At 44.2% G+C, this 72,089-nt stretch overlaps 2 protein-coding genes across 2 annotated transcripts in view; one reads left to right on the plus strand and one right to left on the minus strand.

Annotated features, from left to right (window-relative positions):
- Positions 1 to 11,453: 11,453 nt before the first annotated feature.
- On the minus strand, positions 11,454 to 44,438 carry LOC144479467 (cysteine dioxygenase type 1-like). The gene is made up of 5 exons (XM_078198166.1): positions 44,179 to 44,438; positions 24,400 to 24,477; positions 16,069 to 16,229; positions 13,567 to 13,736; positions 11,454 to 12,443 (listed from the first exon to the last, which is right to left on the minus strand). The coding sequence occupies exons 1-5, from the start codon at positions 44,346 to 44,348 to the stop codon at positions 12,414 to 12,416; spliced, it is 609 nt and encodes a 202-aa protein (XP_078054292.1). The 5' UTR covers positions 44,349 to 44,438; the 3' UTR covers positions 11,454 to 12,413.
- Positions 44,439 to 71,319: 26,881 nt separating this feature from the next.
- rpl37 (ribosomal protein L37) overlaps positions 71,320 to 72,089 on the plus strand; it is an 8,696-nt gene continuing 7,926 nt past the window's right edge. The window contains exon 1 of the mRNA XM_078198167.1: positions 71,320 to 71,412. Within this exon, the coding sequence (XP_078054293.1) occupies positions 71,410 to 71,412 (3 nt within the window). The 5' untranslated portion in view covers positions 71,320 to 71,409. The remainder of the gene's footprint in view (positions 71,413 to 72,089) is intronic.

The following is a 72,089-nucleotide window of genomic DNA, read 5'->3' on the forward strand; positions in this document are numbered from 1 at the left end:
GGTCGATTGGGAATGGAGTTCTCACCTTCCAACTTTAAATGCGTTTTGTAAACAATCTGGTTGGCCTATGAGTTGAGGTTCGTCAGAGGAGTCAAGAACTAAGCGTGAAGGGAAGACCCTTGGCGGTGATCTTACCGAAAAAACTCTAAGTGCCGAACAAGTGTGAAAATGGGAGAGAATTGCACCCATCTTTTGGGTGAGCTCTCAGATGCAATCTTATGTCATTTAGATAAAGAAATGAGGCAAAGTGTGATTCTCATCAGTAGGGTGAGTGGATGGAGTCTGTTCACACTAGGAAGTCGGCCAATGACTGCCAGAGGGCGCCATTGCCATGCGCCTGATCTCCCAGTGCATTATGCAAATTACGCACAGTGCATTGGGAATCTGACACTCCCCAACCCCCAATCGCGCCTCCCCGCCCTGATTTCCATCCCCCGTTCACCCCCCCCCCCCCCCGGCTGATCGCAGTCCCCATTGAACTCCAGCCGACCGCCGCTCCTGTTCACCACATGCAACTCCCCACATGCAGCCTTCCCTTCAGGCCCCACCCCCTCCCCTTAGGCCCTGCCTCTTGGCACTGACCAGTGATCACTGCCATTGTGGCCAGTGGGCAGTGCCAGGGTGACAGACTGGCAGTGCCAGGGTCCCAGGCTGACATTACTCAAGGGGCACTGCCTGCCCCTGCCCCCAACCACCCGGACGGCCTCAGTGGCCTCCAGTTCCATTGGTGAGGCCATCACGTCAGGTTGCTGGACACTATACGTGATCCTTGCCCGTGAGGACTGACATCGATTCTGTCCTGGGCTCACTAATAATATCTGAATGAAGATTTAAATATTAAAATCAGCCTCACGCCCGGGAAGGGCACGAGGCTGATCACGCTGGCAATTCAGGGCTGATAATATAGCGAGAGGCAAGAAACTAGGCACAAAACCTGTTTTTCGCCTTTTTTGCGATCTTACCGGCTCGCCACTCCGATCGACCAGCATGACAAGCTGCTAGGATTGTCCCCCTTGTCTTTTGGCAGCATCAAAGAGTGAGAGGATGGAGGATTGGTGTAAATTGGAGTTCTAATGGCAGCTGCCAGGTAAGTGGGGACAGATTTAAATGATGTGCTGCTCATGATCAGGGGATGCAGTGCTATCTTTGACAGGTTTGTAAGTCTGGTTGCAGCAGAAGGGTGACAATCTCCCTGTAGAAATGCAGCTTCCTTATGCACTGCTCTCTGAGACTTGGGTGATGTCACTCTGGAACTATGCACTCTTTTGGAAAGTTAATACAAGTTATATTTCTCTGTTTCTGTAGGCTCCTGGTGCGGCTGCACTCATGCAATGCTCCCTTAAGCTTACTGTAGACTGTCCAACCGCTACACTATAAACTGGAGAGATTTTGCATTAGCACGTACTGTGAAGCTACAGCGAGATGCCTGCCAAATAGTTCCAGACGAGCACCTCTTTAAATAGTACTGGAACAGGTCTCCTCCCATCCTGCATGTGATGTAAGGCAGCAGGAGTGGCAGCACTGAGTCAGATGAAAATAGTGCTCAGCCTCTTATGTAATGGGATTCTCATTTTAATGCCCGTTGGCCCTTGCTGGTTTTGGATGGGAGAGCTAGACAGTTAAAGTCGACCATTTTTAAACTACTTTTATCTCCCTACCTCTCTGGGTTAAAAACTACGAGATGGGCAGTGGAAAATCAGCTTTAGGGTGCTTCAGCAGTACCAACAATTCTAACAGACATGAACTGGCACAGACAAAGTTGTTTGTGCTTCGAAGGAAGGGGCATAAGTCAATTTCAGATCTTCATTAAAGATTCTGCTCGGCGCATTAAGTTTGAAGGTCATGCTTCAGTGGGAAGCCTTTGCAAAGAACAGCATGTAAAGCAGACTTGCACACGTTGCTGACAGCCAACTTTTAAAAAGTTTAAAGTGTGATTGAACAGATACAGACTGTTAGTGTTACCTTTCTGAGAAGATGCATTTCTGCATTTTTGTGTCTGCAGATTCAACATAACAGGACTCTCCGTATTCCAAATATATTAAATTGTGTGAGGTGCTGACTGTTTGACCGCTTTAAAATGTTTTGAAGCAAAGCTGGATGATTGTTATACCACAATATGAGAGTATCTCGGGTGCTAGCATTGGCTGTTTACAGTGAACATGTTCCCTAACCATTAATGCAGTAGAGCAATGACAGGCAACCTGAGGCCCATCTGGGTTCTGAGTGCGGCCTACAAGACATTTTGTTGACCATAGCCCATGCGTAGGGTGCCATGTTCCACTGATTTTCATTCACGTAGTTTTTTTGCTACTGATTTTTTGTTTTTTTATTCATTTACAGGACATGGGTGTTGCTAGCTAGGCCCAGCATTTATTGCCCATCCCTAACTGCCCTCCATTTCAGAGGGCAGTTGAGAGTCAACCACATTGCTGTGGCTCTGGAGTCACATGTAGGCCAGACCAGGACGGCAGATTTCCTTCCCTAAAAGACACTAGTGAACCAGATGGGTCTTTCCGACAATCGACAGTGGTTAAGCATTTTCTATAACTTGTTATGAAATATTCGGCACGTATTAATATGTTTCATCTATTTCATGGTGTCATGGTTAGTGACAAGCCCAATTTCAATCTTGCGGCCCATTGAGATGAAGGAGGGCCACTCATGCGGCCCACTCACGAGCCTCGGTTGCCCATCACTGGAGTAGAGCCTCTCACTGTTTGTGCATGTCATTGCAATCTGATTAAAACACTGGGTGCCCACATGGGTACCATCAGTCACCCCTTGATCTTCAGTAGTGCAGTGAGATTGAGCAGCTCTGCCATGCTGCTACTCAATGGGCAAGGAATTGAAGCTGTTCTCAGTATCTTCAGTCCTAAGGAAATTGAGATAGTTTACACAGCAGAGCAATGCATTCAGGCATCTGAGAAATCCAGCAGCACAAGTAAAATCAGATTAAAGTGAAGTGGCCAAAATATCTGTGCACAGCCTGGAAGCAGACAGGCAATGCCTTGGCTGTGGTCATATTGACTACCGACAGTGCCATACCAATGGTGGAGGCTGGCCGCAGGTCTCTTTGTAGCAGGTGACACAGCTCTGCAACTATTTCACTGGTGAACTAGAGTCTATGGAGGCTGTGCCTCTGGATCATTGATAAAAAGCTTAAGCCCATCGATGTGGTTAGTAGTGTATTGATGTGTGTGGTCTGTCTGCCTTGTGCCACATTATATATTTTTGTTCCTCATAGAATCACAGAATTGTTACGGTGCAGAAGAAGCCATTTGGCCCATTGTGTCTGCACCGGCTCTCCAAACAATCATCATGGCTTAGTGCCATTCCCCTGCCTTTTCCCCGTCGCCCTGAACATTGTTTCTGTTCAAATAATCATCTAATGCTCTCTTGAATGCCACAACTGAACCTACCTCTACCACACTTCCAGGCAGTGCATTCCAAACCCAAACCACTTGTATGAAAAAAATATTCTCACATCACATTTGCTTCTTTTACAAATCACTTTAAATATATGCATTCTCGTTCTTAATCCTTTTATGAGCGGGAACAGTTTCTCTCTTGTGATTTTGAACATCTCTATCAAACCTCCTCTTAGCTTTCTTCTCTCCAAGAAGAACAGTCCTAACCTCTCCAATCTATCCTCATAATTGAAGTTTCTCATCCCTGGTACCATTCTTGTAAACCTCTACTGCACTCTTTCCAATGTGTTTACATCCTTCCTATAGTGTGGCACCCAGAACTGTGCACAATATTCCAGCTGAGGTCTAACTGGTATAAGTTGTATAAGACCTTGTATAAGCTCAGCATAACCTTGCTCTTGTACTCCATGTCCCTATTAATAAATCCCAGAATACTATATGCTTTATTAACTGCTCTCTCCATCTGTCCTGCCACCTTCAATGATCTATGCACGTATACACCCAGGTTACTCTGCTCCTGTACCCCTTTGACAATTTTACCACTTATTTTATGTTGTATTCTTCATTTTCTTCAATTAAATCAAGGATGTGTCCTCTCCGAGCTTACAAGTATGTGTCAATGATAAGAAATGAAAAGGATTTGTTGCTAATGCGCTAGAACCCTACTGGCCATTTACTCACTCCTGCTTTCCATCCTTATCATCCTTTCCTCCCCACCCCTTGACTCCCTTCCCCTTTTGTTTCCTGGCTTTGTACTGGCATAGATATTGTTGTCATAGAATCCATGGTTGCCAAGCTTGTGGTTGTTTTGAGACAGATCCTAACAAAAAATTAAAAAACTGAAGAAGGAAACTGAGAAAAGAAACAGTGAAAGGAAACTGACCCTCCCGGTTTCTAAGGACATGAAAACTGAAACTGAGATTTGGAAAGTAAAATTTTTGGGCAGACTGAAACTGGTTGAGTCTATATAAAGGGTTGCAGAGCCATCCAATCTCGGTAGTAGCAGTTGACGAGTGCAGTGGTGCAGTACAGGCAAGCTAAAGAAGACAGAAGCTGAGAATAAGTTGTTACCCTTGTTTCAGTTACTTGAAGATAACATTAGTGGGTCTACACCATCCAGACTGAGTTGAGAAGAATCTGTAGATGTGGGCCAATTTTGGTGACGATTATGCCCATGAACTCAGGTTGATTGTGTGCTGCTGTTGGCTAGAGATCAGATTACATCTAGAAGAGGAGCTGAAATTCTTTGAGATGAGAATAGAGCTTTGAAGGACTTAGTGACAGAGTTCAATGACCTAAATGGTGTGTGGACTGCTGAGTCAACTCACTATTTTTGTCTTAGTTGTATCTGCTATTTAATGTATAACTTATAGTTTAAAATCAACTGCAATTCTCCTGTTTAATGTTTAATTCATATTTAACTTATATTGATTCTGGATGTCAAGAGTATAGGAGGTTATCTATGATAGTATGTAGTGTTTGCTTTGTTTGACTCTTGTATAATAAAAGTTTTCAGTTTTCACGATGGAATTTTGTGGCTTCATTCTTTTAGTTCTTGTAGGAACTGACATTTGTTTAGGAAATGTTCTTACTGGTGCTGGATGCCAATAGACAACCTCGTCCAAATGACCATTCTTTAAGTCTTGAGTCTCAACAGTTACAACTAAGCCTGGAGCTAAACTCATTCAACACAATAAGGTCAGAATAAAAAGAAACAAACCACAAGGACTTTGTTTTTAGAGGGATAGAATTGAAAAGTAGGAAGTTACAGCCAAATGTAGATTGAACCTTTGATAGACCACAATTAAAATATTGCATGCAGTTTTGGTCACCATATTATAAAAAGGATACAGAGGCATTGGAGAGAGTGCAGAGAAGATTTACAAGGATGATACCAGGAATGATGGGGATACGTATCAGGAAAAGGATTGATAGGCTTGGGCTCTTTGTAAGAAGGTTGAGCGATAACATAACATATTAAAATTTATGAAAGGTTTGAGAGAGTGGATACAGCATGAATGTTTCCCCTCATGGAGAAGAACATAACCAGAGGTCATCAATATACGATGGTCACAAAGAAACCCAATAGAGAATTCAGAAGAAATTTCTTTACCCAGAGAGTTGTGAGGAAGTGGATCTCGCTACCACAGGAAGTGGTTGAAGTGAATAGTAAAGATACATTTAGAGTCATAGAGGTTTACAGCACGGAAACAGGCCCTTCGGCCCAACTTGTCCATGCCGCCTTTTTTTTAAACCCCTAAGCTAATCCCAATTGCCCGCATTTGGCCCATATCCCTCTACACCCATCTTACCCATGTAGCTGTCTAAATGCTTTTTAAAAGACAAAATTGTACCCGCCTCTACTACTACCTCTGGCAGCTAGTTCCAGACACTCACTATCCTCTGTGTGAAAATATTGCCCCTCTCGGCACTTTTGTATTTCTCCCCTTAAACATATGCCCTCTAGTTTTAGACTCCCCTACCTTTGGGAAAAGATATTGACTATCTAGCTGATCTATGCCCCTCATTATTTTATAGACCTCTATAAGATCACCCCTCAGCCTTCTACGCTCCAGAGAAAAAAGTCCCAGTCTATCCAGCCTCTCTTTATAACTCAAACCATTCAAGTCCCGGTAGCATCCTCGTAAATCTTTTCTGCACTCTTTCTAGTTTAATAATATCCTTTCTATAATAGGGTGACCAGAACTGTACACAGTACTCCAAGTGTGGCCTTACCAATGTCTTGTACAACTTCAACAAGATGTCCAAACTCCTGTATTCCATGTTCTGACCAATGAAACCAAGTATGCTAAATGCCTTCTTCACCACTCTGTCCACCTGTGACTCCACTTTTAAGGAGCTATGAACATGTACCCCTAGATCTCTTTGTTCTGTAACTCTCCCCAAGGCCCTACCATTAACTGAAGAAGTCCTGCCCTGGTTCAATCTAACAAAATGCATCACCTTGCATTTATCTAAATTAAACTCCATCCGCCATTCATTAGCCCACTGGCCCAATTGATCAAGATCCCGTTGCAATCGGAGATAACTTTTTTCACTATCCACTATGCCACCAATCTTTGGCGTCATCTGCAAACTTACTAACCATGCCTCCTATATTCGCATCCAAATCATTAATATAAATGACAAATAACAGTGGACCCAAACATTGATCCCTGAGGCACACCGCTGGTGACAGGCCTCCAGTTTGAAAAACAATCCTCGACAACCACCCTCAGAACCCAATTTTGTATCCATTTAGGTCCGTGGATCCCGTGAGATTTAACCTTATGCAACAACCTACCATGCAGTACCTTGTCAAAAGCCTTGCTAAAGTCCATGTAGACAACATCAACTGCACTGCCCTCACCTACCTTCTTGGTTACCCCATCAAAAAACTCAATCAAATTTGTGAGACATGATTTTCCACTCACAAAGCCATGCTGACTGTCTCTAATTAGTCCTTGCGTCTCTAAATGCCTGTAGATCCTGTCTCTCAAAATACCTTCCAACAATTTACCTACGATAGATGTGAGGCTCACTGGCCTATAGATCCCAGGCTTTTCCTGCAGCCCTTTTTAAACAAAGGCACAACATTTGCCACCCTCCAATCTTCAGGCACCTCACCCGTGACTATTGATAATTCAAATATCTCTGCTAGGGGACCCGCAATTTCCTTTAGCCTCCCATAATGTCCTGGGATACACTTCATCAGGTCCCGGGGATTTATCTACCTTGATGCGCTTTAAGACTTCCAGCACCTCTTTCTCTGTAATATGTACATATAGGGGGAATTTAGACAAGTATATGAGGAAGAAGGGGATAGAGAGTTACGATTATGGATTTAGTTGAGAAGAGGTGGAGCATGAACACCAAAATGGAGTGGTTGGGCTAAATGACTGTTTCTCTGCTCGAAATCGAAATGTACTCCTTCCAGCCAGAGTCACCTCGGGCTGGAATCTGCTGCACTTAGGAAGATTTTAAGCATCAGGACCATGGAAGAGTGGCACAGTGGTTAACATTGCTGCCTTACAGCATCTGGGACCCAGATTCAATTCCAGCCTTGGGTGACTGTGTGGAGTTTTCATGATCTCCCCGTGTCTGTGTGGGTTCCCTCCGAGTACCCCGGTTTCCTCCCACACTCCAAATATGTGCAGATTAGATGGATTGGCTATGCTAAATTGCTCCTTAGTGTCCCAAGATATGTAGGCTCGGGGGATTAGCGGGCTAAATGCATGGGGTTAAAGGGATAGGGCCTGGGTGAGATGCTCTGTCGGAGAGTCGGTGCAGACTCGATGGGCCGAATGGCCTCCTGCTGCACTGTAGGGATTCTATGAAATTTCTAGACTCAATCCCACTTGTTGCAGATGTGTCTGCTGGTGACATCTTAGAGTAGGTGACCAATTAGCAGGCTGCCTCTGCATTTCCCATTGAATTAGGAATCTGAAGTAGTTTGATAGATCATGGACTATTGCTAGGGTGGCCAGCAGTCTTCAGTATCTCACTTGTGAAAATGCTGCTGACACCCAAGCAGCAGGAGTTTAATGGCGACGCTATTTTTAACAGAGGAATGGCTGCCACTGAATAGCTCCCCCACTGTTGGAGATGCCACTCTCCAAAGAACCTGACACGATGGAAAACCTCGGACCCATCCGTGAAGGCAGCAGCTTGCCAGTTTTGTAAGTGCACATTTGAAATCCTTCAAGTCATTCTCATCTCTGACCTTCCACTGCATTACCACGTCCTCTGAGTTGGTAAGGTTGGAGGAGGCCTGAGCGACATTTGGAAGATTCCATTGCTGTGGCAAAATTGGTGCTAATTGGTTCATTGAATAGATTCACTGGATTCGTGCTGCTACCAGATGGGTTGCTGTCACTGCTGTGAACCTTCCTCCAGGTAAAAGGCCTAGTGTTGGGGCCGGGGGAATGGGGGGTTACATCATGGTTGGTTCCTGCCTGATATTTGGGAGGATATAACAGAAAATGCGAGAAATGCTTAGCGTTTGTGGAGAGAAAAGGGGTTAACAAGCATGACTTCCCCCAGCCAATGGGCATTGTGAGCCCATACTTGCCAGGAGTCACTCTGGCAGAGTTATCTTCCAGGAGGTGGCCTTGTAAATGACCACTGCCATACTCGCTTTCCTATTAAGGGTGACAGATGGGGTTACAATGCTTTTGGCCCAATCACTGGGCTAATACCTCCGGAGCGTTAACAGCTCCATTATGAAAGTTGGGTGTTGATGATGCTGGTCTGAGGATGCAAGGGCATCTCAACATGGAGGTGCTATCAGAGGGGTAGAAATAATTAAATGTTTTAGAGGAGGGAGGGTAGCAAGAAGGAGGGGAAAGCCCTCTTGGGAGGTGGATTGTTGTGGCCACAGAGCATTCTGCGACCCATCAGTGGGGAGGGGGTATTGACAGAGGCTGAGAAAGCAGAGGGAGACCCACATTGAGACAGCTCTCTGCCATATTCCCACCACTGGGGAAGTTTCCCAGGTTTGGGCCAGGATGTGAATTGTGACTGCTGTATGTAATTTGGCTACTGTGTTTCCTACATTGCAACAGTGACTATGATTCAATTGCTGTAACGTACTTCGGAACGTCCTAAGATAATGAAAGGGGCTCAATGTGCACATTTTTCTTTTTTAAAAAAGCATCAGTACATTTAAGTAAAAGAAAAAAGTTTATTAATATCACAAGTGGGCTTACATTAAACACTGCAATGAAGTTACTGTAAAAATCCCCTAGTTGCCACATTCCAGCACCTCTGTCCAGGGACAGAGACCCAATGGAGGGAGAATTTAGCATGGCCCATGCACTAACTAGCACATCTTTCGGACTATGGGAGGAAACTGGAGCACTCGGAGGAAACCCACGCAGACGTGGGGAGAATGTGCAAACTCCACAGAGACCCAAGCTGGGAATTGAACCCGGGTCCCTGGCGCCGTGAGGCAGCAGTGCTAACTACTGTGCCACTAGGTAAACACAGGAGAGAGTAAGATTTAGAAGGATAGGCCTTTTGGGTTAGATGAAGCAAAGAGGGTGGAGGGAGCAAGTCAACAGAAATTTATGAAAAGGAAATTATGATCGACAAATCTGTTAGAATTTTTTGGAGGATGTAAATAGCAAAGTAGATTTAACTAGCAAGACAGAGGAGAAATCAGTGGATGCAAGTAGTTGGATTTTCAAAACTATTCTACGGTGCTAAAAAAAGGTTAAAATTATGACTCAAAGGATTGGGGGTAACATTAAGATGGATCAAGGATTGATTAATGGTGATGTGAAAGGGGTGGGGTGGAGAAGATTGCCTTCAGCAAGACCGGAAGAACCTGCCAGCAGGAAGGTTGGAAAATCCCAACTTAGATGCAAATTCCCTTGGCTGGGAAAATCTGGAACACAATGGCACAGTCTCAGAATAAAGAGTTAGCCATTTGGACTGAGATGAGAAATTTCTTTGCTCAAAATGTTGTGAAGTTTTGGAATTCTCTACCCATGGAGCTGTGGATGATCAGTCTTTGGGTATAATCAAGGCAGAATGGTTTTAGATTTTTGGCTTTGAAGGGAATTAAAGAGATAAGAGCATAGTGCAGGAAGGTTGAGCTAAGGTAGACAATCAACCGTGAATGGGGGAGCAGGCTAGAAGGACGATATGGCCTACTCCAGTTCATATATCTTATGTTCTTGTATTTAGTCGGGTTGAATGGCCAATGTCTGTGCTATAAAAATTGGGGTTTTTGTATTTAACCCCCTTTTCATCATGTGTATGCCTGCTTAAAGAGCTCAAAGTTGGCCAGCTTCAGACCAAGAAGTACACTTTCCTTACCAGTGTAGTAAGATTAGAAATTCAGGTTGGAATAGTGAAACTTGCACTTGTCCTAAAGAAATAATTCACCTGGCCTCTTGTGTGGAAGTGAACCTGAATATTTCCTCCATTTGATGCTTCGTTAGTTTGTAAATACAGTTTAGAAAACTCTTGTACTATTACAGAATCCCACACCAGAAAATCCCTTTCCAAACACGTTACTATATAGGACCGACCACAGGAATCTCCATACCTAGGTGTCATATTCCCAGCAAATCGACATATCACCGATGAATTTCTTTTAAAGGCTACATTTATAATTATGTTTCATATTGTGCTGGTGCAGTGGAGCTCCCAGGTATGTGTTCTTGTGCACAGGGCCTTTCTTGCATTGGCCTGGGTAGAGAGTTTTTGCGAGGATCATCACCAACTATCCTCAAGCCATCCTTACATCTGCTCTTTTCAGTGAGCTCACCAGGGATCAGGAGAAACAACCCTGGCTGATTTTTCTCTTTTCTAGACCAGGATCACAGAAGCCAAGTGTAGTCTCTGCTGCTATCCTCAACTGAGATGAGCCAACTCCATAAATTAATTGTACGGTGTGTGTTTACAGTATCAAGCCATCAGGAGATCAGATAAACTTCAGGGTAGTAATAGTAATATGGTACTTACCTTCTGAGATTGCTGGCATGGTACAATTGTACCGTGAAATAAGTTCTGAAACTGAATTTGATGAATCTTGCAAGTTGGTAACAGAAAGTGCCCATGAAGCTACTGGTTGTTATAAAAACCCAACTGGCTTATGAATTTCCTTTTGCTGAAGGACAGTTTTCAATCATCTGTCCCACAACATGGCTTTAGTCACAGACATATCAGATTGACATTTCATACTCTCTAAAGGCAGCCTAGCAAATCATTAGGTTGTCTGGGTTGAATGAACTGTTGGAAAGTCATATGATGTGACATCAGGTGAAGGCAGGTTCAGGAACCCCGAGGACAGCCTATGAAAATGAGCAAAAGCCTTCCCTTGAATGTTAAGAATCAATCATTAAATTTTACAGAAAGCAACAATCTTTTTTTTAAAGCAGCAAAGAACAAGGGCATTGATCCCATCATATCTGTACCAACTCTATCCAAAGGTCCCATAATCCCACTCTGTCCCCACAGCTGCCTCACTGGTAGCACGGTTGTAGAGACGCAGATTACACAAAAGTCAGTCTGACAGAAGTTATAAACTTTATTATTCTTTTAGTAAACAATCTTGTTGTAATGAGAATTGATATGAACTTTGTAAAGTTTTATGACAGGACATCAAGTTACCTCGAGTCTAGAAATTGTTTGTGTTATAGTGAACAGTTGTTTGAAACGTTGATTCAATGCTCCCTTGTCCACTGTTTTAGCTTGTTTATTTTAAATGGACCATTGAATCTGCTGAAATAGAACATGGGGAAATACATCAGTGTGATGGCAGATGAAAGGTTTGGAAGGCAAGACTGATATTCGAGAAAATTAGTGGGTTGGGACCCTCCTTGGATACCCAGAACACTACAAGTGTTGAGAGTTTTTTTAAAAAGCCTTTTTGCAGTTGGGTGGGAAGGATGGTTGAAACCGGATGATGGATGGAGACAAGATGGAAGAAACTGATGGCCTTTTCTCTTCCTGGATGTATAAATTTAAGAGCATCTATCTGCCACATTGCAAATAATAATGGAGTCTATTGTCTGGAATAGGAAGAGACTGTCACTGAGCACCCATGGATGATGCAGCAGTGGGTCCTAGAAAGATGAAGGAAATGTGGAGCATGTTATCTGCCTGGACCTGGCAAACAAAACAGAGAATGCATCCAAATTAAATTTCTCAATCCTTCTGCTTCTAGCTCGGGGAAAGCAGCAGTTCATTACCTGCTGATGAGCAGACACGGGCGTGAGGCAGAACTTAAGGAAAGTGGAAAGATATAATACGGTTCTTGATCAAAGTGAAAATACAATAAGATAACCTTTGTGTTTAAAAATCATGCAAAAATAGAATCTGGAGGCTAAGTGTTCATTGAAAGTAAAATCCTCCCCGAGAAGACAATTCATCAAAAAAAAAAATGGTTCTTCAGTCTCTGTCTGCCAAGGCCTTAGTTTTTGCAGTGGGAGTAGCTGTTATGTTTCTCCGGTTTCCTTGGGTTGATTGTCTGGTTCAGTTGTTTTCTTTTGATGCCAAGGTTTCCTTTTGAGTGATAGAAACAGTCACTGATACATTCAAACACATTACTCCTTTCACCCTGCAACTGGGTTTTTGCTCTGCCTCTTTGGTTATAATACAGCAGAGATGTACCTCTGTCTTTACACTCTTCAGCTACACAGCAACCTTTCTGCTAAGCTATAGTACATGAATCCCTTAAAGTTCTGTGATACACATGTCCCATATGACTATATCCCTCCCCAAGAAGTTGTACTACAAAAGGACCAAAGTAATTGTACTTCTATTACTATCTTCTATATGCTAAAAAGGTCCCTTGTGTCCCATGCTTCCTCTATTGCTCTGTTATACCCAAGAAAGTCTCACCTGACATGATAGTCAAACTCCATGTGGCCATATCCATGCCTCTTACTGTTGTGCTCCATCTAAACTTGGTTAAACCACTCCTTGTTCCATTGAAACTCAGTATTCCATCTCCTAACTACATTGAAGCCCAAGTGGTTGCATCCACCCCTGCAACTGTGCTCCAACTCTTGAAAATCAACTGCACCCAAGCAATTCTCCCCTGGCCATGTCCATCCATGTACAGCCTGTAGGAACAAGAAACCTGGGCCACGATTCATACACTTTGAATCCAAACACCAATGTTAGTGGGAAAACTGGAATGTTTTCTGCTGGCAGCAGCTGAGGTGGGATTCTTGCAGGAAACACCCCCACCAGCCTGGCTGTTCAGAAATTGGGGTGCCCATTTTAAATGGCAACCCGATCCCCATGCTAACAGATAGGAACCCCTCGGTCCCCACACAGCAAATGGTGACTCCTTCACTGACCAGGGGAGCACTCCAACTCCCCTCATCATGGAAGAATGGGTCACCCCGACCCCTCCCCCATGTAAGCATGAGGGTGACCCAACACTGCCAGACTTGTATGCTCCCCTCCTCTCCACAAGAGAAGACACTCCTGGACAGACCACCCCCCCGCCCCCCCGCCCTTCATGATTCCCAGTGCCCAAGGCACCCTGGTAGTGATGACCTGACCTGGTGCCTTGTACTCAAGGTGAGTCAAGGAGGCAAGTGCAATGACCATATGGCCCTCTGCTGCTGCCAGGCTGCAGAGGGAGGATCCCCAAGGGGACTTACTCAACACTTACAAGAGGCGTTCTTTCACCAAATCTGCTCCAGAAAGTCATTTTGACTTTATTCTTGTGTCCGGTTCTTTCATCAAAACAATGACAGCTATCGAATGGTGGACTGTACAGGTGAAGGCTGACTGCAGATTCCGTATGACTCACGTTTTCCACCCGGTGCAGGCCAATGCTATCTGCAGTTTGAGGGAAGGAGTATGTATCAGTTAGTAAACTTGCCAATTTGTTTTCTCTTCACTCTGCACAGGGATATGGGCATCAGTTGCCCTATGGCACCTTGCACATCATTAATCCTCAGCATCAGCCGATTGTTCCTTGCAAAGGAACAGAGTTGATTGAAATATTGTGATCACCCTCTGCCCATTCACTTGCACTTTCAAGCAGGGTTACTGGCTAATGATCAGGTGTACCAACCCTGACTGATCCTTCTTCTCTGAAGCTACTTGGAGCACCTCTGTTACATAACTCACCACTCATTGACAATTGGATCTGATATTTCTTGGATTTTTTTAGGTCAGAAAAAAAATTGGACTGTGCATCCAGGCCACCATTTCTCATTCCATAAATATTACCAAAAATACCTGGTCATCCATTTATTTACTATTTGTGAAACCTGGCTGTGTGCCCATTTTCCCATGATAACCATAAACACAAGCTCAAAAATAACCTATTGATTGTAATGTGCGGAGGTCATTAGAAAGCTGTTTATTAAAGCAAGATCCTTGCTTTGATGGTAGAGTTGCTGCAGTTCATTCTTTGTGATTAAATATTTGTTATTCAGCCTGAAACTCTTTACAACCCTCGTGTAAATATCACTGTATATTTTTAGAAAATACCTTGTACTGGTCTTTAAAGCCAAAAAGGGCAAACTTTGCAGCTGTTGCTAACACTGGATATTAGTCAAACATGAGAATCATTCATATAATTACTTCTAAATTCAATTAGTTAATGCAAACCCCTTCTCCATTACAACTCTTCTGGTTTTGATTTATTATTGTCAAATGTATTAGTATACAGAGTGAAGAGTATTGTTTCTTTGCGGGCTATGCAGACAGAGCATACAGCTCAGAGAAGGAAACGAGAGACAGTGCAGAATGTAGCATTTTGGTCATAGCTAGGGTGTAAAGAAGAGTTAGAATGAAGTTTTAGAAACATAGAACAAGTGTACTTTTTAAATTAGTACCAGTTATTTTTCTGAACTGTTACTCTTTTTTTAAAATTAGGTTATACTCATCTCAAATTCTTTTCTTCCTCCCTACATCTTTATCAAATTACAATAATGACCCTGATCTCCTACAACTGTTAGTGATACCCGACTATACAGCTCAACATTCCTCTCCTGCTTTCAATTTAGCTGGAATTCTGCATGGTGGGCCTCAAGTTTTCATCTCGATTTCTCAACAATAAAATCTCAGAGCTATTACCAGAGCTTTTCCCTCCAAATATGGTTTACAAAATGCCTTACTTTGCAGAACCCAACACAGTTATTGGCTACAGATTAGGAATAAATCCTAATATTCCAATAGTAATTTAACAGGTCAAACTCATGTTAAAACCCATTTCAAAATAATATCATATGAAAGCTTTAAACATCCTTCTGCCAATAATCACTTCAAGATGAATACTTCTTGACAGGGGAGGTGGTGGTGCAGTTGTATTGTCACTTGACAAGTAATCCAGAGACCTCTGGGGACCTGGGTTCGAATCCCACCATGACAGATGGTGAAAATTAAATTCAATTTAAAAATCTGGAATTAAAAGTCTAATGATGACCATGAAACCATTGTTGATGGTCTTAAATCCTTTAGGGAAAGAAATTAGTCAACATGTGATTCCAGGTCCACAGCATGTGGTTGACTGTTATATACCACAGGGATGGGCAATAAATGCTGGTCCAGCCAGCGACACCCACATCCCATGAATGAACAAAACAAAATAATTGCTCACCACCTTAATGGCATGTGAACAATACAATATACATAACCTTTTATTGAAATCTATTAACGGGGGAGAATTTTCCTGTCCACCACAGGAATCATTGCGGGCGAGAGGCGGACCATGGAAAGGTCTGAGTGGGATTTTCTGGTTTCAGGGAGCGCACTGCTGGAAAATCCCACCCATGGTAGTCCTTTTACCCATTCAAAAATGGTCATGTGACATATCTAGAGGTCTGCCCTGTTAAAGTTGGAAATTTAAAAACAGTTTATTAGGAACAATCATTAATGTTTAGTTCTTTTAACCATGTTGGTTTCTCATGCAATATTTGCATCTCAACAGGTTTTACAAGTGTTATCTCTAGTATTGTTATTTAGCGCTATAATTATACTGCAGCAAATGAAAATGCTTTGCATGGGTATTCTTTTGGGAATTCCTGCATGTTATGCACCCGAGCAGGCCAATCGAAGCACTACAAAGTAGTAAGAAAGTTTAGCCCTAGCAAGCTCGGAGCTATCACTGTACAGTACCCAGCAGCTTTGATCCTATTTAGAAATGGAAACATGGCCTTACCATTGATGTAAGTGCACTCATTTTCGCGATAGGTTTTCTCGAATTTCTTGGTCAGCTCCTGGTTCTTGTGATCACCATCTGGCCAATTAAACTGGGTTTCTTTCAGCTGCCCCTGTAGTAGCTTCAGGAAGCAATGCGAATTGGAGTGATCATGGATGCTGCTGCGAAGTAACCAAACAAAAAAAAGACACTCAAACAAAATGATAAATTAAAGAGAGAGTTGATAAACCACAGATCTGAGGACCCTAGTTTCACCCAAGATGCTTACCTTTCAAAAGAAAACCGGGAGCTCCCCAAATGCCAGTGAGCTGGTGCCCAGGGTAGCACTGATCAAAGCAAAAAGTGAGGAGCAAGCTTGCTACATACAATGGTCGTGATCACCATTCACGCCACACTCCTCCTGCAGTGAGATCAGAGAATTTGGCATCTTGCCAAATCTGTTTACAGCAGCAGGATGAAAAATCCTGCCAGCGTGAATGATTGTGAATTTGGGCTAAATTCAGCCAGGCTCTTATTCCTGCTGTTACCCAGTGGCTCTGGAATGGCTGCACAGGTATATGTTGGGTGAGACTCTCATTAGTGTCAGACCACATGACTGGAATTCTCCAGCTGTTCACACCAGTGGGATCTTCTGGTCCCACCGACAGCACACCCCTGCTGTGGGCTCCCAGCAGCTTGGGGTGAAGTCAATGGGAAGTCCCACTGACAGCAACACCAGGACCAGAAGATCCCATTGCTGGCAAACTGCCTCCTACCACAAGAAACACGCTCCAGGGAGGACAAATCTCCCACATTCTAAAAGCCTGCTGACAATTCCCCAGCAGAGGAGGAAAAAAGAAAAAGTGTTCAAAAAAGAAAAAAAGGATGCAAATCATTGTGAAGGGCGTTAATATAGAAATGTTAAGGTTAGCATCAATTCTGGTGATCAAACCATGCAAAGCAATAGTAAAAATCTGGTTTGGAGTTGTGTAGGGTATTAATTCAACTGTGCTCCCATAGCAATGCAAATCAAAGCACCACCATGCCAAAAAGAGAGCATCTAGTACACTAGAAATTTACAAGGAAAATGGGGAAGAAAAAAATGATTCCTCAAATGTTGGGTGGGCACAAGTCATGTGAAGGCATTGGAGTGATTCACAAAAATGATTCAATGAGGATAAATTGGAGAGGTTGGACTGTCTTCCTTGGTGAAAAGGCTGAGAGTTGACATGATAGAGGTATTCAAGATCCTGAGGGTATGGACAGGGTAAATAGTGAGAAGCTGTTCCTTCGCAGGAGAGCATTAAGAACGAGAGGACACAATGAAAACAATGGGCAAAAGGAGTATGAAGCATGCTCCTTTCCAGTCATACTTCCTGAGGTCATTCCATTAATGAGTTCAGGTCCTGTTGAAAACAAAGCGACCATAGTCAACTTGACTCAGATGGAAAGTCTGTGGGAGTCAATCTCCCCAGTGTGTTTATTTCCCACAAAGTGTTTTTTGTTAATAACGCAACTCAAGTTACATTGCATGGTCTTTGGAGCTACCCACTCCATGACTGATACGATTTGCCATTGTAAACACAATTTCCCAATAGCTGACATTGAAATAATTTATTTTAGTGTTACAAGTAGGTTTACATTAACACTAATGAAGTTACCAAACCTTTTTTAAAAATGTCTCCATTTCACGAAGGTATTTACTTGGTTGGCAAGATCCAGGCAGCATCTTGCTGACCAAGGACCTCCATATTACTGGGCTTGCCAAGTCCTTTGGCTGATTTAAGATTCACTAGTACCCTTGTCACCTCCCTTTATATTTTACAAATATTATAGCCGTTAATCCTGTGCAGGTGATTCACAGTCATTCCATGCCAGTATTTAAAATCAACAGATTGAGAGTAGAGCTAGTTGTGCATAAAAATATATTTGAACCAACTTGGAATCTGTCCAAATGCAGTAATTGGAATTTTGGATGTAGGTGTTGCTGGCTAGGCCAACATTTATTACCCATTCCTAATTGCCCTTGTTCAGAGGTTATTTAGAATTAACCACAGTGCTGAGAGTCTGGAGTCCTATGTAGGCCAGACTAAGCAAGGATGACAGATTTCTTTCCTTAAAAAAAAAAAGGACATTAGAGAACCAGATGGATTTTTACAACAATTGGCAGTGGCTATGTGGTCACCATTAGACTTTTTAAACTCATACAGATTAATATAGATAGTTAGGCATATGTATTGGTAACAGAACCAAGGTAGGTCAGTAGAATTAAGATGCAGCCATGATTGAATAATGGAAAAGGTTCGAGGGACTGAATACATTACTGCAGTTTCAAAATTTCCCCCAAACCCCTCTGCTCAAAACCGACCTCTCAACAAAACCTTTTCATCACCCCATCCTCATTCAACTCAATCTTTTTTTTTGCTTACAACTCTGTGACCCACTTTGGGATTTTTTTTAAAAAACCTTAAAAGGGAGTGAAAAGGGAGAAAATATGGAGAAGGAAAAAGGATGATTATGAAGGTCACAATATGGTGAAGTCAGAAGTGCTAGAGTGAGATGATAGTTTTAAAAAATTGGTGCAGAGTGTTGGAGTCTTGAGGTTGAGCTGTGTTTCCAGAGAAATGCAAATCAAAGTGTGCGCCACATTCCCAAGTCATCATGGAAACAATTGATGCAATGGGCAATTTAAAAAAGGAACAAGGGGAGAAAAAAAAAGCTTGATTTGTGAAAGTTGGATGGACAAATATGTAATTTGATCGCTCGACAGTGTTGGAGTACTGTTGCAAACTTGGGTCCAATGTGCCTTGCGGATTGAAAACAAAATCCTCTGGGTTCATATCAATCACATTAACCAAGTGATTTTCTATAATGGAACTGAGAATCTATCACCAAATGTTCCAATTAGATTGGGCATTGCCCTTGCATCTTCCTACTCACTGATAATTGATCTTGTGACTTCCCATTGTAAAAACATCACCAATCTCTTTCTAGGCAATGCTGTTACACTTGCTATTCGTTAGAATATTGTTAACAGAAAACCCACAGTGGCATTATTAGCCCCAGTTTTACCCATGTAAGAAATTATTTGATAAATTGTTAGGTGGGAGGCTGACCCCCAGGATACAGTGGCTAGTTTTCCACATCTGCAACCTGGCTGGATTCTACAGCTGATTTAGGCCTCACTAGCATCCTTCCTGCCTGCATCCTAGTAAATATTGTGGCCATTATTCCTGTGGGCAATGCATCCCCAACCTCAACCCATGTTATTAGTTCAATTATCCAAATGCCAACAGGATTTATTATACACCACAATTTTAAGCCAACATAGAATGCACACCAAATTACACAATCCTGGCACCTCATCTAGCCCTTCCAGCACCAAGTGCACAGTGACAGCAATGTGTACCATCAACAAGATGCAAACCTTCCTATCAGCACTGAGTGTTTCTATAACACGGGCTGCAGTGGTTCACTACCACCTTCTGAAGGACAAGTAGGGATCCTCAATAAATGTTGGTTTAGCCACTGATGTCCACACTCCAAGAAAGAATAAAAAGTTAACAGACTTCAGAAGCCAAAATTATAATTCAACAAAATACTGAAAATGCTGGAATCAGAAAAAAAGAGTAAACTGGAAAAACTGCTCTGGCAGCATCCGTAGGGAGAGAAAACAGTTATTGTGAGTCCACATGACCCTTCTTCAGAGGAAAAACTATTATATAAAAGTGGGGGCGGAACAGCAGTTAGTGGCAACTGGGAGAGATTGCAACAGATGTAGCAATACTGAAGAATAATGACATCGTCCTGTGGGTGGGGGGTTTACACTGGAACAAAAGAAATGTTTGGGATATTTAAAAAAGTGATAAATATGGAGGAGAAAGGTCACAGTCTAAAGTTGTTGAATGCAATGTTGAGTCCCAAGGGCTGTAACATGCCCAGAAGAGATGTTGCTTCTACAGCTTGGACTGCTGCAGTGATGCCCAATGCAAGGATGGACATGTGGGCAAGGTGCTGGGTTAAAATGGCACACAACAGGAAGGTTGGGGTCATGCTTGCAGATGGAGCGAAGGTGTTCTGCAAAAAATGGTCACCCAGTCTGTGTTTAGTCCCCCCAATGTAGAGGAGACTGCATTGGGAGCAGCAAATGCAGCTCCTTCAGTTTGGCCTGCTGGAAGTGAAATGCTGCTTCACCTGAAAGGAGTGTTTGGGGCCTTGGATAGCGAGGAGATAAAGGGGCAAATGTTGCACCTTCTGCAATTGCATGGGAAGGGGATGAGGGGTTGGAGGTGATGGAGGAGTGAACCAGGATGTCACGGAGGCAATGGGGGGGGGATGGTGAGAAGATGTTTTGTGATGGCATCATGCTGGAGTTGGCAGAAATGACAGAGGATGATCCTCTTAATGCAGAGCCTCGAAGGGTGAATGTGGGGATAAGGGGGACCCTATCATGGTTCTGGAAGGGAGGGGAAGGGGTGTGGGAAGGTGGTGTGGGAAATGGGTCAAAGCCAGTGTCAACCACTTGGGGTGGGGATTCTTGGTTAAAGAAAAAGACACAGAAACACCATTTTCAAAGGTGGCATCTTCAGAACAGATGTGGTAAAGGCAGTGAAAAACTAAGAATGGACTGGAGTCCTTACAGAAAGCAGGGTGAGCAGCAGTTAAGTGTCACAACAGTACAATAAAAGTAAATTACTGCAGATACTAGAATCTGAAACAAAAACAGAAAATGCTAGAAAAATCTCAGCGGGTCTGACAGCATCTGAGGGGAGAACTGAGCTAATGTAGAGTCTGGATGACCCTTCGTCAGAGGGTCGGGATTTGGTGGACTTGTAATAAATAGATGGTAACGCTATCTCCGGACATGGGAGACAGAGATCATGGAAGGGAAGGAAATTGAAGATGGACTGCGTGAAGGTGCTTCGAGGAATGGAAATTGGATGCAGAAATTGATAAATATTTCCAGATCCAGACAAGCACATGAAGCAGCATCAATACAGCTATTAATGGAACAGAGAGTTGTGGGAGCGCCCCCACCCCCGAGTAGGACTGGAACAGGGAGTACTCCACATAACCCACAAAGACAGGCATAACTGGGGCCCATGGGCACACCTATTATTTGCAGGAAATGAGTTAGAGAAAAACGAGGAGGCAGATAATTTAAATGGAGAGACACTGCAGGAAGCTGTAGCACAGAGGGATTTAGGGATCCTCGTTTGTGAAACCGGAAAGTAATAGGAAAGGCAAATGGAATGCTGGCTTTTAGCAAGGGAGCTGGAGTATAAAAGTAACGAGGTGTTGCTGCAACTGTACAAGGTACTAATGAGGCCACATTTAGAATATGTTGTACTGTTTTGGTCCTCTTAAGATATATAACAGGAGGTTTATAGATAATCCCAGGTATGGAAGGACTGCCATATGAGGAAAGCTTAAACAGGTTGGGTCTGTACTCCTTGCAATTCAGAAGAATGAGACATTGTATGGTTTAGACAGGGTAAATATTGGAGGACATTTCCACTTATGGGAGAATGTAGGACTAGAGGGATAGTCACAGAATAAGGGAGTGCCCTTTTAAGAGCAATCTGAAGAATTTATTCTCTCAATGAGTGGTGACTCTTGAGTTCTTTGCCCCAGGAAGCTATGAAGGCAGAGTCCTTGAACATTTTCAAGGCTGACATCGATAGGTTTTTAATCATTATGGGAATTAAGGGTTATGGAGGTAAAGCAGGAAAGTGGACTTTGAGTGTTAGCTCAGCAATGATCTTTTAAATGACAGAGTAGGCTTGAAGGGCTGAATGGCCTACTGCTGTTCCTATTTCTTATGGTCTTATTTTGAGTGACAGAACAGGTTCAGCCAAGTGGAGGAGTGTGGTGGTGGATGGGAATTGTTTGGACTTCTGCTCAAGGAAGAAGGGGAGAGCCCTCAGACCTTCCTGGTGGGGGATGGCGGTATAGGGGGATTGAACTTCCATAGTGAGGAGGAGGCAGTCAGGGCCAGGGAATCAGGGATGCAAGAAGAGACTAGACAAGGGGAGAGAGGATGGAGTGAAGATAGGAAGAAATGAATTCCATGGAGCAGGCCGATATGATGGGTCTACCTGGGCAGTCTGTTTGTGGATTTTGGGAAGGAGGTAAAAAGCAGGATGTGGGGGATTGGGGGACTAAGCAGTTGGAAGCAGTGAAGGGAAGATCTTCAAAAGCAAGGAGGTCAGGGACAGCCCTGGAAACAATGGTTAGATGTTCAGTGGTGGAGTCATCATCCAGGAGGGAGGTAGAAGAAAGCGTCAGAGTTGGCACTCGGTGTCTGCGAGGTAGAGATGAGTATGCCAGACAAACAACAGCACCACCCTTGTCAGCAGGTTTGATTACAAGGTCAAGCTTGGATTTGAGAATAGAGTGCAACAAGTTCAGAGGGAGACAGGTTAGAGTGGGTGAGAAAAGCAGAGAAATTTAGATGGCTAATGTTATGCTGACAGTTCTCAAAATTAAAGATCAAAAACAGGTAGGAGGCCAGAGAGTGGTCCAGGTTGAGGGAGAATACGGGGAGATGGTTGAAAGGATCTGTTCAACAGTGGGGGGAGGAACCCCTCTGCAATGAAGTGAGCACGGAGATGGAGGCGATGAAAGAAGTGTTCAGCATCATGCAGAGGAAAGGAATAAAACAGAATCTTGTGCCGATTTCACGACAATCAACATCAGAGAGGGGAAGATTGGAGGGTGTAAGTGATACATGGCAAGGGCTGGGATTAGAAGAAATGGCTTCAGTGGAACAGGAAGGTGTGGAGGGTAATTCAGCAGCAGGTTCAAGAAAAAAAGACGACATTTTTTAATAGAACAGTGCAGCATGGAACAGGCCCTTCGGCCCACGATGTTGTGCCAAGCTTTATCTGAAACCAAGATCAAGCTATCCCACTCCCTATCATCCTGGTGTGCTCCATGTGCCTATCCAATAACCGCTTAACTGTTCCTAAAGTGTCTGACTCCACTATCACTGCAGGCAGTCCATTCCACACCTCAACCACTCTGCGTAAAGAACTTCCTCCGATATCCTTCCTATATCTCCCACCACGAACCCTGTAGTTATGCCCCCTTGTAATAGCTCCATCCACCCGAGGAAATAGTCTTTGAACGTTCACTCTATCTATCCCCTTCATCATTTTATAAACCTCTATTAAGTCTCCCCTCAGCCTCCTCCGCTCCAGAGAGAACAGCCCTAGCTCCCTCAACCTTTTCTCACAAGACCTACCCTCCAAACCAGGCAGCATCCTGGTAAATCTCCTCTGCACTCTTTCCAGCGCTTCCATATCCTTCTTATAGTGAGGTGACCAGAACTGCACACAATATTCCAAATGTGGTCTCACCAAGGTCCTGTACAGTTGCAGCATAACCCCACGGCTCTTAAACTCCAACCCCCTGTTAATAAAAGCTAACACACGATAGGCCTTCTTCACAGCTCTATCCACTTGAGTGGCAACCTTTAGAGATCTGTAGATATGGACCCCAAGATCTCCCTCTTCGTCCACAGTCTTCAGAACCGTACCTTTGACCAAAGAACCCTACCTTCGATCAACTATATCCACAAACTTCTCTCATAAGAGAATCACAAGTCAGATGTTTGCTGCATTATAAAGGACAAAAGGTGTAGGAGATAACGTAATATGTTATTATTTTGCTGAACAAAAGTTGTATTCCTGTAGAGTTTTGATTGCTGTTGATGTGAAGTAATTGGGTTAAGGCTGTTGGTCAGATGCCCAATTTACATTGTTTTTTGTTATTTGGAGTGTTCTGTGAGGGCTTATAGATATTGTGGCTCCTTGTTGAGTTATCATTTGGGTATTTTTAGTTGCTTGGTGGACTTTGTTTATTCCAAATGATCCTTCAAGTTTGATGCAGAAATTCACTGACACAAGTGTAACAGAAATGTGGTGGATTCTATTATGCCCTGGTAGTAACCCATTCAAAACCATTTGCACAGAGTTAAAATTGGACCCTGTGTCCCACTCTTAACAGGGAGAATCAGGTAATCAGCCAAACAAATCTGGCAAGGCCAGATGATGTGAAGACCATGCCAATCTTAACAGCAGAGCCTCATTACAATATTGTTGGGCTGCCTTCTCCCCAGGAGACAGGTGGGAAACGAGGGGCAGGAAGTGGCAGTGGAATATTCAGTAGAAACAGTATTGAGGTAGGAGTCCACCACAGTGAAGAACTCACCAACAATCACACGAAAAAAAATCTATATTTGGGCAATGGGTGCCTGACACCTGTGGTATTATACCCAACGTGTTACTGGCTTCTAAACAGAAAATGGATTAAAAATAAATTCTACTAAATTTGAGAGATTCGCCTTACCTGCCATGTCCTTCACCCCAGCACAGAATCATCAGGTTAAACTTTTCATTTCCATGGTCCACAAGGTTCCGAGTGTATCTGTAAAAAAATGATGGTGCACAGATTAATGTGAAGTGAAAACTTTGAAAATACATGAACAGACTCCATCTCATTTATGAGATGGTTAACTAACTTACCCACTAGCTGTAGGGATTTTTGTTGGGGGGAGGGGGGTGTGTGGAGGACAGAGAGAGGACATTTTCTTTGTGCTCCGTCTTTTGTTCAGCTCGCCTCATGTCCAACCCTTATTGCCCCTATATTGCGGCTTGTTGCCTGGTCTCTTGGGTCTTTTCCTTATTACTCATGTTAGATTTTTGTGCAGGGTGGTGTGTCGTGGGGAAGAAAGATGTTGGTCAGGACCCCTGGAGGAAGAGGGTAGTGGGTGCATGGGTTCTGCTGTATTTTAGGTGGTTGTTGAGGTGGTGTGCGTTTTGGACGGGGCGGGGGGGAAATAGGCTTTTTCCTGGGGGTAGCAGGTGGGCTACTGGGGGGGGGGGGTTTCTGGCTGTTGAAGTTCAAGTGGGGAGCAACCTATAGGATAAATTCAGCAATTCTCTGCTCTTGAAGGGAAGGGAGTTGGAGATATGAAAGTAGACGTTACCATTCAAGTCTGCTGGCAGTGCTTTGCTTACCCTTATATCTCAGTGCTTTTCATATCCGTGGACAAGGTATTGTGTAATTGGTAAAAGTACAGGTAGATCCTTACTCTATTGAAAAGCTTCAGCATTTTGCTCTCCACAATTGAAAAATTTGATTTTAAAAGCACTACTGCCTGTTCCCTGTGCAGTCAGGGAGCAGCAGACTTGGACAGTTACAAGCTGGAGCTCTGGGTTCAAATAGAAGAAAATGGGAGCTGGAGATGCAAGTCGTACTGGAAAATACAGGTTGGACAGGAGAGCAGGTAAGATACATACAGCACCACCCTTTACATTAACCTGTGCACCCTTACCCCTCAGGTGATCTGCATTTGTAGTTTTTAATGCATTATATTTTTCAAAGGACATGTATCTTACCCAAGCATTTGTCTCGAGATTAATAGTGATTACACCGGTCAGTGTCCGAATTCTCCTTATTGGATAAGACAGAGACCTGACCACTCAGTCTGGTCTGTGGAAGAGTGAAAATTGTAACAAGCCACATAGGAATTGGCTGGAACCTGCTGAGATCCAGGAATTTAGGCTAATCAGGCAGGTGCCCATGTTAGTATGGGTGCTTGTTAGGCATCCACTGGGGTGCAGGAGAAGATCCAAGACAGTAGAGAAGTAGTTTTCAATTAAAGCATCAAAAATGGCAAAAAAGGTACTGGAAACTCTTGGAAAGGGGTGGCAGATTTAAAGGAAATGAGAAATTACTTCTCAAAAAGGGTTGTGAATTTGTTGAATTCACTATCCCAAAGTGCAGTGGGTGCTGGGACATGGGGTAAATTTGAGATCGACAGATTTTTAATTAGTAATGGGTTGAAGGGTTATGGAGAATGGACAGGAAGAGAGTAGAGGCTGAGACAATATCAGCCATGATTAAATGGAATGGTGGAGCAGGCTCGAGGGGCTGAATTACTGACTCCTGCTCCTAGTTCCAAGTCTCTTTAAGCAGGACACCAATTTTTAAAAAAAAGTTACAGGCTGAAGTTTTGCAGATTGCGACCTTCAGTTGGAAACTGATGTGAAGACCCCACTTGGTTGCGTAGTCCTGGATTCAGGAACCCTGTCAACGCTCCTGGCAGGGACCTGCAGGAATCTCAAAGGATGACCCTTGGGTGCTACAGTCCCACCTTATTAGTTGCCAGTGTTTGGAGTGAGGGCCATTAGTGCAGGTCAAAGAGCATTTTAGTACGAATCTGAACTCAATACATAATCCTGATGCTGAATGGAATAGTATTCCCCAGCCTGGAGAATTCCCAGTGCTGGCGATTGATGCACTATCAATCGAGTCAAGACTAGTTGTGAGCAAGACAAATAGGCTTTTATTAGCAAGAACTTGGAGCCATCTCTGTCGGTGATCTGGTTTGTACTGAAGGCAAGGGGGAGGAGCCACCACCTTTATACCCGGACCAGGGGGAGGAGACTTGGGCAGAACCGACAGGGATGTGCCACATATACAGGTACTGAGAAATACTAACTAGTGGTTAACCACCACAGATAAGTGGTTTACCACAGCGACAAAAAAATCATTCACCCTCATTCTTGCACCTTGCTGTCCATCTGCCCAGAAATAGTCAGCTCTTGAAAGCAAAACAAAATAAAACATATGCTTGTGCTTATGTGCTGAGTCTGGTTCTGTTATTTTGACCATGTTTACATGAGCAACAGACACAAGATCCTGTATTGAATTGGTCACTCCAACTCATTTGAAGGGAAGAGGGTTTGAATAGATTTTGGATACGTTGATGGTTTTAAAGAGAACAAGGGTATGTTTGCCATTAAGTGAATCATCAAAATCTTCTAAACAGCTGTAAAACTGGTGCAAAGATAAATGAGCATAAAGATCAGATATTACAAGACTCCATGATAACAATCAGTACTTAGATTTTCTTATTTTTAAAAAATAGGCTTGACACGGAGCTGAAGGAAGGAAGCAAAATAAATTCCTTTGGGTGGAAATGCTGAGGGAGAGAAAGCAACTCCCAAGAAGGGCACTGAAAACCTTGAGTAAAGCGATAGTATTAGGGAAACAAAAATTATATAATAAAAGGTGGAGGAAGGAGTTACAGCATCTACAAAAGTGATGAAGCAAGTTCACCCTGACACCGGCATCTCCTCCAAAGCCACGAGCATCATGAACCGCTTGGTGAACAATATTTTTGCCCAGCCCATTGCAACTGGATTTCAAAATCAACTATGTTACTGCTACTATTGGTATTTGATTAAAATTGAACAAAAAGTTGGAGAAGGTTTTAATCCCATCACCGATGTCCGCTGATCAAACACAAATGGGAGCGTACTTCAGCAAAGAATTTCCACACCACCTGCCTTCCATCCATTGCTCGAAGAACAGGTAGAATTCCTCAAAAAAAGGTTGTGTCCAAGCATCTGTAGTGAGACCACAATGTCCATGATCTGGAGTTGCCGTAAATGGCCCTGAACGTCAGATGACCGTGCAGCAAGAGGACGAATTTGGCCACAGCAGGGTGGTGATGTGGACAGGTTGGAATGACGATGTGAGCTGATTGCGGGGTAAAGGAACAGAGACCAAGAAAGCAATTTGCGGTTTTTGTTTGAGCCATTTCTAGGCTGACTTCATCCATCACGAACATTTTGCAACACACAAACACAGCCACAAGAATGGAATGTACTGGCAAGTAAAATAAGAGCTTTGTTTGTGACGGCACCAGGGATTAAGAAAGAGGCTTTCATGACCTGAGTTTTTGGCAACATTTACAAAAAAAAACACAAGATCAGTACTCAAATGAAATGGTGACTTCAGATCTAGGATTTGAGAACATAGGGCTGGAAGGATTTGGGAGCAGGAGTAGGCCTTCAAACCTGCTCTACCATTCCACAAGATCATGGCTGATCAGGTTGTAGTCTCAACTCCATTTTACTGTCTCTCGTTACCCTTGACCCCGTTGTCTATTGGAACATTTAGCTAGCACCTGTACAGTGGGATTCGCCCAGCTTCAGAGATCAGGGTGCCCTTTAAAATGATACTGACAGGCCCCCCCCCTTCCACCCACAATGGACGTGGCAAACCCCTACTGGCAAGGGACGCACCCCAACACCTCAGCGCTGATAGATCGGTGCATGTGCAATAACCCACCCAGTGGTATGCTGCCGGCGTCCAGCGGGATTAGGCCCCGTCCACCGATTTATCACATGAGTGCACTCTGCAATGCACAGTGTGCACTGAAAAATCAGCGGTATTTACTCCAATTTATACACGAATTCACCACAATTCTTTTGGAGACCTGCCCCCCCAAAACTTAAGGTTCAGTCAAATATAGAAGGTAAACTAGATCAGTTCAGCAGGCAGGATTCTCCTGGGAAATCCTGACAGGATCAGAGCTTTTAACACCTAGACCAATCCCTACCATGGAATGCTGCGGTGATTTTGAAGGCTTCCAGCTGTCCAAGGGGCACGGGTGTCAAAGTGATCAGGGTACTTCAAAGGTTCCAGAGGACAGAAGAATGACTCTTAACACAAAGGCGTCAGAATTCATCATCCTGACACTGAACAGTGCCTTTCCCAGGGAAACAAGGAGAAGTGTAGCCACTGGACCCCCATCCTTGGGGAACAGTCCTGAGATCAATTCCCTATTCCCCAGCCAGAGCACACCCAAGTCAAGGTCCCTTGGCCCCCCCCCCCCCACTCTTAGCAGACTGCCAGTGGGGTACATTGGCACAGTACTTGCCACTCTTCCCCCTCAGCGCCAAGCCAGTGTGCAGTACAAGGTTGGCACTGGGGGTCCTGAGGGGTGGGGTGGATGGAGAGAGGGTTAGGTCACCCTTGTGCCTTTCAGTGATCAAGGGGCAGGATGCCCCATTGTGCTGAGGTGTTGGGGTGCGTCCCTTGCCAGTAGGGGTTTGCCACGTCCATTGTGGATGGAAGGGGGGGGGGGGGCCTGTCAGTATCATTTTAAAGGGCACCCTGATCTCTGAAGCTGGGCGAATCCCACTTTACAGGTGCTACTAACACCAACAGGAAACACTGCTGGCAGGAGCACTTGAGTGCAAATTGCACCCAGGATGTGCTGTCACCAGCTGGCCTATCCCTTATTGCCCTTGAGGGGGCAGTTAAAAGTCAAACTTGAGACAAGACTAGGTAAGGATGGCAGATTTCCTTCCCTGAAGGACAGTGAACGTGGTGGGTTTTTATGACAATTGTTTTAATTCCAGATTTTTATTTTATGGAATTCAATTTTCACCATCTGTCGTGGTGGGATTTGAACCTGGATCCCTAGAGCATTGCTCTGGTTTTAGTCAGGTGACAATATCACAACCTCTCCTAACCAGTCTATATTGCTTTGCAGATTCTCTACCTCCCCTTGACAACTTGCTTTCGTCCCTATCTTGGCGTCATCAACAAATTTAGCATGCACTTGTAATATGGTTAGTTTTCGGTGCTCAACATCGGTTTTTAGGAGTCAAGAGTGAAGAAACATTACAAGCTCAATGATATCATGGGCGGCATAGTGGTTAGCACTGCTGCCTCACAGCTTCAGGGACTCGGGTTCGGTTCCTGGCTTGGGTCAATGTGTGTGGAGTTTGCACATCATAGAAATCCTACAGTACAGAAAGAGGCCATTCGGTCCATCGAGTCTGCACCGACCACAATCCCACCCAGGCCCTATCCCCATATCCCTACATATTTTACCCACTAATCCCTCTAACCTACGCATCTCAGGACACTAAAGGCAATTTTTAGCATAGCCAATCAATCTAACCCGCACATCTTTGGACTGTGGGAGGAAACCGGAGCACCCGGAGGAAACCCACGCAGACACGAGGAGAATGTGCAAACTCCACACAGATGCACATTCTCCCCATGCCTGTGCGTTTCCTCCCACAGTCCAAAGATGTGTGGGTTAGGTGCATTGGCTATGCTAAATTGCCCCTTAGTGCCTCAGGATGCATAGGTTAGGGGGGGATTGGTGGGTAAATATGTGGGGTTACCGAGATGGGCCTGGGTGGGATTATGGTCGGTGCAGACCCGATGGGCTGAATGGCCTCCTTCTGTAAGGTTTCTATGCTATATCCTTCTCACCACTCAGAATATTGGGGATTTAGGCATCATGATAGATCTAAAATTGTGCTGCAATGTCTCAACTGAAAGACAGCACACAGACAATGGAGGTCCTGTCTGCATGTTCAAGTGGACGTAAAAGACATCACAGTAATATTGAAGAAAAAGGGACAGAACATTGCAGCTATCATTTACTGCTCAACAAATTCCACAATGGATCAACTGTTTACTGATTCCCATCGCTTTTTGCAGAAACTTGCTGTGCCAAGTTTTGCTACACTTTGATCTAAAGTTGCCATTGCAGTTGGCCTGTGATGCCTCACCTTATGGAGCTGGTGTAGTATTGTCACACGCATTGTCCAGAAGAGAAGATCCATGCCTTTGCATCAAGGTCCTTGACAAAAACAGGAAAGATAAGCCCAGGTCGAGAAGGAGGGAGCAAGTATTGTATTTGGGGTGAAGAAATCCTCCCTTTGTTTTTTATAAAGACAGCCAGCATTTTGTGCTGTTAACTGCTCACAGGCCCCTGGCCAAATTCTTTGGGCTATTCACAGGAATACCATCTATGGCAGCTGCACGGTTACAACAATGGGCACAATTTTGGCAGCATACTCCTATGACACATGCTATAGACAATCTGAACAGCATGGCAACACTGGGGGAAAAAAAGAAAATGGGTTCCTGCAACAGTGGTGGCCCAGTCGGGGTCAGTATCACATGCCATTCAGAGCCAGGAAGAATGGGTCTAGAGAAGACAGGTCAACTGGTGGCTGCTCTACATCAAAGCAGGGAAGCCCTCCCTGACATGGCATTGTTGCAAGGGGAGCCGACTGAGTCTAGTGTCATGAAACAGAGGGAGTTCTGACCAGAGATGAAATGTCAGTAGAAGCCACTGATGACAGTAACCAGGTTAGAGAGGAAGATTGAGCATTTCTGGAAATGCAGGGAAGAGTGCCCAAGAACAACAAGGTGGCAATGAAGTTATCCAGGAACTGTCATCCTCCAGATGGACTGATTATGCCCATGTAGATCTTGTAATGGATGTTGATGCTTATGTTCAGTATGTAGTCGAATTGTGTTTAAAAAAATGTACATGTTATATGGGGGGTTTTGAAGTAAGAGGGGAGGAGTGTTATACATGTTGGGGCATGCCCCTTTGAGAGCAGGTCAAGTAACCCAAGTCTCATGTCCCACCTTGTGTGGAGCTTCTCTGGACAGTCTTGTGCTGACTGTGCAATAAACTGTTCTGTTAGTTTACTATCACTGACCTTGTGGTCTTTATTAATCTTCAATATCAAACTCAAACACAATAGGGCCAAGTAGGGGCTATGCCAGGGGACCCATTGGAAGGGTCCCAATGCTGGTGATCTGTGTCAGGAGGTGGTGGGTAAACATGCCACCGATGGCTGGTAGGGGGGGGGGGGGTCTAGGGAAGGAGGAAGGGGTCTCCAAGTGCACTGAGATTCCAAATGGTGCCCAATGACTTTGCAGCTGGGTTTAGGTCCCCCCCCCACCCCGTGACAATTGCTGTTTGGACCATACTGGATCGCTCCAGTTTTCTTGCTGTTATGACACTTGGTAATTTAAATTCCATCCAGAGAATGCTCAGCAGGTCTGGTAGCATCCATAGGGAGAGAAAACAGTTAATGTTTTGAATCTGTCCCTTCAATTGGAACTAAAGAGGAAAAAGTGTTGGATATTATACTGTAGCTGGGAGAGAGATTGCAATAAAGATGTAGTAAACTTAACAAGAGACAGAGGCTGGTATTTGGGGGCGGCGGGGGTGCTTTTAGATGGAGATTTTAAAAATGCGATATCAAAGAAGGGGTAAAGATGGAGGCACAAGGTCTAAAGTCATTAAACTCAAATGTTGAGTACTGGAGGGTTGTAATGTGTCTAGTCAGAAGATGAGATGCTGCTTCTCCAGTTTGCGTTGGGCTTCACTGGAGCATTGCAGCAGACCAAGGACAGACATGTGGGGATGAGAGCAAGATGCAGAGTTAAAATGGCAAGCAACAAGGTGGTCAGGGTCTTGCTTGTAGACTGAGCAAAGGTGTTCCATCAAGTGTCACCCAGTTTGCGTTTAGTCTTCCCAATGTAGGGGAGACCACATTGGGAGCAGGGAATACAGCAGAGCAAATTGAAGGAAGTGCAAGTGAAATGCTACTTAACCTGAAAGGACTGTTTTGAGTCTTGAATGGAGAGGAAGGAGAAGGTAAAGGGACAGTTGATGCACCTTCTACAGTTGCAAGGGAAAGTGCCTTGGGAAAAGGGATGGGGAGTTGAGAGTGATGGAGGAGTGAAACAGTGTGTCATGGAGGGAATAGTCCCTCTGGAATGCTGATTGGGCCCCTGGAGGTGGGAGAAAGGGTGGCATCATGCTGGATGCATATTCTCTCATTGTTTACAGTTCAGTTCTTGGGAAAATACATCTTCCTTCATGGCGGTGAAAACGCTGAGTGTAAATTGTGCAGAACTCAGATCTATGTGGCTTCTTGTGCAAGATGTTGGGCATAGTGCATTCCACCATCACTACTTGCGGTCAGCTTTTGGATGTGGCTGGAATTATCTTGAGGCTATCCTTGGATTTCTGGTCATTCCACCTTCTTTAGGTGGTGGAGTGAAAGTCACTCCTGATGAAAGATGGAGTAGGTTTCCATTCTCAGCCCTCTACCTCAAACTACTCCGTGAAGCTCATCAATCGGACTATGCTCTGGGAAAACACGGACAATGGGAACATTGAGATTTCAGAAAGAATAGATTGATAATTTTGCTAGGATGAAATACTCATTATCCTGCTTTCTCCTCAGGATTTATTTAATGTGCTTTGTAAACAAGGTAGAATTAGTGGAAGGTCAATACACAGATTAACAAAATGTCCCATTTTGAGTAGGAAAACAATAAATCTGCCAAAACAAATTGTGGGGCCTGACATGCTGGTCATCAAGTAATTGTCATCATCTGTGTCCTTGTATTGCCAATCTTAACAACATTTTGTTGATAATTAACTAAATGTGGCACAGTGTGCCCGACTTATCGACAGAATTCTATTATGCAGTCTGACAAGAATCACTTGCTTTTTTTAAAAAAGTGAGTATCTAACATCCAACCAACATTAAGATTTTCAAAATTGAGTTTTCTTAGATGGTAGGCAAGACAAGTTAGTGAGTATTAAAATGGTGGATGAATGGGACTTGATGCTTCCTTGGCAACTGTGGACAATAATTGAGGAGGACACAGAAGACTGACCAGTCTGGAGACAGTGCTACCAACATTCTGCAGTAGACTTGTCCTTTCAACTTATCAATTGCTTTCTCAATCCTCTGGTGGTCCGTGACACTGGTGATGTCAAGAACCAGGGCAATAATCAGGTAGCCTTCACCATCAAGTAGCCAAATTGTGACTTGCCCTTGGAGATTGAAAGAGGGGAGGCATTAGATTACCTCTTAAGGAAGCTTTCTGCATCTGGTATTAAGAGGAAGACATGACTGTAGTCACCTCTGCAGTTCCATTGAGACAACTCACGTGCATCATTAGACTCGTCCAAATCAGGTGTTCACTACTGAATTGGCTGGAAGATGCAAATGATTTAGTAAGACCAGTGACACCATCCCATTTTGAATGGACTTGAATGTTTGAGAGCAGAACCTTCTTCCTCAAGCTCTCCCTTCCAGGAGATATATCACACAATGGACGGGATTCTCTGATCTTATCTGTTCCTGCCCCCAAGAATTTGGCACTCAGCCAAAACCCCATCCACTGCAGCAGCAGGGAATCCCAGCCACAAACAAGGTTGGAGGTTTTTGGCACATGTTCAACAGCCCATTCACTTTGGCAGAACTGGAAGATCCTGATAAAATCTGTGCTCAACAAACCATCAATTTTGGGTCTCGTTATTCAGCATGCCACCACAGAAACCAATATAAAATTTCCTGCTGGAGCCAAGGTCAAGGATTACTACAGTTGAAAAGGCTTGGTTAGGCGGCTTTACATTTCTACGAAACTCTGTAGTGTTATCAAGCCTAACAGCAGCTTCTGTAAAAGTTGTAGAAATGTCAAGTTAAAAATAAACACTTAGTGTGGAATGGAGTGTCTGTTGATGTTGCATTAGGTTTTGCATGAAATATTCCTCCTCAGGGTTGACATTTTGATGTGGATCTTGATAGAAGCATAAAGCAGCTACTGAAAATGCAAGTGAAACCCTTTCCCTATCCCAGCCATTGAACTCAGGAGGGGAAAGTCAAGTTGAAAGGAAACGCCAACATGACATGAAGGCTTGCCTTAATCCAAGGGCTGCTGCATTGTCAAGAGGTGTGGCTTTCTTTGGAGGCTACATAGAACAGAGGCCCTGTTGACTTGATCAGGTAGTGTGAAGAAAAAAATGGCACCATTTACAAAATAACGCAGTTCTGGCAGCAGCTTGGCTAATATTCCCAAATTTGACCATTCATCTTACTTGCTGTTTGTGGTATGTTGTTAAGTGCAATTTGTCTACTGTATACTTGGGACTGTGCTTCAAAGACAGTCCATTAGTTGCGCAGCATAATAAAGCTCTATACAAGTCCAAGTTTATCAAGTCACTGTGGGGTGGGATTTTATGGCCTCCCTCGTTCAGAAACTGTAAAGTCCCACCAAAGGTCAACAGACCTTCATTGTCTTCCCCTAGCCTGCTCCGATTCCCGTGGCGAATGGGGCGGTAAAATTCCAGCCTAAATTGAGTATTGGGAACAGGATACCACCTAATAGTGGAACCACTGCTTTTGCAAATAAACAATAACCAGCATCTTTCCCATCTGAATCAAAACAGAAAATTCTATACAATAAATGATCTCATTGTCTATCGTGCTGGGATTCATATTGTAAAACAATAGTGGACTTTGATTAATCAGACTGGATCACTTTTCTTAAGTATAACATTTGCCCCTTCTGTTAATTCCAATCATTATATGTTGAGGAAGTCTAGCCTGTACCTTAAAAAGGTTTATTTCCAAAACAAAGCAAAGTAACAGACTCTCCCAGACACCGAGTGAGCTGGTTTATATACTTTCACAATTATTTCATAATCCTTCCCCAACTGGGGACAGGTATGTTTACATTCAAATTTAAGGAATATTCTATTGCAGCACAATCTAGCAAGCTCCCAGCACCTATCCAGTATTCAGTGATTTTGAAGATTTATACCAGAGCTCTTGCAATTCCCTCCCTTATTACTTTGCATGCATCATATAAATCTGAGGACTTTGTTTATCCAAGTGTGCATAACTGTACTGCAATCGTGCTGCTAATAATGTGAGTATTTTTGTAACATACCTCTGAATGACCCTTAGTTCCCATTCATGTCAGATAAGCCATTGTCGCTTCCTTGTATACAGGCATACTGAACTTTAAATGAGAAATATTGTTAAAGATGGCTGGAGGATGTCAATTCAGTCACTGACTGAGTTGCTAAAGGGGTGATACTAGGAGATAAACAATGGAATCACATCCCATCTCCAGACAGGACACATAAAAAGCCTCAAACTAATACAGAAACAACTGCCATCTCCTGTGGAGATAATGGAATCTAATCATATCCTGCAAGTAACACCCCAGATTGGTTTGTGGATTTTGCCTACCAAGAATATACAAAGACCGGAAAATTCCAGGGTCTATGGAGCTAGATAGCAGGAGGTTTGAGACCATTTAGTATGGAATTCTTCAAGAGAATTGCATTTTCTCTGACCATTGCATGGAATTGACTGCCCAGTTTTCCCCACCAACAGTGGCTGCATCTCAAAAATAACCAATTTGTGGTGAAACCTTTGGGACATCCAGGAGGTGTAATAAATTATTTTGTAAATGCTGGTTTCTTCTTTGTTATTTGAGGTTGGGAAGGCAAAATACAGCTGTAACCTCTCGAGTGTAACAGTTACCCATGAGACTCCATGTCATATCTAGTATCAGATGAAAAAAATGTTGAATATTTAAACAGGCTGTGTACACAGTGGTGAAATTACAGCAGGGCTATTACAGTTAATATAGAACAAGAACACAAACACGCTGAAAACTGTGCAGTAAACAGCTCTGAGGCAGGCTTAGGGTCAGCAACCCATCAGGAATTAAAATTAATCCCCAGGTCACTGCTGCATGCAGCAGAATATAATTGAGCATCAATAAAAATGGTATTTCTTCATTTTCTTATTACTTGGGCTAGCGCACTTAAGACATTAGTCTGACACTGCTTGGTATATGAAGGTTTTAACCTGTTTGAAAGATAAATTACCTGCTTGTTAAAATACCAGCCAAGACAATGTCATTAATGAGCAAATATTGTATCGTGCAGCAACACTGCCTCCAATTCTGTTCTGCTCAGCCTGTTTGTTGCTCTGTGCAGTCTAAGATTGCATGATACTGTGAAGTGCCAATGTCCCCTAGATGTGTAAGTCCTACATTGTTGCATGGCCACATTCCTCTGCAGTTTGTTTGGAACATTGCATTGGGGGCAAATCCTGAACTTGTGCGATAGTGTAAAGGGGGCAATAGTGTATCAGCCCGTTTTACACCTCCCAATTTTTACTTATTGAAACAAATTTGGCAGCGATGTAAAGCAAGCTGCCTTTTCAACATCACCTGTTTTACACTATTAGACAAAGTCAAGATCTAGCTAGTGTGTCCTAGGCTGATGTGCAAGTAACTTGGCACAAAAGTCCTCTTCTGCACCTATCCTGGCACTGGCTTGAACTAGATTCAGCTGAACAACTACACAATGCGAGTAGAATAAGGGAACTAAATTCAATGCAACTTTAAATTTTGCTTGTTCAATTGAGCAGGCAATTTTGACTTATCGTCACACGTATTAGTATAGTGAAAAGTATTGTTTCTTGCACACTATACTGACAAAGCATACCATTCATAGAGAAGGAAAGGAGAGAGTGCAGAATGTAGTGTTACAGTCATAGCTAGGGTGTAGAGAAAGATCAACTTAATACAAGGTAGGTCCATTCAAAAGTCTGACGGCAGCACTAAAGATTCTCCTGTAGACAGTTTGAGTTCTTTCAGGCTTCTCTTGATCTGCTGCCATAACTTCAATAGAATTCCCAAGCAAGCTTTTTGCTGAACTTCTAACAAAGTTATGGTGGTGGAGAGGGTCCAATTATTTCCTTGCTCCTTGTTGTTGACTATCCCTAAATTTGCAGATAACGTCCAGGGTCACAGGTTTCTGCCATGGGTCTTCAAGTGACTCAACAGGCTGAGATTTGCAGAGCTTTGGGCACAATCAGGCTGGACACCCCGCTAGGTAGTGGGACCCAGAGTACAAGATTTGCTTCCTTTTCTGCCTCATCATTAAGACACGCAGCTTGATGGACAAGTGATCGCCATTCTGAATGTTTCAGTGTTGCCATGCTTCAAGACAAGCTTCAGAGTGTCGGAGGCATTTTCTTTGTCCTCCCTGGGACATTGGCCCCACAAAGTTCCAAGAACAGGACTTGGTTGGGTATGGGTTGAGATTTTTTGATCTCCAATGCTGTGGTTCATTTTAGACAAGAGAACGATTGTGGAAAGAAAGTTAACAAATATTTGTGTACACATGTTTGGAGATCATGTGGAAGTGTCACTATTACTGAGCCATGGATTGTGAATTTGTTTCTGTGATTTTCCTTTCAGTGAGCTACTCCCAATATTAGTTTCAATGAGGTCACTGATGGGGAGTGTATGTCGGGAGAACCACACAAAATGTTGCCCCAAGATACTCGACACTCAAAGATTCGCAGAATGGTTCCAATTTTAAACTCTGAAGAATCACACAGACTCAAAACATTATCTCTGTTCTCACTCTCCACAGATGCTGTCAGACCTGCGGAGCTTTTCCAGCATTTTCGGTTTTACATTTCCAGCATCCACAGTATTTTGCTTTTATTACCCAATTTGAGCTCTCGGCTAACAGAAACTGACCTGGGACAATTAAAATGACCTGCCCTCAGATGCTGAAGTCATCATCTGCTATTTCAGTCAGAGATACAAGTGGAACAGCAGTGATGACTTCCCTATCTGGCCAGAGTGCTTATCGAACTTCTAGGGACTGATCCTATGGACCCCCAACTGCAGCCTTTTGCAAGCAACCCAGCAGGGCATGAGGAAGAATGCAATGTAACGAAGTCTGAAATAGAAACCAGAAATACTCAGCAGCTCTGACAGCATCTGAGGAGAAACAGAGCCAAAATGTCACTGATCTTTCATCCTCAGTAATGTTTTCTCCCTCCAGAGATGCTGCCAGATCTGCTGAGTATTTCCAGCATTTTAGATTTTTATTTCAAACCTCCAGCAGCTGTAGTATTTTGCTTTTTATAACAAGGCTGGATTGCAGATACCCCAGGTTCACTGCTCACATTTGGGATTTGCATGCACAGTATGTGCTCTTCCTGCCCTTTAGAATCAAGGCTAATGACTGCAGTGGGTAGCAGAATCCATGGGGCAGTAACACAATGTCAAAGACTTCATTGTTTGCTGCCTTCTTACTTACAATAAGCAGGCTGCAAACATCCTGTTCATGCAGCCAGTCTAGTTCGAAGTTTTAATTTGTAAGCAGAGAATGTGCATTGATAGACAGATCATCTTTAATCCCAACAAAAACCCAAGACCTTGCATAGGATTAGGGAAAACTCATCAAGGTTAGAAGGGAGGAATGGCAAGCGATAACCAAAACCTTTTTAGAAAAAGATTGAGAGTGTAGCAAAGGAGTTTGAGAGAACAGGACTCAGGCTGAAGGTTTTCCCACCAATGGGCTTTGGCAGGAGTGATACACAGAAGAGTGTTAGTGAGCAGTTGTACCACTGATTAGATGCCTCAACACCCCCTGTGTTTTTAAACAGTAGTTGGCTCACAATGATACCCTACTTGATTTTTCCTAAAGATTATTGCATTGAGTTTGCTATGAAATCAAGACATTTTGCATGCGAGAATTTCGGAGCTGAAGGCCACTGCATTTTAAACAAAACAATTTCCATCTCTGGACTTGAAATGTAATCTTATTTTATAGTAAGTAGTCTCTTTAACACCAAGTTAAAGTCCAACAGGTTTATTTGATAACACAAGCTTTCAGAGCACTGCCCCTTCATCAGGTGAGTGTTTTATAGTGTTAGCTTTATGAAAATTGGAACCATAGAATTCCTACAATGCAGAAAGAGGCCATTCAACCCATTGAACCTGCATCTGAAAGTGCACTCTACCCAGGCTTACACCCCTCCACCCTATCCTTAATCCCCCACATTTTAACATGGCTAATCCACCTAACCTATGTATCTTTGGACTGTGGGAGGAAACTGGAGCACCTGGAGGGAACCCACGCAGACACCAGGAGAATGTGCACACTCTGCACAGTCACCCAAGGCTGGAATCGATCCCAGGCGCTGAAAGGCAGCAGTGCCAACCACTGTGCCACCCAACGACAATTAGTTAAGCAATAACTTAAATAGCTACAGTTAACCTCGTTCATCTGATAGGAATAGGATGAGGGGGGATTAAAATGACTGTCACGTTGTTTTCACAATAACTTTCTTATTGCTTTCAGGGAGTTGCTCACCATAGACAAGTGTGGGTTAATATCTAAAAGCTGGAAGTATAGGGCAGAATGGGGTCCCATCACCATTTTAACTGCACAGGTGAGCATCACGCTAGTTAAACCTGGTGCCAAGCAGGATTGGGGTGAGAAGAGGCACAGGATGGTCAATAGTTTCTATACTTAAAAAATCTCTTTCCTGTCATCCAGGAGGGATAGAAGTGCTCCTCCAGCCTCAACCTGCAACACCCCCCCACCCCCCGCCGCCCCAACCACTAAATCTTCTAGATCCTCCCTGACTGACACCACACCCACCAAGGCATTCCCGCCACCCATTCTCCAAAACCTCCTGCCACTGTGCTCACTAGACCCCAGCCAGCACAACTCACCTGGAGAAATAATCCTGGGCTTCTTTTAAAGCGTGCACACGTCTTGTTCCAGTCTCTTCAGGAACTTGGTTCCCAAATTTATATTTGGGGAACTGTCCAATTTTAAAACTTTTGTAAATTTGTTCATGGGATTTAAGTGGCAAGGGCAAAATGCCAGCCTGTGTTGCACATCCTTAATTGCCCTTGTAAAGGTTGTATTGAGCCACCTTCTGAACCTTGTGCAGTTACACCCACAGGACTGTTGGGGAGGGAGTTCCATGTTTTTAAACCCAGCAATGGTGAAGGAACAACAGCATAGTTCCAGATAAGAATGGTGTGGGACCTGGAGGGGAACTTGCAGATGTGTTCCACACTTGCTGTCCTTAATCCTCGAGGGTGCTCGTTTTAGCCCTTGTCCTCTTTTCAGGTCAAACCAAACCAAGTAAACAAACTCAGATTAAACTATGCAAGGAAGGGGGCGGGGGGGGGGGGGGGGGGGGGCGGGGGGAGGAGGGGAGTGTAGAAAAATAAGAAACTGAGGCTTAAATAAAACCTCAGTGTATGTTTCATTTTTCAACATTTCTTCTAAAGTTGTGGATTACCAACCAGCACTGATTTTTAATGTTTTGCTCTCCAGGTTTCTCAAATTCTTTCACCATTACGTCAAAACGGAGCTTCAGTTTCTAGAGTTTACAACAGCCGAACCTGGAGGAGAATCTCAACATTTAGGTCTTGTTCTACTATCTTCTTGACAAACGTGCAGCAGACATTTCCTTCCTCAACCTTAATGAAAACAACACTACATTATAACAGTAGGTAGTGAAGTTTATGTTGTAGGACTAGTAATCCAGAGACCTGGATGAATAACTTGGGGATGTGCATTTAAATCTCAATTTTGCAATTTGAGATTGATTTTTTTTTAAAAAAGCTTGTATCAATAAAAATGACCATAAAATTTATTGAGTTCATTAATTCCCTTCATGGAAAAAAAAAGCCTGCCACCCTCATATGCAATCCACAGCAAAGTTGTTCATCATTTACTACCCTCAGTGATCTAGCAAACCGCTCAGTTGATTCAAATTGGCAGCGAAGGATGTCTCAGACTTTTGGCTAAAAATCAAGTATCAGATCAAGAGCAATGCCTTTTCGTGCCAGCCTCTTGTGGGGACCATGAATTCGATTCAATTTGAATTTGATTTTGGAGCCAGCAAGGAGATGGATTAAGGGCTTACCCTGTCCACTGGCTTTGTAACTTGAACAAAAATTAAAATATTAATTTTATTAATGATCTTGTCCACCTGAAGAAATTTGCTCAGCATGGCTTTTGATGATCTTTATCCGACTTTAATTCCTGTCTTGAAACTCGACGCAGAATGTAGGATTGCTATGTTCAGAAGTTTGTAAAATGCAAAGGCAAACACAGCTGATCCAAAAGATGCAACCCATTATACTTCCTCAGAATTGCACTGGGATAGCAGCCTAGATTTGTGCACAGTTGTGGAGTGGGATTGCAACCGTTAACCTGACTCAGAGGTTTGGGTGTTGTGACTGCTCCAGGGATTATCTATAAATGTTAGGATTCCAACCATTGACATGCAAGAGGCCAACATTCCTTGGTGGAGCATTGTTATGCCAAAAGATTAACTGGCAAAAAGATTAACTGGCATTTCATCTGTACAGTATTACTGTGCATAGATTAGTGACCGAATTTGCCTATGCAAACATCTACTTGGGACATTTTAACACTATAAATGCAAGTCCTTTACTTATTAACAAGATTCAAGACAAAACCAACAATGCTCATGCAAATGGCCATGTTGTGTTATCAAGTAGGAATGACATGACTTTTAAACAGGCAAGGAGACATATGGAATGCTTGCCTTTATTAGCCAAAGCATAGAGTACAAGAGCAGGGATGTTATGGTGGGGCGTATGAAACACTGGTTAGGCTGCAACTAAGTAGTGTGCAGTTCTGGTCACCACACTATAGAAAGAATGTGATTGCACTAGAAAGGGTGCAGAGGAGATTCACCCAGAGGTTGCCTGGGCTGCTAAGAAGAGACGTTGGTTAAGCCCAAGCAACCTCCTCTGCATCCTTTCTATATAGTGCACTGCGAAAGGTTAGTCATGGCACAAATCAATTCCTGCCTGGATCCACTACAGTTCACCTATCGCCGCAACAGTTCCACAGCAGATGCCATCTCCCTGGCCCTACACTCAACACTGGAACACCTAGACAACAAAGACACCTACATCAGACTCCTATTTCATAGGCTACAGCTCAGCCTTTAACACCATTATTCCTACAAGACTCATCTCCAAACTGGGGCACCTTGACTTCCTAATCCATAGACTGCAGTCAGTAAGGAAAGGCAACAACACCTCCAAAGATCATCCTCCACACTGGTGCCCCTAGTTATTGACCCTCTACTAAGGGGAAACGTTTCTTCCTATCTATGCCCCTCAATTTTGTACACCTCAAACAAGTCCCTCCTCTTCATTCTCTGCTAAGGAAACCAACCTTGATTTGATACGTCACATGTATTAGTTTACACTGAAAAGTATTGTGTCCTCAGCCCCTTACTATACTCCTTATACACCGACTGTGCGGCCAAATTCCCCTTAAAACTCGATTTTCAAGTTTGCTGATGACACCACCATTGTGGGTCGGATCTCAAACAATGATGAGACAGAGTACAGGAATGAGATAGAGAATCTGGTGAACTGGTGCAATGACAATAATCTCTCCTTCAATGTCAACAAAACGAGGAAGTTGTCATCGACTTCAGGAAGCGTAGTGGAGAGCGTGCCCGTTTACATCAAAGGGGACGAAATAGAAATATTTGAGAGTTTCAAGTTTAGGTGTCCAGATCACCAACCTGTCCTGGTCTCCCCCATGCCGACACTATAGTCAAGAAAGCTCACCAACACCTCTACCTTCTCAGAAGACTGAGGAAATTTGGCATGTCCGCCACAACTCTCACCAACTTCTACAGATGCACCATAGACAGCATTCTTTCTGGTTGTATCACAACTTGGTACGGCTCCTGCTGTCCAAGACCACAATAAACTACAAAGGGTCGTGAATGAAACCCAGTCCATCACTCAAACTAGCCTCCCATCCATTGACACTGTCTGCACTTCAAGCTGCCTCAGAAATGCAGCCAGCGTAATCAAGGACCCCAGGCATACTCTCTTCCACTGGGAAAAAGATACAAAAGTCTGAGGTCACGTACCAACTGACGCAAAAACAGCTTCTTCCTTGCTGCCATGAGATTTCTGAATGGACCTACCTCACATTAAGTTGATCTTTCTCTACACTCTAGTTATGACTAACATTACATTCTGCACTCTCTCCTTTCCTATGTACGATATCCTCCATGCTGTAAAACTATGACTAAGTTAGTCATTAAACAATTCTACAAACAGAATGTCAGCAGTTACAAAACAAGATTCAGTGTTTAGGGAAAAATTGTTAAAGAATAGTGCAGGTTAATGGGGAGCAATACAAGAGTGCGAATCCCAATGTCGACTTTTTAATGTCAATGTTATTTTAATGGGAGCGTCTGCTTGTGGTCATCTTTGAAGAAATACAAGCACATTGAACTGAATTGGCTAATGAGCTGCAAACAATGCGATTGTAGAAAGCACATAGACTGAGAACAACCAGTTTTCAACAGATGCTGTCAATAGTGACAAGACAGAGAGCACAAACTTGTAGGCATCAATCTACATCGATTCTTAGTAGAAAACATGGTCGGAAATTGTCAGTTGTGTACACTGCGATGCTGTCCATCGATGCAGTCACACTGTAATACATCAATCCATTAATTAACCAACGTACTAACCTATCAGTGTTAGCAATCATTTGCGGGGCTCATTTCTACTGAGTACGTGCTCATATTAAAATTTCCGGATTTTCCCCCCCAGCTATGGAAATATGTTGCTGAAAGACTTTGCAACAATCTGACCATTTGAAACGCACCAGTTAGCGAATGTCCGGAGCAGCTTGAATTTCACCAATCTGAAACTACCTTGCTTCCTTTGCAACATTTAATGCGCAAAAAGATATGTATTAAAAGTTCCAGTCCGGAGATGGTTTACTGTTAGACCCTGTATTCCAGTGAGTGATGGGCTGCGAGGGTTGAAGTGGGTTACCTGTATTGATCGAACTTTGCGAATTTACTCCAATCTACAGGGTTGCTTTTATAAGATTCCATCAAACCGTGCACTTCTTCCACGTTGACTTTGTCACTGGAGAAAATTTCATGAAGTTGTTTGATCAAATCCTCTAAAGTCTCCGGCGCCTGGAGCTGGGTCTGATTCATCTTTATTCCGCGTTTCAGTAATTAACCCAAACCAGCAGCGGAGCAGACTCAAAGAAGTGAAGGTGATTAACAGACTGCAGCAACGCATTTTATAAGGAGCCTGGAAAAATTGTGGGCGGAATGAGGGAGGAGTTCCGGGAAATTAAAGTAATGAATTAGTCAAAACATTCCCATTGGCAACGTCTGACCAATAATTCCTGCATCCTGAACTGATGACTGCCCGTTGGGCACCGCAGGGGGGGGCGGTGTTATCGACCCTGATAATCACATTTTAATTTGATGTTTTCAAGTTTCCTTTGTACTTTGATTTTTGTTCGGGCTGTTCCCCCACCTTTTGGGGAGTTGCCCCTTTTACTTTGTCCTGACTTAATTTGAGTTTGTTTATTTGGTTTGACCTAAAAAAAAGAAGCCTGAACTGATGACTCAACACATCAAACTGTTTGGACGCTCAAAGTTTAACATTTTGTGTCAAAATAATCTAGAATTCTGCAGTATTTGGATTTTTTTGTTGTTGTTCAGTTTACAGTTGGGACAAGTGCCCAAGGCTCTGGTGAAATTATACAAATGATTCACATTTCATGGAATCATAGAATCCCTACCATGCAGGAGGCCATTCGGCCCATTGAGCCTTTAACACCACATACATTTCTTTATTTTCTTGAAATGGATGAGGATGTACTCCAGGGTTATGCCACATTTTTAAAGTAATTTTACCAAGCCCTTTATACTGTTAAAAGCTGGCAGGATTTAGCTGCACTGTATCTCACTCATTGTTTGATTCAGATGGACGCTCCCACGTATTGACTTTATCCTAGCTCAGACAAAGCAGCCATTGTCAGGGTTCTGGTTGTCCAATCTATGTGTCTCTCTGAAGTAAAATCGATGCAAATTCAGCCTTGCAAGTGGACTCCCACTTCCTCCTGAGCGGTGCTCCCCAGCACGACCTAAGTCCCACTCCTAACTGAACCTCATGCCTGTGCTCCATTCTTACCCCCACTGAGTCCCTCCCTGACCTGAATTTTGCTGCTACTGAAAGTAATTTCTGCCACTGAATAATAGGGGTCAAATTCCCTGGATAACATGGTTTCCTACTTTCACTACATGGCAGGAAAGTGAGTTTAAACATTAACAGAGGACAGAGGGTGGTGGGGATGAGGAGGTTAGAAAGAAGGTCATACAATTCTACTTAGGGAGAGAGAAGATACCCCTGTGCAAACGCCATCGAGAATCCAGAGGAGTGTGTAGCGTACCCAATGCACAGGTAAAAGATAGCTCAAAGTGGCTGGAAAGGATTGTGGGAATGGAAGGGGATAAGCTGTGGCCCATGTCAGAACCATTGACATAGGAAGGAACAGGGAACAAGGTTACATAGGAATTAGGAGAGAAGTCATTCAGCCCTTCGATAGAAATAATATTAGAAACACAACAACTTAAAAGATAAGAAACAGAAATAATAAGTGCAAAGATCAGAGTACAAAGTTGATAAAGGTAATAGAAATACTTTGTATACAGGCAAGGTTCCAGGAATTTAAAATAAGATGTACTGCTTTAATCTAAGAATTGATTGGATAATTACGTGTCAGTCCACTGTTTAAGACAGGTGAAAGAGGAAAAATAGTGATTAATGGACTAGTTAATCTGACATCTGTTGCCAGGAAATTAGCAGCCTGGGTTGATTATGCCGGGTGAACCTAGTTGAATTCTTGTTTAAGTGGTGACTAAAGTAGTGGACAGGGGAATGTCTCTGGATTTTTTTTTATTGACTCCCAGAAGGCATTTGGTGAAATCCTTCATAAGAGCCAGTTAGCTAAAGTTGAAGCTCGCGGATTTGAAGGCAAATTATTACCTTGGTTAGGAATTTGCTGAGTGGTAAGAGATAAGGTGGACGGATAATGGACAGGTACTTTAATTGGCAGGATGTGATTAGTAATGTCTTGTGAGGATCTGTGTTCAGTCTGCAAACTGGGTTCGGGGGGCATGAAGGAGAAGAGGAAGGATTCAGTGGAGGAGAAGAGGAGGGATTCAGTGGAGGAGTAGAAGATGGATCCAATGGACCAGATGCATCAACCCTGCCAAGACCCCGCAGGATCTTAAAGGTTTCAATCAAGTTGCTGCTTACTCTTCTAAACTCCAGCGGATATAAGCCTACCCTTTCCTCATAAGTCAACCCATTCCAGGTATTAGTCTAGTAGACTTCACTGAACTGCTTCCAATGCATTTGCATCCTCCCTTAAATAAGGAGACCATTACTGTACACAGTACTCCAGATGTAGTCTCAACAATTCCCTATATAACTGCATCATAATCTCCCTACCTTTGTATTCAACCCCACTCCACAATAAATTACAACATTCTATTATTACTAAGCCTTCCTAATTGCTTACTGTACATGCTTTTGTGATTTGTGCACTAGGACACTCAGATCCTCTGCAATCTCTTACCATTTAGATATTGGCCGGAATTCTCCAATCTCGCCTGGGGCTGGGATTACCTGGTCCTTTTGCTGTGAACAGAGATTTGGCTGAACACCAAATTCACCATTCTTGTTGGCAGTGATGGCGGGGTGTGTGAGAGCGAAGAATTCTGGCCGATAGATTTTTTTTTTTCCTGCCAAAATGGACAATTTCACGCTTTCCCATATTTTACTCCATTTGCCAGGTCTTTGCCCACTCAGATAACCTATCTATTCCCTTTGTAGCCTCTGTGTTTGTCCTTTTCACATCTTATTATCCTACCTATCTTTGTATTATCAGAAAATTTAGCAACCATACCTTTGGTCCTTTCATCCAAGTCATTTATATAAATTGTAAAAAGTTGAGGCATTGATCCCTGTGTCACACCACTTGTTACATCTTGCCAACTAAGAAAATACCCATTTATGCCTACCATCTGTTTTCTGTTAGCTAGCCAATCTTCTATCCATGCAAATATGTTATCCCTTAAACCATGAGCCATTATTTTTCACAATACCTTTAATGTGGCACCTTTTCAAATACATTCTGGAAATCTAAATACAGTCCATCCACTGCTTTCATTTTAACCACAGGATATGTTATTTCTTCAAAGAACTTCAACAAATTGGTTAAATATGATTTCCATTTCACAAAACAATTTGCCTCTGCCTGATTGCCTTGAATTTTCCTAGCGTCTTTAATAATACCTTCTAACATTTTCCCTATGATAGATCAAAGAGAGTTAGACACTAAGGGGCAATTTGGCATGGCCAATCCACCTAACCCACACATCTTTGGACTGTGAAAGGAAATCAGAGCACCAGGAGGAAACCCATGCAGACACGGAGAGACTGTGCAAACTCCACACAGACAGTGACCTGAGGCCGGAATTGAATCTGGGACCCTGATGCTGTGAGGCAGCAGTGTTGAACTGACTGAACTCCTGCTTTCTGTCTTCCTTTTTTGAATTAAAAAATTACATTTGGTCTTTTGCAACCGAACGGAACCTTCCCCGAGTCGAGGGAATCTTTGCAAATCAATACCAAATCATCAGCTATCTCACTAGCCACTTCTTTTCAGACCCCAGGATGAAATCCATCAGGACCTGGGGATTTGTCAGCCTGCAGAGCCAACAATTTTCTCAGTATCACGTCCCTGGTAATTGTAATTTTACTAAGTTCCTCCCTCCCTTTCTATTCCTGATTTCTAGCTATTTTTGGGATGTTACTTGTCTATAGTGAAGATCAATGCAAAGCACCTGTTCAATCCATCCGCCATCTCCTTATTTTCAATTAACCAGACTCAATTTCTATAGAACCTGTGCTCACTTTGTTAACTCATTTCTTTTTAAAATATAAATAGAAACTGAAATATCAGTCTTTATATTTCCAGCTTGCTTTCACTGGTATTTTCCTTCTTTATCAACCCACACTGTCTGTGTGGAGTTTGCACATTCTCCCCATGTCTGGGTTTCTTCCGGGTGCTCCGGTTTCCTCCCACAGTCGAAAGATTAAAAAGTTTAAAGTTTATTTATTAGTCATAAGTAGGCTTACAAGTAGCTTACGCTGCAATGAAATTACTGTGAAATTCCCCTAGTCCCCACACTCCGGCGCCTGTTTGGGTCACTGCACCTAACCAGCATGTCTTTCAGACTGTGGGAGGAAACCGGAACACCCAGAGGAAACCCATACAGACAAGGGGAGAACGTGCAAACTCCACACAGACAGTGACCCAAGCTGGGAATCGAACCCGGGTCCTCGGCGCTGTGAGGCAGCAGTGCTAACCACTGTGCCAGAATTGGCCATGCCAAATTCTCTCTCAATGTACCCGAACAGGTGCCGGAGTGTGGCGACTAGGGGATTTTCACAGTAACTTCATTGCAGTGTTAATGTAAGCCTACTTGTGACTAATAAGTAAACTTCAACCTTAACCTTTTGGTCATTATTTGCTGTTTTTATATTTGGTCCAATCTTCTGACTTGCCACCCATCTTTGTGCAATTATATATTTTCTCCTTAAGTTTTGATGCTATCTTTCATTTTATTAGTTAACCACGGGATGGTGGGTCCTACCCTTGGAATTTTTCATTCTCATTGGAATGTATGTATTCTGAAATGTCCCATTAAATGCCTGCCACTGCATCTCTATTGATCTTCCTTTAACCTAATTTGACCATTCACCCTAGTTAGCTCTGCTTTCATGTCCTCATATTTGCCTTTATTTGAGTTTAAACTAAAAGTCTTGGACTCACTCTTCTCTCCCTCAAACTGAATGCAAAATCCAACCATATTATGATCACTACAACCCAGGAGTGCCTTCACTATCAGGTCATTAAATAATCTTATCTCATTGCAAAGTACCAGCTCTAGTATCGCCTGCTCTCTGGTTGGTAGCAGAATGTGCTGTTCTGAGAAACTATCCTAAAAACATTCTATGAATTCCTCATCTAAACTACCTTTACCCATCTGACATTCCCAGTCTATATGCAGATTAAAATCCCCCAGATTATCACCATACCTTTCTGACAAACTCCCATCATTTATTTCTTTATACCCCATCCTACCATATAGTTGCTGTTAGGGAACCAGTACACTACTCCCATGAGTGAATTCTTGTCTTTATCATTTCTCATCTCAAATCATTTCTATATCCTGGTTTCCTCAAGTTCAGTGATCCCTCTCTAATGTGCTAATACCATCATTAATTAATAGAGCCACTCCTCCAATTTTTCTTGCCTTCCTGAATGTCACATTCCCTTCAATATTCAGGTCGCAATCTAATATTATCCTGCACTATGTCTCTGGAATCGCAATCACATCATATTAATTAATTTCTATTTGCGCTATCAGTTCAACTGTTTTGTTTCAGGTGCTCCATGTATTCAGATATTAAACCTTTAGTTTTGTCCTTTTATTATTTTTGTAACATCTAGCCATATCTGCTTATTTACTCTAAGACTTGTATTCCCTGTGTCCTTTCCTGTCTCAGAATATTTATAATTTTCCACATAATACCTTTCTTTCTTGCCTTTTCCCGACTCTTTGATACACCACATCTTCCCAAATTTAATCTCTTGCCACCACTATTTAGTTAAAAAACCTCTCAACTTCCTTAGTTATGCAGCTTGCAAGAACACTGGTCCCAGCAAGGTTCAGGTGTAGATCGTCCCAATGGTGAAGCCCTGACATTCCCCAGTACTGGTGCCAGTGCCCAAGAACTGGAACCCGCTTCTCCCAAACCAGTCTTTGAGCCACATATTCATCTCTTTAATTTTATGTACCCAATTTCAATTTGTGTGTGGCTCAGGTAATAATCCAGAGATTATTACCTTTGAGGCTCTGCTTTCTAATTCAGTGTCTAGCTCCACATACTCTCTCTGCCGAACCTCTTTGATGGTTCTACCTATTCATTGGTACCTACATGGTACATAGCATGGATCCTCCCCTTCCCACTGCAAGTTCCTCTCTAGCACAGAGCCGATGTCCTGAATCCTGGCACAAGGCAGGCAACACAGCTGTATAGACCCTTTGCTGCAGGGAACAGTGACAATCCCTCCCACTACGTAGTGGTCTCATACTATCACTACATTTCTTTTTGCTCCCCCTACTGGACTGGCTTCCTGTGCCACAGTGCCATGGTCAATTTGCCTATCTACCCCCACTCTCAGCCAACCAAGCTGAGGGAACCTCAAACCTATAGCACAGTTGCAGAAGCTGAGGCTCCTGCACCTACTCTCTGGCTCCTGCCTCACTCACAGCCACACCCTCCTTACCTGACTTCTGACAAATCAGAAGACCCTATCCTAAGAGCTGTGAGTGCCTCCTGGTACAAAGCATGCAGGTAACATTCTCCCTCCGTGATGTGTCGCAGTATCTGCAGCTCAGCCTCCAGCTCAGTAACTCTGAGCTGAAGCACTTCAAGCTGCAAACATGTTTGCCCTGAATCACACAGCTAACCAGGAGCTCCCACATGTTACAGTCTTGACAAATCATCCGACCTGCAACCCTTAATGTGTTTTAATTAATTCGTTAATATATTAATCGCTGCTTTCACTTCAGGCAGCCTGTAGTTGCAGCTGAAGCCTAGCATGGGGAACAGGCCTCCAAGCCTACCTGGAGTAGCTGCCTGGAGTCTGCCACTGAAAGACCAACTCCAGGCAGCTACACTGTTCCCCAGAAGCTCTGAGGACCCAGAGGCCAGCTGGAAAATTCCAATCGGCTCCTGACTTTGGGGCCCGATCAGCCTTTAATTAGTTAAGTTGGCTACATCATGCTTACAGGCAATTAGCCCTGTCAAGCATCCATCCCATCTTCGGGAAAATGGGCTGGGGAGCGGGAGAAGCAACACAATGACCGCAATGTGAAATTCCGCGCTTGTCCACCTCTGTGTCCACCCTCATACTGCAGGGCCTGAAAACTCAGCCCTGAGGTTTAAGGAAGAGATTAACAACTTAAAGTTTCAATCCTCAGTAAGGCAAATTTCAATGGGATGAGACATGAACTGACTGACCACAGTAAACTGAACTAAACCAATAAGGAGTAACTCTAATGGATAAACCATACAGTGGGAAGAATTCAAAGAAGTATTTGGTACAATCCAAGACAAGTACTTTGCCCCTAAAAGGCAAAGCTCCATACATGCAGTTAAGCAGCAATGGTTAACAAATGAGGTAAGAGACAGTGTTAGCTTAAAGGAAAATACTTACATAAATGCAGGGAAAATCAAAATGCAGCTGACAAGGAGAACTATAAAAGGCAATAAAGGGACACAAAGAAAATATTAGTGGTCCAAAAGAAATTGAGAAGAATTGCACAGCATATGAAAGCTGACAGTAGATTTTTAATGAATATATTAAGGGAAGGAACATGCGTTATTAAATTCAGGCACATGTGACATTGTAATCGACAATAAGGAAATGATAGACTTATTAAATGAGTGTCATAGATTGATACAGTAAAAAGTCTCACAACACGAGGTTAAAGTCCAACAGGTTTATTCGGTAGCACGAGCTTTCAGAGCGCTGCCTCTGCATCAGGCGAGTGGAGAATTGGGTTCACAAACATGGCATATATAGACACAGACTCAATTGCAAGATAATGGTTGGAATACGAGTCTTAACAGGTAATCAAGTCTTTACAGGTACAGACAATGTGAGTGGAGAGAGGGTTAAGCCCTGGTTAAGGAGGTGTGAATTGTCTCAAGCCAGGACAGTTAGTAGGGTTTTGCAAGTCGAGGCAAGTCGTGGGGGTTACAGGTAGCGTGACATGAACACAAGATCTCAATTGAGGCCGTCCTCATGTGTGTGGAACTTGGCTATCAGTTTCTGCTCGGCGATTCTGCGCTGTTGTGTGTCTTGAAGGCCGCCTTGGAGAACGCTTACCCGAAGATTGGAGGCTGAATGCCCTCGACTGCTGAAGTGCTGAGCAGAAACTGATAGCCAAATTCCGCACACACGAGGACGGCCTCAACCGGGATATTGGGTTCATGTCACACTATTTGTAACCCCCACAGCTTGCCTGGACCTGCAGAGTTTCACTGGCTGTCTTGTCTGGAGACAATACACATCTTTTTAGCCTGTCTTGATGCTCTCTCCACTCACGTTGTTTGTTTCTTAAAGACTTGATTAGTTGTAAGTATTCGCATTCCAACCATTATTCATGTAAATTGAGTCTGTGTCTTTATATGCCCTGTTTGTGAACAGAATTCCCACTCACCTGAAGAAGGGGCTTGGAGCTCCGAAAGCTTGTGTGGCTTTTGCTACCAAATAAACCTGTTGGACTTTAACCTGGTGTTGTTAAACTTCTTGTAGTGTTCCCCGACAGGAAGGGAACACTCCTGCCTGGTGATTGTCGAGCGATGTCCATTCAACCGTTGTAGCGTCTGCATGGTCTCCCCAATGTACCATGCCTCGGGACATCCTTTCCTGCAGCGTATCAGGTAGACAACTTTGGCCGAGTTGCAAGAGTAGGTACCGTGTACCTGGTAGATGGTGTTCTCACGTGAGATGATGGCATCCGTGTCGATGATCCGACACGTCTTGCAGAGGTTGCTGTGGCAGGGTTGTGTGGTGTCGTGGTCACTGTTCTCCTGAAGGCTGGGAAGTTTGCTGCGAACAATGGTCTGCTTGAGATTGCGTGGTTGTTTGAAGGCAAATAGTGGGGATGTGAGGATGGCTTTGGCGAGATGTTCATAATTATTGATGACATGTTGAAGGCTCCGAAGAAGATGTCGTAGCTTCTCCGCTCCAGGGAAGTACTGGATGATGAAGGGTACTCTGTTGGCCGTGTGACTATCCGACCTCCTGTCTCTTAAAGTTATGCCCCCTGGTTATTGACCCCTTGCTAAGGGGAAAAGTTACTTCCTATCCACCTGATCTATGCCCCTCATAATTTTATACACCTCAATCAAGTCCACCCCTCTGCTCCAAGAAAAACAACCTCAGCCTATCCAGTTTCTCGATAGCTGAAACCCTCCAGCCCAGGTAACATCCTGGTGAATCGCCTCTGCACCTTCTCTAGTGCAATAACTTCCTTCCTATAGTATGGCAACCAGAACTGCACACAATACTCCAGCTGTGACCTAAGCTTGAGTGCTTTGTGTTTTTCTACAAAAAGTAGGAATAAATTAACATAGAATGATTGACTATAGTCTTGCCATTCCCCACAAATTCCATGACGTATGGTTGATCTTTCACATTATCACAGAATCATGGGGCTGAATTTTCCACTTATTCGACTAAGTGAGGTGACGGACGGTTCCAGTGGTGCCCTTCCCGCTGGCCGGAATGGCAGGAACTTGCATCTGATTCCGTGCTTGGAACCTCATTGATTAAAAACATCTCTCCGAATCACCTGGCAGGGTCGCAAGCTGATTCGTTCACCTGCTGTCGGCTGGCAGGTTCAAAGGTCCCGGCAGAATATCTAAATGCAACACGTTCATATCACTCTCTCCAGTCCACATGTCGTCAGGAGACTGCTAATGAGAACTTCCAGCCAGGAGCAAAAAGCTACCCAGGCTTCAGGTGTCAGGTCCTTAATGCCTTTGATCCATGGAGCCTGGGTGCAGAGGCGTGCCCTCTACCCCTCAACCCTAGGGATAGTTCGAGGAAGCACAGCAACCTCAACCCTCCGGCCTGGAAGGCTGTTACCCAGAGGTCAGCGTGGTTGGCAACTGTACCCATAACACCACACTGTGCCAGAAGCAGATCTCATTCACTCCACCAGGGTAAGTCCTCTCTCAGCTCCCTCCAGTATCAAACTCTCCACATGGAACCATGTACTCAAATGGCTACTCTCTTCATGGATCGCACACATCCATTAGCGGGGGGGGGGACACACATATCAACACTCATTCTGTCATGAAGACTTTCACATGACCACCATCCCATCTATCATAATAAATGCAAAATACTGCGGATGCTGGAAATCTGAAATAAAATTGGAAAATGCTGAAAAGGTTGGGCAGCATTTGTGGAGAGAGAAACACAGTTAACGATTCAAGTCAATTGACCCTTCTACAGAACTGAAAAGGGATAGAAATGTGATTAATTGTATGTTTGGAGAGGGTGTGGGGCAGAATGGAAAGTCAGTCCAAGTAATGCCTGTTTTTTTTGTGGGGTATGTGGAACATTCCTTGGTCCAGTGCTATTCAAACCCTCTCCCATAACTCTTTCTCCGTTATATCGATGACTGCATTAGTGTCACTTCATGCTCTTGTCTGGACCCGGAAAGATTTATCGATTTTGCTTCCAATTTCCACCCCTTCCACTCACCTTCACATGGTCCATCTCCAACACTTCCCTTCCCTTTCTTGATTTTTCTGTCTCCATTTCTGGCAATAGACTGGCCACCAATACACATTGCAAGCTCACAGATTCCCACAGCTACGTCGACTACAGCCCCTCACACCCTGCTTCCTATAAGGACTCCATCCCATTCTCCTACTCTCTTCAATTCTGCCGCATCTGTTGCAACGATGCCATCTTCAAAAACAACGCTTCTGACACGTTTGCCTTTTTCCTCAGGTGAGGTATTCCCCGCACTGTTATTGACAGGGTTCTCATCCGTGTCTAACCCGTTTCCCACACCTAGCCTTTACCCCTTCCCCTGCCGCCCAGAACAGTGACAGGGACCCCCTTGCTCTCACTTTTCACCCCATCAGCCTCCGCATTCAAAGGATCATCTCTGCCATTTCTGCCAACTCCAGCATGTTGCCACCATGAAACACACCTTTCCCTCACGCCCACTCCCCCCAACCCCCCACCAGCATTCCATTGGACCATTCCCTTCCTGACACCCTGGTCCACTCCTCCATCACTCCAACCCTTCATCCTCTTCTCATGGAATTGCAGAAGGTGCAACATTTGCTCCTTTAGCTCCTCACTGTCCAAGGGCCCAAAACACTCCTTTCAGGTCAAGCATCATTTCACTTGCAGTTCGTCCAATTCAGCCCACTGCTCCCAATGTGGTCTTCTTTACACTGGGGAGACTAAACGCAGACTGAGTGACCGCTTTGCGGAACACCTTCACTCAGTCCACAAGCACGACCCCAATCATCCTGTCACTTGCCATGTTAACTCAGTATCTTGCTCTCATGCCCACATAATGGCTATCCATTATTAAAGAGGAGATAGCAGGGCATCTGGATAGAAATGGTTCGATCAATCAGACGCAGCATGGATTCATGAGGGGAAAGTCGTGCTTGACGAACATGTTGGATTTTTATGAAGATGTGACTAGGGCGGTTGATGGAGGAGAACCGGTGGATGCGGTGTTTTTGGATTTCCAAAAGGCGTTTGATAAGGTGCCCCATAAAAGGCTGCTGAAGAAGATTAGGGCACACGGAGTTGGGGGAGTGTGTTAAAGTGGATTGGGGACTGGCTATCTGACAGGAAGCAAAGAGTTGGAATAAATGGGTGTTTTTCCGGTTGGAGGAAGGTAACTAGTGGCGTGCCGCAGGGATCGGTACTCGGGCCGCAACTGTTTACCATTTATATAGATGATCTGGGGGAGGGGACGGAGTGTAGGGTAACGAAGTTTGCAGACGACACAAAGATAAGTGGAAAAGTGAATCGTGTGGAGGACGGAGAAGATCTGCAGAGAGATTTGGACAGGCTGAGTGAGTGGGCGAGGATATGGCAAATGGAGTATAACGTTGAGAAATGCGAGGTTATACACTTTGGAGGAAATAATAACAAATGGGATTACTATCTCAATGGAAACAAATTAAAACATGCTACCGTGCAAAGGGACCTGGGGGTCCTTGTGCATGAGACGCAAAAGCCCAGTCTGCAGGTACAACAGGTGATCAAGAAGGCAAATGGGATGTTGGCCTATATTGCGAGGGGGATAGAATATAAAAGCAGGGATGTCTTGATGCACCTGTACAGGGCATTGGTGAGGCCGCAGCTGGAATACTGTGTGCAGTATTGGTCCCCTTATATGAGGAAGGATATATTGGCATTGGAGGGAGTGCAGAGAAGGTTCACCAGGTTGATACCGGAGATGAGGGGTTTGGATTATGAGGAGAGGCTGAGGAGATTGGGTTTGTACTCGTTGGAGTTTAGAAGGATGAGGGGGGATCTTATGGAGACTTATAAGATAATGCGGGGGCTGGATAGGGTGGAGGCGGAGAGATTCTTTCCACTTAGTAAGGAAGTTAAAACTAGAGGACACAGCCTCAAAATAAAGGGGGGTCGGTTTAAGACAGAGTTGAGGAGGAACTTCTTCTCCCAGAGGGTGGTGAATCTCTGGAATTCTCTGCCCACTGAGGTGGTGGAGGCTACCTCGCTGAATATGTTTAAAGCGCGGATGGATGGATTCCTGATCGGTAAGGGAATTAAGGGTTATGGGGATCAGGCGGGTAAGTGGTACTGATCCACGTCAGATCAGCCATGATCTTATTGAATGGCGGGGCAGGCTCGAGGGGCTAGATGGCCTACTCCTGCTCCTATTTCTTATGTTCTTATGTTCTTATGTCCATCCTTGGCCTGCTGCAAAGCCCTGGTGAAGCCCAATGCAAACTGAAAGAGCAGCATTTCATCTTCCGATTGGACACGTTTCAGCCCTCAGTACTCAACATGGAGTTCAACAAATTCAGATTATGAACTTTCCTCTCTATCTTCACTCCCTGCGTTTGTTTTCTGTTATTCACTTCCTCTGGCTTGTCGTAACACAAACCCACTCCTCCCCCACATGGCCTCTGTTCCTTGTTCAGTTTTGCTCCCATTTGTTTTCCTATTAACACATCCTTATACCCTGCCTACACTATTAACACTCCTCAGTCACTAATGGCACCATTAACATTACTTGAATCATAAATAACATCAGATAAATTACACAATATTACTAACATTGCAACGTGTGACTTAAGATGAATCCAAGGGTGAATCTGCACATTTGACCCCCAGTCCCATAAATCACCTCACCAATTAGTCACTTTGATAGTTTTAATGTCCATTTTAATCTCTTCAGTTACTTTAGTAAAAGTGGGCATTAGCTAACTTTGTCTTAATTTATATCAGATTTTCTGGTAAATGTTCAATAGTAGCGTCATATCTTTCATAGTTACTCAACATTCCATTAAGGTCATCCGTAACATTAAAAGAATCTTCCTCTCTCTTATGTATATCAATTAATTCTATACAACCTATTCTGGCTGGTATCTGAGGTTTGAAGCAAAAAGTAGTATTGATAATATTACATATCGGGGCAGCATGTGGCAAAGTGCAGCAGCATGGTGACACAGTGGTTAGCGCTGCTGCCTCACAGTGCCAGGGACCCGGGTTCAATTCCCAGCTTAGGTCACTGTCTGTGCGGAGTCTGCACGTTCTCCCCATGCCTGTGTGGACTTCCTCCGGGTGCTCTGGTTTCTTTCCATAGTCCGAAAGACTGTTGGGTGCATTGGCCGTGCTAAATTCTCCCTCAGTGTACCCGAACAGGTGTCGAAGTGTGGCGACTAGGGGCTTTTCACAGTAACTTCATCGCTGTGTTAATGTAAACCTACTTGCGACACTAATGAATAAATTTAAAAAAAAGAATCTCCCACAAATTAATATTCACACCCGAACATTATCAACACATCAAATTCAACCCGTAGATGTCTATTTTCACAATATCCTGCACTTTGCGGAGTAAACCGGGGATCTCCCATCTGGTCTTCAGCATGTTCATCTCGAAACATCGCTTCCCATGATAATGCATTGATCACCAAACCAAGAAGAATGATTTCCATGAAGAACTCTCTCTTCAATCGCACTGTAATAGAATCCGGATAGTACCTGCTACTATGTTCAGTTTAAAATCAGTTTCTGATTTGAACTATTTTAGTTTACAGAAACAGTTGATATACAACTTTGACCAGTTTATGGAAATATTAATGATTAGGATGACAACATCCCTGATGCTATAAGATTTCCCTAGAAGACCAAACCTAAAAACTAAACATTGGAAGACTAAACCTTAGAAGATTATTAGTGCAACAGTGTGAGTAAATAATTAATTTGCAGAGATCCATTAAACGCAGAGATCTGCACAGGGAACAGGAGCCAAACTCTCAAGTTATGCCAAACAATAAAATTATTGATAAGGCGTCAGAAAGTTATGTCCAGCAATAAAAGCATTGATAAGGTGTTAACAAATGATCTCCAGCAATAAAAGCATTGGTCAATATGGGGCGGCACGGTGGCACAGTGGTTAGCACTGCTGCCTCACAGCTCCAGGGACCCGGGGCGGCACGGTGGCACAGTGGTTAGCACTGCTGCCTCACAGCTCCAGGGACCCGGGGCGGCACGGTGGCACAGTGGTTAGCACTGCTGCCTCACAGCTCCAGGGACCCGGGGCGGCACGGTGGCACAGTGGTTAGCACTGCTGCCTCACAGCTCCAGGGACCCGGGGCGGCACGGTGGCACAGTGGTTAGCACTGCTGCCTCACAGCTCCAGGGACCCGGGGCGGCACGGTGGCACAGTGGTTAGCACTGCTGCCTCACAGCTCCAGGGACCCGGGGCGGCACGGTGGCACAGTGGTTAGCACTGCTGCCTCACAGTTCCAGGGACCCGGGGCGGCACGGTGGCACAGTGGTTAGCACTGCTGCCTCACAGCTCCAGGGACCCGGGGCGGCACGGTGGCACAGTGGTTAGCACTGCTGCCTCACAGCTCCAGGGACCTGGGTTCAATTCTCTGCTTGGGTCACTTGTTTGTGTGGAGTTTGCACGTTCTCCCTGTGTCTGCGTGGGTTTCCTCCGGGTGCTCCGGTTTCCTCCCACAGTCCAAAGATTGCCCGTGCTGTATTGCCCCTTAGTGGCCCGGAATGTGTAGGTTAGAGGGATTAGCAAGGTAAATGTGTGGGGTTGTGGGGATAGAGCCTAGAGTAGGATTGTTGTCGGTGCAGATTCGATGGGCTGAATGGCCTCCTTCTGCACTGTAGAGTTTCTATCATTTCTATCAAGTCTCGAAACCAATACTTCGATTATGTAAGACGATGATGGTTACCAATCCAAACCATCTAAAATGAAAATCAGTTCTTTGGGCATCAGAAACAAGTAATCCTGAGAACTCTGGTGAACAAGAATCGTCTCATCACTGAAACTTGCCCAGCCATATCATTCTCGACCAGATTTCCCGCGTTCTCAATTTCTACAATCTGAACACCTGCTGGCTCATCACTTGTCCCCTTCATCCTCATCTAGGATTCTAACTAAATGATTTTGCTCATCTCGTACCCAAGCCAGCTTCACTGATCCCTGTGACTGGGTGGACAAAGTATCCCACCAACTACCTGACCGATTGTCTAACTGATCATCTCTCTGCAAAGTCATGAAGAATCAGACAGAAGAGAACCAGACCATTGGTGTGAAACTCTTGGGGTAAACCAGTCCAGGTATATTGCTACCTTGAAGATTAAAATCAAATTTACACTGACCTTGCTGATTTAAAGCAATAGACCAGAAATCATTGCTAACATCCGGGACAGTAAAATATCTTGCTGCTGGAGCCTGTTTCATTATTGTCTGGGGGCTAGTTGCTACTGATGGTGCTGTCATTTTATTTAGCTCTCTTCAAACAATTGTCAGTCTCTAAGAACCATCCGGCATCCTAACTGGCCAAATTAGTGAATTGTTTGTGGAAGCCACAGGTCGAAAAACTTTCTGTTGCAGAAGATTTGTGATTACTTTTGCAATCTCTCCTTCTGTTTGTTTAGCCGCGAGGTGGATGATGAAGGAGCAGCGCTCCGAAAGTTTGTGATTCCAAATAAACCTGTTGGACTTTAACCTGGTGTTGTGAGACTCTTTGCTGTTTGTTTGGGGAAACCACACTGCTTTTGAGCTTTTGGGTCAGAGACCTCTATGATTATTTCTCCCCTCATTCGACCACAGTCATGCTTATGCATTGCAAATGTTTGGCAATAATCTCTTCTATTATTAAATCATCGGACATATCGGTAGGTGTAAGACAAAATTCCCGAACCGTACAAACCCTGTCTGCATAAGTCCCTGAGGATGACTCAATTGGTTCTTCATTCACATTGGGCAACAATCTGCCAGATCAAAAGGCAGATTACATCGACTCAAAATCGGAACTCAAAATGTGCTGTGTCATTCGGGGAAGATGTATGAATGTAACTGGGTGGTAACAAACTACATTCCCCCACCTTAAATCTATCAGATCCATTCCAAATCCTTCTTGTAAATGTCCGGTAAACCCACTCAAAATAATTATCTTTCTTTCACCAAGATAAACCAATATCTCTGGATGTGTTAAGGGTAGTGTGAGAACCCCCGGTATCCTATAGGAATTGGACAGGCTTCCCCCCCCTCCCCCGCCCCCGCCCCCACAACCTGGCCTTCTACCACAGGTCTGCCTGCACTATCCCATACTGGAGAAGCCAGGGATTCAAATCCAGTAACTGTGGATAAAGAGAAGTAGTCTCTTCCACTTCCCTTACTGGAGCCTGCCGCACTGGTCCCCCTAGTGGCAAGGCTTGATATCCCTGTCTTGATTCCTGCCCTGCTCCCAGAAAAGTTTGGTATCCCTATCTGTGTGGGTGTGGGTTCATGTCACATTATCTGTAACCCCCACGACTTGCCTGGGCTTGCAAAATCTCACTAACTGTCCCTGGCTGGAGACAATACACATCTCTTTAACCTGTGCTTAACCCTCTCCCCACTCACATTGTCTGTACCTTTAAGACTTGATTACCTGTAAAGACTCGCATTCCAACCATTATTTTGTAAATTGAGTTTGTGTCTTTATATGCCCTGTTTGTGAGCAGAACTCCCACTCACCTGATGAAGGAGCAGCGCTCTGAAAGCTAGTGGCTTTTGCTACCAAATAAACCTGTTGGACTTCAACCTGGCGTTGTGAGACTTCTTACTGTGTGTGGGTATTGGCAAGGTGCTCTACACTCCTGAGCAAAGTGACCCATTCGATCACAGTTATAACACTGGTTGGCCTCTATCTCTACCCACAGGTGCTGTATGTGGAGGAGGGTCTGAAACTGGCCCATATGCAACAAATTCCTCTGAACTTCTCCTCGTAACTGCTCTAAACACCTGCCCAACTGAGTTTAGAAGCTTGCTTCCCTTGCACACTATACGCTTCTTCCCAACATCTCTGGCCTACGGATCCCGAACCTGGTACCGAATTACTACAATGCTTGACCCACTCGGGCCACTTCTAATTTAGATACTTTCTTAGCATGGCTTCCCATTCTTGGCAGGCTGCCATTCTCTACACTTAACTCTTTTAGGCTTCGTCTAAGGGAGGCGACCAGTATGGGATCTGGCTTTCGCTACATTCCCACTCTGAGCCTAAGGCGTATCAGAAATGCACATTGCACTCCTCTGCCACTCCAGGAGATAGGTCTTAGCCCTTCTCATGGGTTACCTAGAGTTTACCCTTACCCCTCGACTAACCTAATTTCACTTCACAAATTCTGCTGTTTGTTAGTCGCACTCAGCAAATACCCGGTTTATTTTCAATTGTTGGCCAATGCACCTCTATCCCTGTTCACCCAATTGAATCCTGGCCATCCCATGGGACTACTGCCCTCTTAATTCAGGCTCAGGCTGGATGTCCAAGAATATGTGAGGTTTTAGTGTTCGATTTCAGAGCAACGTCAGCTGCTTCTTATCAATGCCCACCCAAGGACCCAAAATGTTATCCAACTGGAATACTTAAACCTTTTTCCCAGATATTTTCCCCTTGTGTGACCAGCAAAAGATAGAGAGTCGACTCAGATTTCATTCTTTATTTAAGAATTCAGGTCCCAATGCTCAACATAAATCTACATTAGTCGCATTGTTTACTTTAACTTACTCAACTTAATCCATTTAACTTCAACCTTAACTTTAACTCATTTAACTTTAAACTTTTTAACTCCAATTTAACTTTAACTCTAAGTTTAACTCATTTGACTTTTAAGTTTTGACTGAAAACAAACACTTGAGCGAACTGGCCAGGTCCGCCCTTGGGTATGAACCTTCCTCATAGTTCTTTGTTCTTCTCTCAAAGACAATCTTCAGGGCAGACGTTGGGAATGTGATCCTCGAGTTTCCGCTGAGGAAAAAGCCACAAAGTACCTCTTTTATTGTAGTAGGGAAAACCCAGGGAGTGTGGAGCACCGCAGGAGAGGAATGTATGGAAAGGATTAAACAGAAAGCGCTGTAGCATCCACACTCACTGCAGGCAGACACATGACAAATTACAAATAACTACATCTCAGACGGCACTAAAACAGTCACACCCCAGGTGAGATCGTTCCGAGGTTACAGCAACAATGAGAAAATTGACATCACTTATCAAGGCTCCAAAACGTTGAGAGGAGCCATTGTGCCTCTGGAAAACTAATCAAGTATTAAAGCTAAAGCACACAGGATCTGTATAACGTGATCAAAAACAGAACTGTAACCAATTTAAAGTAACAATCTGATGACCTAATCGAAATGTGGCACTTTGTAATGTGAAAAAGTATAAGAATATGCAAGAGCCAATGATCAGTAGAGTAGCTCGGAAGCAAGCTGTAGTTATAACCACGAGTTCTGCTCTCCCTCATGCATGTTGAATAAAGCCGTTTTTGTTGAAGTTCTACACGGTCTTGGAAAACTCAGTTCGTTCATTCCCTCCTACGTTTATCCTAAACATTGCACATTCTTCCAGAAGGTTCTCTGGCACTCAGCCAATGATATCACTGGAAACTGATCACAATGTTCGATTACAGCCAATGGAACAACTCATAAACAACTCTCAAATGTTTATACCAAGTGCATGTAAGTCACATAGCCTCACCATATATGGACTAAGGTGGGAATAAACAGCGCCGGGATGTCTGACATGCGTCCAAAAACCATCCTTATTTGGTCAACACAGGAGGTGTCAGGTCACGTCTCCCAGGAGAGTTCATGACTTTCTGCAGCCTTCTCCGACCTGTATCAGTGTTTAATTCAAACTTAACCAAAGTTCCCAGCATGCTTGATTGTAGCTCTTAACTATTCTCATTGTTGCTTTTGCCGTTGGCCATCCGGCCACAGGACTAAGGACAACAGTGACCCCCCCAAACCACACCACCCTCAACGTCTAGGTGTTGGTGCGAGCCATCCCTAATGTGCCACACTAATGAAGTCCCCCACCTATCCTGGAATCTATGTGTATCCCCTCCCAGAAAACAATGTGAGATCCATTTCTCCCCTTTGTGAGCAATTCATTCAGCCTCATCGGAGTCCAGCTTCCCAATCCTCAGTCTTCCCTTTGCCGTCAATTGTTTGTCATCCTCCTCCATCTCTTAGCCCCTTTGCCTTCCACAAGAAAGTGAAGCAGGAGTGGGCCACCAGGCCCTTCAAGCCTGCCCCATCATTGACTCGATCATGGCTGATCTATGCCGGCCTCAACGTCTCTTCTGTGCCAGTTCCCCATAGCCCTCGATTGCTGAGTAACTAAACAAAGAATTGGAGGACATCCTCATTAACATCCCCATTCTCAATGATAGCACAGCCCACATCCCAGCTACTGAAAACTTGTGCTTCAGAACCGGCCAAGTTATTCTGGTACAGCTACAATACGGGCATCTACCTGACAACCTGGAAAATTATCCAGGTGTATCCTGTCCACATAAAGCTGGGTAAATCCAATCCAGCCAGTTACCGCCCCGTCAGTCTCCTCTCAATCATCAGCAAAGTGATGGGAGGTGTCACTGCCAGTGCTTCAGTAACGGCACTTACACAGCAATAACCTGCTCACTGATGCTCAGTATGGGTTCTGACAGGACCACTTGGCTTTGATCCAAACATGGACAAAAGAACCGAATTTCACAGGTGAGGTCAAAGTCACTGCTCTTGAAGTGAAGGCAGAGCGTTATCGAGTGTGGCATCAAGGAACTCTAGCAAAACTGAAGCCAGTGGGAGTCAGGGTAAACTCTCCGCTGGTTGGAGTCATACCTGGCACAAAGGAAGATGATTGTGCTTGTTGGAAGTTAATCATCTTGGTTCCAGATCGTCGCTGCAGGAGTTCCTCAGGCAGTGTTCTCGGACTAATTTCAGTCCTTTCATCAATGGCCTTCCTAGATCAAAGGTCAGAAGTGGGAACCTGCAGGACAAAGCAGCTCACTTGATTGGCACCCCATCCACCGCCTTAAACAGTCACTTCCACAGTGCAGCTTGTGCTATCTACAAGACGCACTGCAGTAAATTGCCCAGGCTCCTTTGACAGCACCTTCCAGACCCTCACCCTTCACCATCAAGAAGGACAAGGGGAATTGACACAAGGGAACACCACCATCACAATTTCCCCTCCATTCTCAAAACCATCCTAATGTGGAGCTATATCGCTGTTCCTTCACTGTCACTGGGTCACCTCCCCCATCCCTAACAGCACTGTGGGAAGACCTACGTACCTACACCAGACAGACTGCATCAGTTCAGTTCACCTTCGTAAGGGCAATGGAGGAATGGGTAATAAATGTTTGTCCCTGTCAGCAATGTTCTCAACCCACAAATGGATAAAAATAAAAACCAATTCTCTGCTACACCAGCAGCTGTGATTGGTCAGATTTTCAGTGGGGAATCTCAGTTAATGTGTGTGAATAGGTAAAAGGGGGAGTGCCGAGACGCTGGGGTATTTTGCTGGCAGCTGCAGTTAGAATGGATGGAGTGGGAGTGGGGACTGGCTGCACTGACAGAGACTAAAACATCGTCAGAGAGTGGGGAAGGTGGGGGAGGTGTTGGGAGGAGAGTCTGGCACCTGGGTAGATAGTGGGCAGAATTCTCCCAGGGCCTCACCAGCGGGTCCAATTGTGGGCAGGGGGCAGAATTCAATGGTTGTTCAAACATCAGTTTTACGCCAGCGTGAATTGCCCCTGAGGCCTCCTGCTGGTGCCCACCATGGCTGATTGGGAAAGCCGCTGGAGGCCGGCGTGAAACTGATTTGCATCCCGTAAATGGGGGCCCAACAGGAATCCTCCCACCCGATTCTCCGAGATACCAGCAGGGTAATAGGCTGGTCCAGAACACGTCTGGAACAACCTGGAGTGCAGGAGTCAGGACTAACCGAACAATGCCTGGGGCTTCCTACGGTGGCAGTCAGAAAGTGGTTAGCACTTACCACTGCCTCACAGCGACAGGGTCCCAGGTTCGAGTCCCAGCTTGGGTCACTGTCTGCGCGGAATTTGCACGTTCTCCCCGCGTCTGTGTGGGTTTCCTCCGGGTGCTCTGGTTTCCTCCCACAGTCCGAAAGACGTGCTGGTTAGGTGTGCTGGCCATGCTAAATTCTCCCTCAGTGTACCCGAACAGGCGCCAGAGTGTGGCAACTAGAGGATTTTCACAGTAACTTCATTGCTGTGTTAATGTAAGCCTACTTGTGACAATAATGTATAAAAATAAATATCTTAGAGTTCGGGATTTAGTCTGCCAACAAGCCTGGATCCCAGAACACCACAGCAGCAAGGGGTGGGGGAAGGCAGGGCATCTATTAAGTGGATCAGTGCCAGGAGGAGATCCATTTTCCAGCCTCAGAATGTTTCTGGAGATCCGTTTTCTAATTCTGGAGTTCCACTTCTTTCTTCAATGATGGGTCAGTGACGGTGAGTGTCTTTTCAGTAGGGCAGGTATGATGGTGGGAAGCACACTGTCAAGTCACCCCACCATAGAATATGTCTCTAAACCCCGTGGGGGTGCGGGGCTGGAGAATATGGAATTGTTTCCCGCCGGTCTCCGCAGCAAGAAACACTCTCTGTCCCCGCCCCTGCCACAGGACTTAGTCCCAAATGGGAGATTTCCACCCAGAGTTTCATTGTGCTAACAGAACTCATCTCCAAACTCATCTCCAAACTCCGTGGCCTGGGCCTCAGCACCTCCCTCTGCGACTGGATCCTGAACTTCCTAACTCACAGACCACAATCAGTTAGGATAGGAAACAACACCTCCTCCACGATCATCCTCAACGCCGGTGCCCCACAAGGCTGTGTTCTCAGCCCCCTGCTATACTCCTTATGCACCTATGACTGTGCGGCCAAATTCACCTCCAATTCGATTTTCAAGTTTACTGACCCACCACCGTAGTGGGTCGGATCTCAAACAATGATAAGACAGATTCAGGAATGAGATAGAGAATCTGGTGAACTGGTGCGGCAACAATAATCTCTCCCTCAATGTCAACAAAATGAAGGAGATTGTCATCGACTTCAGAAAGCGTAAAGGACATCAACGGGGACTAAGTAGAAAGGGTCTAGAGCTTCAAGTTTTTAGGTGTTCAGATCACCAACAACCTGTTCTGGTCCCCCCATGCTGACACTATAATTAAGAAAGCCACACCAATGCCTCTACTTTCTCAGAAGGCTATGGAAATTTGGCATATCAGCTACGACTCTCACCAACTTTTACAGATGCATCATAGAAAGCATTCTTTCTGGTTGTGTCACAGCTTGGTGTGGCTCCAGCTCTGCCCAAGACCACAAGGAACTACAAAAGGTCGTGAATGTAGCCCAATCCATCACGCAAACAAGTCTCCCGTCTACACTTCCCGCTGCCTCGGCAAAGCAGCCAGCTTAATTAAGGACCCCACCCATCCCGGACATTCTCTCTTCCACCTTCTTCAGTCGGGAAAAAGATACAAAAGTCTGAGGTCACATACCAACCGACTCAAGAACAGCTTCTTCTCTGCTGCTGTCAGACTTTTGAATGGACTTACCTTGCATTAAGTTGATCTTTCTCTACACCCTAGCTATGACTGTAACACTACATTCTGCACTCTCTCATTTCCTTCTCTATGAACGGTATGCGTTGTCTGTATAGCGTGCAAGAAACAATACTTTTCACCGAATGTTAATACATGTGACAATAATAAATCAAATCAAATCAAAGAACCTTCGCTAATTATGAGAGGGTGGTGGGGTGATGTGGATGGATTGGGAATAACTTCAGTTGGGTATCAGTTTTGCCTTTTTCCAAACTCATGAAACACATAAATTTCCATTTGATTCATTGGTATTTTCTCGAATCTTTAGGTTAATTTATATTTTCTGTGTGTATCAGGCACTGCTCATTATTGAGCAATGTGCTTGGACTGAATTGCTTCCTTTGCTGTCACCCAGTGGCTCCCAAGGGGATCTGCAGGTGGAGTGAAAAATAAATCAGATGCACACAAAATTCAACCTTGCCCAAAAAGAAATAGATTTGATGCTAAAATAATTTATTCAGCGATAATGGACGAAGCCTGGATAATAACGCTCACAATTCTTGACGAGACTTTTGTTGTAAAATCTTAAATAATAATGCACAGTTTGGAGAGAAGACAGTCATATTTATATCGAGTTTGAGTAGATTTGAAAATGGTGCCAATCTTTACCCAGAAATAAATAATGATTTAAAGGGTAGGGATAGGGGAATGGTTTTTTCCAGTCCCCTGCCAGGCTTGGGTTTTGTCTGAGGATGTTCCTGGATTATTCTGGAAATTTAACCCAGTACCACTTAGACTTGCAAGGAGGAGGTGTTTAGCCCAAACGGGCAATTGGACAGGCCAAGACTAAGGATTTGCGAAATTCGAGAGTGAAGATCCATTATTAAAGGGCTCTTTAGCTCGCAGTAGGCTTTGATCTCACCGTTCACCTTCTCGCTTACCCCACTCACAATGAAATTCAGCTGTGAGTAGAATGGAAGGACTCCGAATCGTTACCCAAGGGCTCTGTGTAAGCACCCGGCCTGCAAACTGAGATTTCAGATTGTATGAAAAATGCTTCTTGTTTTCGTCCCTTGGTGGCCAATCTCTGGATGACATCCCCTTCATCCCCTTGCCAGTGGAAGTATTTTTTCCATGGTTACTGTACCAAATCCATTCAACATTTTACCTTGATCATGCTATAATGCTCTAAAGTCCAGAGAATACAGGCCAAGTTTATGCAACCTAATTTAATCCTCTAAGGTCGGGTATCATTCTGTTGCAGCCTTCCAGGGCTGATATATCGATATATAGGGGAGGCACGGTGGTTAACACTGCTGCCTCACAACACCAGGGACCCGGGTTCGACTATGGCTTCGGGTGACTGTGTGGAGTTTGCACATTCTCCCCGTGTCTGTGTGGGTTTCCTCCGGGTGCTCCGGTTTCCTCCCACAGCCCAAAGACGTGCAGGTTAGGTGAATTGGCCATGCTAAATTGCTTCTTAGTGTCCCAAACAGTGGAAATTTGATGGATTAGCCATGGCGAATGTGTGGGGTTACGGGGTAGGGGAGGAGAGGGCCTTGGTAAGATACTCTGCCAGAGAGTTGGTGCAGACTAGATGGGCTGAATGGCCCCTTCTGCACTGTCGGGATTTTATGATTCTATATCCTTCCTCAGGTATGGTGCCCAGAATTGAATACAGCACTCCAGCCTGACCAAGGTTCGATGTAACTGAAACAATACTCAACTCCAATGGCAACGGAGATCACAGTGAGCTCCATGGAGCATCTCATTGCAGATTTTTATTGGCCGAGAATATCAACGGATGTGGAGCACAGGCAAAAACATGGAGTGAAATGTACATCAGCCCAAACATCTAATTGAATGGTGGAACAGGAATGAGGGGCTGAATGGCCTTCTCCTGTGTCTATTTTCCTAAAGACCTGTGGATTCTAGGTTTGAATTATTATCCAGTCAACATATTCTGTACTTCAACCCTGCGCCAAAGCAACCTCAGATATCTTGCTCTGGCTCTGAAACCAACCAATGTTTTCATCATATCTCCTGGTCATAAATGTGATGATCTTGGTGTGGAGGGGCTGGCTGGCGGGGATTGGTGTTTCTCTCTGAGGTTTTTAAAATTTAATTTGTGGGATGGGGCCATTGCTGGCTTAGTCAGCATTCATTGTCTATCCCTAATGGCCCTTGAGAAAGTGGTAGTGTGCTGCCTTCTTGCCATTGGGACAGAGTTCTGTACACCACATGGACTGCAGTGGCTGAAGAAGGCAGCTCACCACTAGCTATTCAAGGCCTTTTAAAAAGTTCTTTCATAGGATCTGAGCGTCAGCATTTATTGCCCCTAATTGCCCTTGAAATGAGTGGCTTGCTAGTGTCATTCCAGTGGTCAATTAAAAGTCAACCACACTATTATGGTTGCCAAGCCAGACAAGGAGGGCATATTACTGTGAATCAGATGGGTTTTAACGACAATCATCTTTTAATTCAGAGTTTTAAAAAAAATTCAGATTTCACCATCTGCTGTGGTGGGATTTGAACCTGGATCCCCAGAGCATTATTCTGCACCTTTAGATGACTAATCCAGTGAGAATACCACTAGGCCACTACTTCTCTTTTGAAATCCAAATACACTACATCTACTGCTTCCTTTTTATCCACCCTGCTTGTTACATCCTCAAAGAACTTTGATAAATTTGTCAGGCACGGCTTCCCTCATATTAAACCATGTTGACTCTGTCTGATTGTATTGTGATTTTCTAAATGTCCTGTTGCTGCTCCTTTAATAATTTATTCCGGTATTTTCCCAATGACAGACGTCAGACTAACTGGCCTATCATTTCCTGCTTTCTGTCTCCCCCTTTTCTTGAACAGGGTCATTATGTTATCAGTTTTCCAATTCATTGGGATCTTGCCAGAACCTAAGAAATTTTGAGAAGTTAGGACTATTTCTTCCACTTTCTCTGCAGGGTTGGGGGGAGAACAAAGGGAAGGGTGATAGGGCAGAAAGCAAGGGGAGATTAAACGACAAATGAAATGATGGCGCAAAGCAACGGGAATTGGTAACAAGATGAAAGAAACACAAAAATGGGTCCAGAAGAGTTAGATGTGCTTGCAGCAGAGTAACAGAGAAGGAGATGGAAGTAAGGGAAATCTGACAAGCAGTTTCTGTGTTCCATGAATGTGATGGAGATAGATAGGGGAACTCCAAGTGTCTGGACTTCCTTGCCAGCTGTCAGCCGATAGGGATACATTCAGTTAGGTAATGAAAGCATTGTCATTGACAATCATAAGCACTGCTTTCCCACTGCAGCTAATAGAATCCATCGAATAGAATCATTGAATCCCTACAGTGCAGAAGGAGGTCATTCAGCCCATCGAGCTTGCACCGCCACCAATCCCACCCAGGCCCTACTTTGTAACCCTGTATATCTCCCTGACACTAAGGGGCAATTTAGCATGACTTATCCATTTAACCTGCACATCTTTGGAGTGTGGGAGGAAACCGGAGCACCCGGAGGAAACCCCCGCAGACACAGGGAGAACGTGCAAACTCCACACAGACAGAGACCCGAAGCCGGAATTGAACCTGGGTCCTCCTTCTCGCTGTGCTAACCATCTCATTATACTTGAGTTCCAAGAACGACACAATGTATGCTTGCTAGGTCTAAGAATCTGGAAATCTGAAATAAAAACAGAAAAATCACGATAAAATTTAGGCGGCATCCGTCCGACCAACAGATTTAATGTTTCAGGTTGCTGATCTTCCATCTCAACTGAAACTTACAGAATACTGAAAGGCCTGGACAGAGTGGACATGGAGACGATGTTTCCATTAGTCGGAGAGACTAGGATCTGAGGGTGCAGTCTCAGAGTAAAGGGATGACCCTTTAGAACTGAGATGAGGAGGAATTTCTTCAGCCAGCGGGTAGTGAATCTGTGGAATTCATTGCCACAGAAGACTGTGGAGGCCAGGTCATTGAGTATATTTAAGACAGATATATATAGGTTCTTGATTGGTAAAGGGATCAAAAGTTACAGGGAAAAGACGGGAGAATGGAGTTGAGAAACTTATCAGCCATGATCGAATGGCGGAACAGATTCGATGGGCCAAATGGCCCAATTCTGTTCCTATACCTTATTGTCTAAATCAGAAATTTAATAGTTCATGGACAAGTGTTGCATTTGGTGTATTTTAAAGTTTCTAATTCTATCTCTTAAATCTAAAAGCAAATTCTGCAAAGTTACAGATCGCTTAATCTCTCCCAATGAATTTCAGTCAGAAAAATGAATGGATAGGAACTATTATTTGAGTCTCGGGTTGTGCGGGGGGGGGGCGGATTTGAAGCCGGACCGCCTCAAAGGTCAAACATCGCCAGGGATTGTTTCCGGTTATCAGGCAATAAGAAGGGCGCGTGGGCCTACTTCCGGTCTCTCGAGCGCGCAGTGAGAATGGTGAGTGAGGGAGGCAGCGGGGAAGCCCGGGGGGACAATCCGTCTCCATCCTCTCCCGGCCGGCCCATTCACACCAGGCCGCCGCTGGGGATTGACTCTGCACTCCTCCAGCTGCTGTCCCGCGCCGCTATCCCGGGCTCTGGCCGTTGAAAATGAAGTTAGGAGAAGGATGTAGGCCATTTGTCGCCCCGTCGCTGCAGCTGACGCCTGCACTCGAGCCTCGGGGCCTGAGTGCGGCCTAGTGCCTTCTGGCAGGCAGAGATCAGCATAGAGCGGTGAAGATGCTGGGGTTGTGCCCCTTTCTGGGCTTATGTGACTGACTGGTGATCCTAGTTTCCCCAGGCTGGAGGCAGTGCTCAGTGTCTTGGGGCAGGTTTGCTCTGATGTCCTCACTGTCTGCCCTTCACTTACCAATTCCCTCGCCGTCTTCCCCATGTTGATGCATTGCAGCCTAACAGCACTATCCCAAACGAAAACACACAATGCTGGAAATACTCGGTGCCAGGCAGTATCTGTAGAGAAGGGAGCAGGAGTTAACCCTTCAGTTTTGACAGAAGATCTCACACCTGAGATACTAACACAGCTACTGCCTAGCCAGACTGTTTCCAGCATTTTCTGTTCATATTAAGATTTCCAGCATTTGCCTTATTTTGCTTTGGTGACAAGATTCTAAACCT

Source organism: Mustelus asterias, chromosome 26 (assembly GCF_964213995.1).
Source record: "Mustelus asterias chromosome 26, sMusAst1.hap1.1, whole genome shotgun sequence".
Classification (NCBI taxonomy): domain Eukaryota; kingdom Metazoa; phylum Chordata; class Chondrichthyes; order Carcharhiniformes; family Triakidae; genus Mustelus; species Mustelus asterias.

Excerpts from the sequence above, each read along its gene's own strand:
- LOC144479467 (XM_078198166.1), bottom strand. The coding sequence starts at position 44,348 with ATGAATCAGACCCAGCTCCAGGCGCCGGAGACTTTAGAGGATTTGATC. Across the intron at positions 16,230-24,399 it reads TGGGGTGAAGGACATGGCAG|CAGCATCCATGATCACTCCA; the intron begins GTAAGGCGAATC and ends GTTACTTCGCAG. Across the intron at positions 13,737-16,068 it reads TGAGTGCACTTACATCAATG|ATAGCATTGGCCTGCACCGG; the intron begins GTAAGGCCATGT and ends CTCAAACTGCAG.